The sequence below is a fragment of the Urocitellus parryii genome, chromosome 7 (genome assembly GCF_045843805.1).
Source record: "Urocitellus parryii isolate mUroPar1 chromosome 7, mUroPar1.hap1, whole genome shotgun sequence".
Classification (NCBI taxonomy): Eukaryota; Metazoa; Chordata; class Mammalia; order Rodentia; family Sciuridae; genus Urocitellus; species Urocitellus parryii.
Window position 1 is genome coordinate 152,968,954 of NC_135537.1, and position 71,857 is coordinate 153,040,810.

Here is a 71,857-nt window from a genome sequence, read left to right on the forward strand (position 1 = left end):
AGAGAGGAAGTAACAGGTTATAACTTCAATTTCTATAATTTTACAGTTGCCCCTTTCATAATTGGGGTTAGTATTAGTACTGGAAGTCAGCATTATATAGTATCTGTCCTGTAGGTGATGGTTTATAATCTCAAATTAACCCAGGTTGTTTTTTCAGAAGTAGTACCTCTGCAAAATACTAACAGGCACTGCAAATTGGTATAGCCAATATGGAAAGCAGTATGGATTTTTTTTTTGTAGATGGACACAATACCTTTATATATATATATATATATATATATATATATATATTAATGCGGTGCTGAGGATTGAACCTAGTGCCTCACACATGGTAGGCAAGTGCTCTACCACTGAGCTACAGTCCCAGCCCCAAAAGTGGTATGGAGATTCCTTGGAAAACTGGGAATAGAACCACCATTTGACCCAGCTATCCCTCTCCTCACTATACCCAAAGGACTTAAAAGGACTTAAAAACAGCATACTACAGGGACAGAGCCACATCAATGGTTATAGCAGTACAATTCACAATAGCTAAACTGTGGAAGCAACCTAGATGCCCTTCAGTAGATGAATGGATAAAGAAAATGTGAGATATATATATATATATATATATATATATACACACACACACACACACACACACACACACACACACATATACATACACACAATGGAACATACTCAGCAATAAAAGAGAATAAATCCTGGCATTTGCGGGTATATGGATGGAGTTGGAGAATATAATGCTAAGTGAAGTTAGCCAATCCCAAAAAACCAAATGCTGAATGTTTTTTCTGATATAAGGAGGTTGATTCATAGTGTGGTTAGGAGGGAGAGCACAGGAGGAATGGAGGAACTCTAGATATGGTAAAGGGGAGGGAGGGAAAGGGAGGGGGCATGGTGGTAGGAAAGGCAGTGAAATGAGATGGTCATCATTACTCTAAGAACATGTATTAAGATACGAATGGTGTGACTACTTTGTGTACAACCAGAGATATGAAAAATTGTGCTATATATGTATAATATGAGTCAAAATGCATTCTGCTGCCATATATAACAAATTAGAATAAATTAAAAAAACACAGGTAACAGTTATAAAGTTTACAAAGAAAATACAAAGTGAAATAAAGCAAAAAAATATTCAGTTTAATAGCTGTGAACCATGAAAAATGATTTTTATAATCTTAAACCTTTACTTACTTATATATTATACCCCCTTTTTGAGGTCACAGTCATCTCTACAACAAAAATCAATCTTTTGAACACAACTTTAAATGAGCTGAAGTCTAGCCTATTTTGGAGCCATTGTAACATGGAGTGAGGTGGGAGGCAGAGCCTTATCTCAGGTAAGGTGGAGGCTCTTCACAAATAATACAATACAACATTACATCTGGAACATGAATCAAAGAAAGGCTAAGAGAGCTTTTAACTTTCTTTTTGTGGAAAAAGTGGCAGAATGATTCCATGTTGCACAATGTCACCTTTAAAGAGATAAGACTCTCATTATCTTTCAAAAATTCATTTAAATTCCAATTGCAGTGTGGAGAGTACCACAAATTTGTATCTATAGCTTACTGAAAACAGGTTACTTTATTCATCTATAAAACATCAAATGACATGAATATATGCCAACCAAATTTGTTATTTCTATGCAAATCTGACACTATTGCTACAGATAATTTTAGTTTGGAGAACAAGCTTGGAAAAGTGGTCTTCTAAGCTTTACATTTAACTAAGTTTAACTTTAAAAGTACAATTTAGAGGGCCAAGGACCTGAACAGACACTTCTCAGAGGAGGATATACAATCAATCAACAAGTACATGAAAAAATGCTCACCATCTCTAGCAGTCAGAGAAATGCAAATCAAAACCACCCTAAGATACCATCTCACTCCAGTAAGATTGGCAGCCACTATGAAGTCAAACAACAACAAGTGCTGGCGAGGATGTGGAGAAAAGGGTACTCTTGTACATTGCTGGTGGGACTGCAAATTGGTGCGGCCAATTTGGAAAGCAGTTTGGAGATTCCTGGGAAAGCTGGGAATGGAACCACCATTTGACCCTGCTATTGCCCTTCTCGGACTATTCCCTGAAGACCTTAAAAGAGCATGCTACAGGGATGCTGCCACATCGATGTTCATAGCAGCACAATTCACAATAGCTAGACTGTGGAACCAACCCAGATGCCCTTCAATAGATGAATGGATAAAAAAAATGTGGCATCTATACACAATGGAGTACTATGCAGCAATAAAAAATGACAAAATCATAGAATTTGCAGGGAAATGGATGGCACCAGAGCAGATTATGCTTAGTGAAGCTAGTCAATCCCTAAAAAACAAATACCAAATGTCTTCTTTGATATAATGAGAGCAACTATGAACAGAGCAGGGAGGAAGAGCAGGAAGAAAAGATTAACATTAAACAGAGACATGAGATGGGAGGGAAAGGGAGAGAAAAGGGAAATTGCATGGAAATGAAGGGAGACCCTCATTGCTATACAATATTACATATAAGAGGTTGTGAGGGGAATGGGAAAATTAACAAGGAGAGAAATGAATTACAATAGATGGGGTAGAGAGAGAAGATGGGAGGGGAGGGGAGGGGGGATAGTAGGGTATAGGAAAAGTAGCAGAATACAACAATTACTAATTGGGCATTATGTAAAATTGTGGATGTGTAACCGACGTGATTCTGCAATCTGCATTTGGGGTAAAATTGGGAGTTCATAACCCACTTCAATCTAATGTATGAAATATGATATGTCATGAGCTTTGTAATGTTGTGAACAACCAATAAAAAAAAATGGGATTTTGAAAAAAAAAAAAAAGTACAATTTAGAATCCAGAGTGTACAGTAGCAATAATCACAGGTCTACATGGGTTAGAGTGCTAGCAGAAATCAAAGGATCACCTTAAATCTCTTCTACATTCAGGAAACAGTGCTAATGATCAGAAATTGACTTTGTCAAAGCAAACAAGATAGGTCTTCAAGTGACAGTGTGGCCCTTGTGTGTCAGATACAATTATAAAAGAGAGTACTTATTAATGTTATCTTGCCTTTAATCTTATATAACTTTCTTCTTTTTTTTTTTCAAAGAGAGAGAGAGAGAGAGAGAGAGAGAGAGAGAGAGAGAGAGAATTTTTAATATTTATTTTTTAGTTTTCGGTGGACACAACATCTTTGTTTGTATGTGGTGCTGCAGATCGAACCCGGGCCCCATGCATGCCAGGTGAGTGCGCTACCGCTTGAGCCACATCCCCAGCCCGAATCTTACATAACTTTCATTTTATGAACTTTTATATAACACTTATATAAGACTTAGATATAGTTTTCAGATGCATACATATACCTAGTCACATATATTTAGGGTATCAACTAAATTGTTATAACCTAGTAACAGTTATTTGTTTAACTAGTTACAGAGTAATCATTTATGACTTTAATACACAGCCGGGCGTGGTGACATGCCTGTAATCCCAGCAGCTTGGGAGTCTGAGGCAGGAGGATGTAAGTTCAAAGCCAGCCTCAGCAAAAATCGAGGTGCTAAGCAACTCAGTGAGACCCTGTCTCTAAATAAAATACAAAATAGGGCTGGGGATGTGGCTCAATGGTCAAGGGCCCCTGAGTTCAATCCCCAGTACCCCCAAAAAACAAACAAATAAAACAAAACAAAACAAAAAACAGGAGAGAATCACTGAAGCCAGGGCTGACAGATGGGAAACTTTAAAACAGACACACCTGCAGGTACAAATTTCTTCCACTTACTTGACTTTGGACACACCAACTCCAAAAGCAAGATTGTATCATAATCCAGAAAGCTATTCAAAAGCCAGATGGCTACAGTAAAACATTATCTTAGACAGGCTTATACCTGTAGGTGGTCCTTTTTTAAACTCACTTTACCTCTGATAGACCAACTCCAATTGTAAGACTGTTCAAAAAAGAAAAACAGAGAGACCACCACAGAGAGGACCCCCAAACCATGTCTGACAGATGGGAACCTTTAAATTGAGCAGCCCAGATCTTTCCCAGGGGATTACCTATAGGATCAGTGCAGTATTGGCCATGTTTTAAAAGGGGGTAATAACAGATATAAACAAAACGAAAACATAGACAGTCAGCCAGAGGGAGTTCCCAAACCCAAGGCCAATAAACAGATGAGAACCTAGAATAAATCAGAAGGGAGTAAATATCCTGCTTAACCAGGACTCCTACCCCAGTGGAGCCACAGGTGTCCCCACAAACAGGGACCAGATGTTCCCATGAAGAGGAAACAGGTGTGTAGAATCAAAGGTCTTGGCGTGCACATGGAGGACTTACCAGATGGCCAAGGGTGTGTGACTTTACTGAGTTCAGTTTCCTTTTTCTCAAAGTGGATCACAATGGAGCAACCTGTACCCCTCAGGGAGAGAGAGCAGAAGTTCTCCAAAGCCAAAGGAGCTTTGGCAGCTGCTGGGAGGGTCCCTCAGTCCCTCCCTTTGCTCACAGGAACTGCTCCTCTGGTTCAACCCACAGCAAACTCACCCATCTCCTGACTCTCCACAGTTGGCTCTCAACAAGTGTTCTCCAGCATTTTGCATCCCAGCATGAAACTGGGGTTCTTTGGAGAGCCAGGTCTGCCCAAGAAAGCTGGAGTGGGGGCTGCTCTTGGGTCCCATCTAGGGTGCCAAATTTGTTACCTTGTCCCTGATGCCAATCTAATAATAAGGACATGATTTTGAGAAAAAGGAAAAATAAGTTTGATTACTTTGCTAGCAAAGGAGAAACACAGAGGACTCCCATACTAGAGGCTGTGATTCTGCCCATCAGCAGGAACAGAGGCTTTTAAAGAGGTGATAGAAGGCTACATTCACTTCTCTGTTGGAGTTGTCATTCACTTGCTAATTTGGGGATAGTCATTTCTTTTCTGAGATCTTCTGGTGTCATCCCCCAAATCTGGATTACTTAGGTTCTATGTTGAGTGTGTACTGAGGACAGGTAAATCTGCCTAAACTGGGAAAGAAAAGTAATCCTGTTTCCCCTGAGATTAGAGAAGGGGAGAAATTAGGGAGGGGCAGGCAGAGAGGAAGAGAAAGAAACATGTCCATTTAAAAAATAAGTTGCAGTGGCAAAGCAGCAAGGGCTATAGTCAAAGCATAAAGTGGACCATTGTTACACCAGCACCATAATAATAATAAAAAAAAAAATTTAGTTTTTTGCTTTAAACACTTCTAGGAATATTGCATCTGGTTGTCCAATAAAGGTAATTAATAATCCAGGGTTATTAATAGATATATATGTGCACACACACACACACACACAGGGGAACCCAGGAACACTCTATCACTAAGGTACACCTCCAGTCCTTTTTATGTTTTAGAAGTTACCCAAGGTCTCTCTAAGTTTTCCAGGCTGACCTTGAATTTGTGATCCTCCTGCTTCAAGCTCCTAAGTCTCAGGGAGTACAGTTGTGCGCTTCTATGCGAGGTGAAACAACTACTTTTTATGTCTATCTGTTTAATATGCCTCAAGTCAGTTTTCTTTTTAAAAATTTTTTTTATTGCTGCCTTTAATTATACATAATAGTGAGATCGGTCATGCCCTCCTCTTACATACATATAATTCCATCAATCTCATTCTGCAGGACCTTCCCTTTCCCTCTCCCCTCTCCCTGCCATCTGCTTGCTCTGCTCTGCTAATCTCCCTTCTATTATTATTATTATTATTTCAATTAGTACATTGTAATTATACATACAAACGGGGTTCATTGTAGTGTATCAAGCCAGATTTCCTTAAAACATTCTAACGCGGGGCTGGGAATGTGGCTCAGGCGGTAGCACGCTCGCCTGGCATGTGTGCGGCCCGGGTTCGATCCTCAGCACCACATACAAACAACGATGTTGTGTCCGCCGAAAACTAAAAAAAAAAAATATATATATATATATATATATATATATATATATATATTAAAAAAAATTAAAAACAAAACAAAACATTCTAACACTAGGCACGGTGGTGCATGCCTGTAATTTCAGCAGCTCAGGAGGCTGAGATAGGAGGATTGTGAGTTCAAAGCCAACCTTGGCAAAAGCAAGTCACTAAGCAACTCAGTGAGACCCTGTCTCTAAATAAAATACAAAATAGGACTGGGGATGCAGCTCAGTGGTTGAGTGCCCCTGAGTTTAATTCCTAGTACCAAAAAAACATTCTAACAGTGACATGCAGTGCCCTCTTATCTGTCACCCATCTGGAAGGTAGCCAAAGAGTAAGTAGCTATAGCAGGCACTGCTGCCCACTTTTAGGAACCAGCAGCCTGTATGCTGGGAAAAGGGGAGGATATGGGAAGTGATAATTCCCGGCCTTGATGCAAGCTGGGGACTGAAAGATCCAAGTCAGTGCTGGGTTCTAATCCATAGCTATCACCTCACTTTTGCATCTTTGATCTGTTCCTTCCCACTGGACACTTGCTTCCCAGGCTGTTAGTTACACCCCCACATTCCTTAACAAAGCAGAACTGATCAGCAGAGACCGACTTGCTGAACGTGGTGTCGTCCAAGAACGGCCCTCCTGAGTCACTGGTTATTCAGGGCTTCCCTATTTAGGACAGTTGTTCTTCCATGTAACTTCTCCCCTACTCCCAGCACACCTCTGCCGGTCCCCTGTACAAGGCTACAGTTGTTCCAGGGGCTGCCATTGACTTATTCATGCAGGAAATACATCTTGAGGACTGACTCGACACCAGGCATCGTTCTCCTGCTGGGGATTCAGCAGTGGAAACACAAACCCTGATCCCAGCCTCGGTAGGTTGTGCATAGATCAATGTTAATTGAGAGAATGGGCTAGAAAGAAAATCAAGTCAGGTACTCGGGAGGGGGAGGCAGGAAGATAGCAATTGGAGGCCAGCCTTAGTGACTTAGCGAGATCCGGTCTCAACAACAACAAAAAATTATTAAAAAGCCTGGGGTTGTGGCTCAGTGGTAGAGCACCCTTGGGTGCCATCCTGTGTGGGGGCACGGCTCTGTCATGGTGTCACAGTGACCTTGCACATATCTGCTTAGGCAATGTCTTGAACAGTGGTTTATCTGAGTCTTGGCAGAACACCTTGTGATCTTCATGGACATGGAGGGAGCTGCTATGGGGCCACCTTCTGTCGAGCAGGGAGCTGTCCTGAGACACTGCATGCACTGGGCCTCTTAGTTGTGGTAGTGGACTTCTTGGTGGGTGAGACAAAACGTCACAGGGACCTGGCATCTTTGGCTTATTCTTTTTGCAATCTGTAAATTACCTAAATTATTCTCTTTGCTGTAATAAAGTATCTAAGTTTGAAAAGGCTCCTTGTAACCTCCCTGATTCTCCTGGTCAGGAGGTGGCCTTGCCAGATGTGAGCTTGATACCTGCACGTCTCGTTTCTGCTCTCCAGGCAAGCAGCCCAAGGCTTCATAGCTCACCATCTCCTCAGAGTGTCCTTAGCCATCTTTCCTGTCAACTTTTCTTCCAGGCATGTTTCATTTCTGCTCTGTTGAATTGCATTTCTTGTTTCCAATCCTTCCTTTCAAACCACACTACTCCCAGAGTAATCTTTTCTTTTTCTTTTTCTTGGTACCAGGGATTGAACCAGGGGTGCTTAACTTCGGAGCCACATTCCCATCTTTTTTTTGTATTTTATTTAGAGAAGGATCTTGCTGAGTTGCTTAGGTCCTCCCTAAGTTGCTGAGGCTGGGTTTGAACTCACCATCCTCCTGCCTCAGCCTCTGAGTCCCTGGGATTACAGGTTGGTGCCACGGCAACTGGCCAGAGTAATCTTAAAATGCCATTTTGTACATGGTGCCCCAAAGTTCACAGACTGTAGGTTGACATGCTTTAGCTTCTTGTTCAAGACTCTTAACACTTGGTCATTTGTTACTTCTTCAAATTTCTTTCCCAAGAATCCTCTGTATCAACCTTTTCATCTCGCCATCTTGTCCAGTTTGTGGGTCTTTGAATTTGCCAGATTGGCATCTCCTGGGAGGCCTAGGCTAAGTATCACTTTCTTTTCTCCTGATATGTTCCTACATCCTGAATTCTTCTGAAACTGCAGGTGACTGAATTCTCTGTGGGCTTGCAGATGAGTCAAAAGTAGGAAATGACTGGAGAAGCTTGGCTTGGTGGTGCACCCTATAATCCCAGTGGTTTGGGAGGCTGAGGCAGGAGGACCTTTATTTTATTTATTTATTCATATGAGGTGCTGAGAATCAAACCCAGTGCCTCACACATGCTAGGCAAGTGCTCTGCCACTGAGCCACAGCCCGGCCCTCCTATTTTTTATTTCTAGACAAGATTTCCCTAAGTTCCTTAGGGCCTTGCTAAATTGCTGATGCTCCCTCCAACTTGTGATCCTCCTGCCTTGGCCTCCTGAGTTGCTGGGATTACAGGCGTGTGCCACCACACCACATTCCTATTGAAAACAGCAGTGTAGGAGGCCCCTAAAATTTGCCATATAATTTTACTGTCTGCATAGCTGTGGGGTGGAAGAGGAAGAAAGGTCTGCAATTGTAGCCAACTGCATAAGGCTGCTTGGACCCCATGAAGGATAGGAACCCCTGATGTAGGCAGAAGATTAAACCCCACTAGGGTTTGGTGTTACAAGGCTGGACAGGTATCTCAGCTAAATGTCACACTGGCTTATCATTAACCTTTCTGAATCATAGTGTACTCATTTGGAAAACAAATTATATCTGCTCTGCTTACTCTACTGACTTTCTAAAGGAATAAATAAAATACTTTACATAAAATTGCTTTATAGATGATTGAGTGCTCTACAGATCTCATTATGCCACTTAATTCCAGGCCATGTGGTTCCGTGTATTATGTTCCAGTTGACATCATGTCCTGCTTATCTCAAAATACTAAGTTCGTCTTTATCTTTGGTCCCCTCCCCCTGGTTGTCTGTGTGCTTCATTGGTCTGGAGTCCTTTGCAATTACCTCAATCATGGCCACAAGCAAAGCTTTGGGATCAGACCCTGACAGCTCCAGCTCCCATTGATCAGGTTATAGCAAGGCTCCTGCATCATTGTAGAGCTTGTTGATGAGGAAAAGAAACTCACTGCAGCTGGGTCCCCTCCTCTCCAAACGGAAATGAACATATTATTTAAAGCAGTGCATCTCAAATTATCCCTGGTGAAGGACTTTGGTCTTACTTGCTTGCTTTCTTCTTTTTCTTTTTTGAACCAAGAATTGAATTCAGGGGCACTCGACCACTGAGCCACATCTCTGGCCCTATTTTGTATTTTATTTAGAGACAGGGTCTCCCTGTGTTGCTTAGGGCCTCTCTCTTGCTGAGGCTGGCTTTGAACTCTCGAACCTCCTGCCTCAGCTTCCCAAGCTGCTGGGATTACAGGCGTGCACCACTGCCTGGCTTTAGTCTTGCTTTCTGAAACATCGTGTATTAATATTTTTTAGAAAATTGTGTATTAATATTTTAGAAAAATGATAAGACCTGTAAATTATGACCTGTTTTTTTTGTTAACCATTAGATTCCATAGACAATTGACAAAATATCTACAAAAATGTCTAGATCTTACTTGCAATTTCTGTGCTTTTGGTGGATTTGGAAGCAAACAGTTCACAAAGAGTACAGATTTAAAGGCTACACAGGTATTTCAAGAAGATGAAGTCCAGTGGAAAATCTGATTAGCTGATGATCAATGGATGGTTCTCCCTTGGTCCAATCAGCTTCAAGGAATGAGTGATACCATGGTATACATGCCACCAGTTGACAGAGGATTTGGTTGATTTGGTTGAGAACAACCTGGCAGAGATACTGGTCAGGATATACATGCAGGCATGCAATAGGAGATGATAGCTTGCTGTTTTCAGGGCTGCCCTTTGAATGCAGCATCCTCAGCTGGGAACTGGAGCTCTGTTCTGCAGAGTACGTGTTTTGTAACACACAGAGCAGAATCTTGGCTCAGTGTTTAAGCACCCCTGGGTTCAATCCCTGGTACATGAAAAAATAAAAAATAAATAAATAAAATAAGAAAAAGCAGTGGGTAGGATGGCAGGGGATCAACCTCTAGCTCTGTACAATGAGTTTAGTAATGTCTAACTCAGAATTATATAGGTTGGCACAGGCTAAAAGTAAACACTCCTTACAAATACCCAAGTGTTTGCTGAAGCTATTGAAGAAGTCCAAACATGGAATTGTTAGGAATTAGTAAATAAGAAAGCTTTCCTTGTGAATTTCAGCTGTTATCACAGCTATGTAATTCATGTGTAAAATTATCCCTCAAGAAAATCCGTGTATCGTTTTTTTTTTTTTTTTAAAGCATGTAAGTGAACAGTTAGTTTTACTTCAAGAATTTTTGTAAAAATGGATGACTGTGGCCGGGTGTAGTGATGTACACCTGTCATCCAGAGACTCAGGAGGCTTGAGGCAGGAGGGTTGCTGAGTTCAAGGCCAGCCTGGGCAACTTAGTGAGACAGTCAATAAAAAATAAAAAAGGTTAGGGATATACCTCAGGGGTGGAGTGCCCCTGGGTTCAGTGTCTGTCTTTCTCTCTCTCTCTCTCTCTCTCTCTCTCTCTCTCTCTCTCTTTCTCTCTCTCTCTCTCACACACACACACACACACACACACACACACACATGGAAAAGAGAGGAAAAAAAAGGACATCTAGGATCTGGGTTAGAATGACAGGATAAAGTAGGACCATAAACACTCTTTTCTCTAAGACCTGATGAAATGAAAAAACTGTTATCTGTGACATACGTTCTTTGAGAGCGAGGTCACAATCATAAACCAAAGCTTCACGAAAACTCAAGTGGAAGGAAACCCTCTGCCAGGCCCTAGGATGCGCCCCTCTGCCCACATTAGAACCCTCACAGCACCCTGTGGGAGGCCACAGGCGGTCAGGGAGTTGCCAACCAGTAAGTGGATTTCATATAAAGTCTGTCTGATTTCTACAAAAGTAGGCTCTCTCCCCAGGGGCCTGCTTCCCGGGGTCAGAGCTCTCTAGCTTCCACAGCCCCCTGCACCTACCACCTGCCCAGAGCCTGAGGGCCTCTGAGACTGCAGCTCCAGGGAGGGCACGGGTTCCACCTGACAGAGGGACAAAACCAAGATAATGCCCCAGAGGCAGTCAGCGTGGGGGCTTGATGTCCAACCTGTTCTTCACCATCTCACATTTCACTCCATTTGTTTATGGCCCTGCTCTGCTGGGGGCCTGTCTACTAACAAGCGGATGTGTTTCTCCTAATGTACACGTGGACACTCGGTGCCTCTAGACTACAAAAGCCACACCATATATTCCTTCCACTCAAAAGTACAGGACTTACAACTTGCCACATTGTCAAGTTTGCCCTACTGTAGACCAAGAACTATTTTCTGGAAGTGAATTCAAAGTTTCTTTCTTTTCTTTTTCTTTTTTTTTTTAAATATGGAACGCTTCACGAATTTGTGTGTCATCCTTGCACAGGGGCCATGCTAATCTTCTCTGTATCGTTCCAATTTTAGTATATGTGCTGCTGAAGCAAGCACTCAAAGTTTCTTAATTTGTCTCATTACTGTGTCAAAAACAACACAAGGGCTGGGGTTGTGGCTCAGTGGTGGGGGGCTTGCCTGGCACGTGTAAGGCACTGGGTTCGATCCTTAGCACCACATAAAATAAATAAGGTATTGCATTTATCTATAACTAAAAAAAAAGTATTAAAACAACAATATAAGAAGCCGGGTGCAGTGGCGCACGCCTATAATCCTAGCAACTCAGGAGGCTCATACAGGAGGATAGTGAGTTCAAAGTCAGCCTTAGCAAAAGTGAGGTGCTAAGGAACTCAGTGAGACCCTCCTCTCTAAATAAAATACAAAATAGGGCTGGGAATGTCGCTCAGTGGTTGAGTGCCCCTTAGATCAATTCCCAGTACCCCCCCAAAAAAACCCCAAACAAACCCCTCCCCAAACCCACAAGACCATACTTTTAAATTTATTATTTTTAATTTTGGGGGGCACTGGGGATTGAACCCAGGGGTGCCTTACCACTGAGCCGCATCCCCAGCCCTTTTGAGACAGGGTCTTGCTAAGTTTCTGAGGCTGGCTTTGAACTTGCAATCCTCCTGTCTCAGCCTACTGAGTTGCTGGGATTACAACTGTGCACTCATGCCCCGCTAGTGTTGCACGTTAACTTTTATTAAAAAACAAGCGAACATCTTTAACTTATCAGATGCTTCAATTCACATTTCTGTCTGTAGGCAATGATCACGGTATAGACCCAACACAACAAAAGCAATCAACATAGGCTGATAAAGTGGTAGGTACCAGGGCTGTGCTCAAACAGGGAAGAAAATACCAAAGGCCAGTTGGAGAATCAGGTAGTTTCCACAAGTGTCCTCAATACTGTGATTCTGATATGAAGTAGTCACCCCCTCAGAAGAGTGCCGGGGCCAAGGACTCAGCTGGGCTGCTTTGAACTTATAAAGAATAGATGTATGGAGCACAGTGCCGATTTATCTGCAGCGGTCATTCAAGCAGATCAAATTGCAAGGACTGCCAGCAGAGCCCAGAACTCGAATAAGAACAAATGCTCTTCAGTTTCTCAAGTAGCCTAATCTATTCCTCTGATCAGGATGCTCTCTTACCTGGATAATCTTAGAGGAACAAGGAAAACAGAACTCTCCCCAGCTCATCCTTTTCAACATTCTATGTCAGTCCCCCAGAAGTACAACCCACATGATGAAAATTTTCTAGATTATGGCTCCTCTCCTGTTTAGTGCATTCTGCACTGGCACCTTCCTTTAATAAGGAGTTAGCTCAGGGTATCTTTACTGACTGGGGAAATGTCCTTGGTTGAGTACCAGCAACATGGTTGTAATAGGGTGACTTTTAAAAATTCTTTCCCCAGAATCTTAAAATACAGTTCCCCATCCTCAAGATTGAACTCAGGGCTTCATATGTTAATGTTAGGCAAATACTCTACTACTAAGCTACCTCCTGTCCTTGTTTTTTTTTTGTAAAGGAGATTGAACTCAGGGGCACTCGACCAATGAGCTACATCCCCAGCCCTATTTTGTATTTAATTATTACAATTTTTTTTAGATATCAATCAACCTTTATTTTATTTGATATGTGGTGCTGAGAATCGAATCCAGTGCCTCTAGGCACTGTGCTCTGCCTCTGAGTCACAACCCCAGCCCCTGTATTTAATTATTTAGAGACAAGGTCTCACTGAGTTGTTTTGTGCCTCACTTTTGGTGAGGTTGGTTTTGAACTCATGATCCTCCTGCCTCAGCCTCCTGAGCAGTTGGGATTACAGGTGTGCACCACTGGCCCCAGCAGAGGCTATTTTTATATGGTAGCAAATACATAAATTTGAATAGGATGCAAACAAGTTTTTCAGAGTTCTTAGAAGAATGATTTATTTGCCTGTGAAGAAGTATGTTAGCAAAGTAAAGGAAAAATAATTTTGAGGACATTCAATTAATTTTTTTTGTACAGTATTCTCCTGGCAAAAGCCCTGGGTGCTGAGGTTGCGCCTCAGCGGTAGAGCGCTTGCCTAGCACATGAGAGGCCCTGGGTTCAATCCTCAGCACCACATTAAAAAATATATATATATATATTCAGGGTGAATATAAGAGGCACAGATCATCAACAACTTTCAGGTTTCCATGCCCAGGAGAAATGTCTGGGTACTTGTTAATACCAAGAGATTTCCATGTCCCAAGTCCAGAGACAATGATTTATTAAATCCAGAGTTGGGCTCAGGAAGCTGTAATTTCAACGACCTGTCTGCCTGATTCTGATGCTGAGGAAAGAACACTTTGAAAAACACAATGGGCTGGGGATATGGCTCAGTTGGTAGCGTGCTTGCCTTAAATGCACAAGACGACTCTGGGTTCAATCCTCAGCACTACAAAAAAATTCCAAAACCCAACAAGACAGGTCTTAAAGGGGGATTTCAGAAAGCAGGGGCATACTCCCCCACCCCACCCTGCAGTACTGGCGTTTGAGGCCAGGGGTGCTCTACTGCTGAGCTATAATTCCAGCCCTTTAACAGTTTTTTATTTTGAAATAAGATCTCCCTAAATTGTCAAGGCTGGCCTTAAACTTGCAATCCTCTTGCCTAAGCTTCTAGAGGTGGTGGATTAGAGATGTGTATCACCATGCTCCTCACAGGGACATACTTTTTAAAAGTAAAATAAAAAACCTTTTTCTGTCTTATTGCTAAGCATGTACCTTCATTTGGATTGGGATATAGTAACAAAATTATATTTTCTTTTTAAATTTATAGATTTAAAAAACAAATTAACATTTCACTGTCCTAAGCTGGGTGAAAATAGGAAGGGAAAAAAAAAGTCTCAAACAACATTTCTGAATATAAAGTGCTGGTTCTTGCTTTAATATTATTTTGAAGGAAAATTGCACAAAACTATCAACCATTCTATTGAATGGCCAAATTTGGTATTTGAGTCCACATCAATTTGTATTTTAACAGAACCTTTAAAGTTTTCTAGTTAGTGCAAATTAAAATCCCCATAACATAAATTAGATACAATTTTACTTTATAGTACAAATGCAAATTATTTTTCTTGACATGCTGGTAGTATTAATTTTTACAGTGCAAAACAGACTATGGAATTTCTAAGTCACAGTATATTTTACAATTCTAGGCAAATACATTTCAGAAAGTAAACACTACATGTTCTTGACATATCCTAAAAAAATAAAAATAAATAATTTTAACTATAAAAAATTTACAAACATTAGCATTACAATAAAGGTTCACATCTAATTGTTGCAGAAAACCTAAATAATTTAAACCATGTAATCTTACTACTAGACGACTCCTATTAAATATAACAAAGACTGAAAATTATTATCTACCTCAGGGATCTATAAGAGCTGCCAGGTAATCAGTATTTAAGCCACTAAGTTTATGAGGAATTAGGAATGTATTAGGGCAGTAAAAGATGAGAGAAATGTGAAAGGATATGGAAATATGTTTCTTCCTGAGAATGTAGAAGTTATTTTTTAATATCAAGACAATTTTAAATGGAACAGAAAAATCTTATGGTGAATTATTTCATAAAATGTAGAATCCTGGTAATATAAACAATTAACACCCTACTATATAACTTGCAAACATGAATTATTACAAAATGTTTTTATTTAAACAAGGCACAGGCCTATACATTTATCTGAAGTGCTGGGCAACTAGTGCTAAAAAAGTAAGTGAATTTTGTTAAAATTAAAGATAGCAATATGTTTTGTGATATAGTATTCCGAAATAACTTTCCTAAATAAAAATTAAACCTGAATGAATCAATAAGGCAGCAGAAAAATTTCATGAAGGGTCAGCAGGAAAAAAAAAACCTCATTAGATTATAACTGAAAAATGTGTTTAAATAAATAAAGGCATTATACATAAACTTAAATCCAGTGTAACATTATGGTTAGAGTAATTTCAACAATTAAAATTATAGTTATTTTGATTATTTTAATTCTGATATTCCAAATTATTTACTTTGCTTCGATTACAATTAACACTATGAATTATAGGTATAACCTACAACAAAGTGAATATAACAATGTATTAATAAAGTGTGGTAACCATAAAAACTTTGATCATGAATTAAAGGATAAACTTCATTATACTCAAAACATGATCAGCCCATAAAAGAAAATCTTCAAAACTCTCCCACTATGTCTGCCATGGTTACCTGATATGAAAGGTGCCTGAATAAGTTGAAAGTAGACTTGTGTACAAAATCTTTCAATACTGGAATTTAGCATCACATTTGGACATCTGAAAGAAGTTAATTTAACAATGTAAAAGTATTTTATATAACATACTGATTACTGCATACATTAGAAAGTTCTTTCAAAACGTGGTCTGGGGTGACTCAAATTGAAGTTTATGGTTCATGTGGGTCATAGCAGACCCTTAAGGGGAGCCACTGGGATTTTCTAGTTTTTCAGAGATTAATGTCATGAAAGACCATTAAGCCCACAAATAGGCCATTTGTCAGAAAAACACCAGGCTGGAGGCCCACTGGGTGTGCCCAACTGCAGACCCTTAGGGTAAGGCTGGTTAACAATGGCAGAAGAGCACCCTCTAACGGGCATCCATGGAACTGCCCCTCAATAAGTTTTTGGCATTGAGGGACAATGTCTGCATTTATCCAAAAGCACTTTGCCAGTGCTTTTCATGCCCTACCCACTTTAAACATAGAGGAATGAGAATATTTAGGTAATATTTCTGGGAGGAGAATTAAATTAGGATTTTATTACATGTCTTTTTTATTTGTTGGTACTGGGGATTGAACCAAGGGCCACTTTACCACCGGGCTACATCCCCAGTCCTGTTTTAAAATTTGAGAAAGGGTCTCACTAAGGTGCTGAGGTTGGCCTCAAACTTCTGATCCTTCTGCCTCAGTCTCCTAAATCTCTGGAATTACAGATGTGTGCCACTGCACCTGACTTCATATTTTTATCTAATTATAACTAGGATAATTTATGTGACCAATTTAACTTATTAAATAAACTATATAATACAGTGTAAACACTAAACACAAGTATCATACAACAAGGTAAATAATAAATAAGTTAAAAATATATCTCTCATTTTAAAATAAATAGAACATAAACATTTTAGCAGTGGTTTCTGTCCACTTACCTCCCCACGGGGAAATTCTTCTAAGAGTTTTAAATATGAAAGACTACCCTATTTTAAAATCTTAGAAGACCATTGAATATTGAAAACATGAGTTAGTCTTGAACTTTTTTGAGCAATTAACTGATCAGTAAGTTTCTTTTAACCATTTTTTTTAAAATTGTTGGAACCTGTAGCTTTTAATCCAAAAACGCTCTAAATCGTATTTTAGATTAATCCCCCTATCTGGTTCTCTTTTGATATAAAAAAAGATCCTTGGGTTGGGGGTGTAGCTCAGTGGTAGAGAGCTTGCTTAGAATCCTTGGGCACCTGGGTTCAATTCCCAGTACTGCAAACAAAAACAAAACAAAATGAAAAAATCCTGAACTTTCGCTCAACATGGTCATGGACAGGATTAATATCAAACAATAAACAGTATCTAGAAGTCTAAAAATGACCAAACAACACTTTACGCAAATTTGATCATTGTCTTTCTTTTACATTTCTCCTTTAAGGGTTTGAAAAAGCATGCTGCAGGAGACTGCCTAGCATTCACCATGCCAGTTTGACATGAACCATTTCCGTTCAAAACAGCAAGCTAATTTTTAAAACAATATGGAGTCACCGAATTAAAAATTAAGATGGAAATGATTTTTCTACCCACATACTGTCCATCAAATATTTTATTTAAGAATAAGGAATGAGAGTGCGTATTTCAGAGTAAGCTTCACTCTCAAAATATACAACCATGAAAAACATTTCATGTTCAAGTAATCTTTAGTGATTTTTCCAAAGTTAGTAACATGGTCAAAGTATGCTGAAAAGAGAATACGCATTTATACTAACTGGAAGTTTGATTGTTTTGGGAATGCTATTTACATAAATGTGTACCCATTAAATACTGTATATATTTTTTTTTTTTTCCTGTGCTGGGGATTGAACCCAGCGCCTCATGCATTAGGCTAATATTCTACCACTGAGCTAGATCCCAGTCCTTACATGTATATCCATTATACTATGAGTGAAATTAAGACTGAATAGCTGATAGAGAATTTCTGCTTTTGGATGAACATGTATCTACTGGCTTGTGCAGATGCTACACTAAGTTTTCATTTTCTCATTTGTCTACTAAGTTTCCTTTATGTCCTCTTGCTCTGAAGTACTAGAGATGTCATCGTCCGTCTGTTCTCCAGAGAAATACAGCATTGAAGCATGTGTCTTGTGAGTTATGGTGACAGTGCAGGGCCCCTGGGCCCATGGCTCTCCATCTACCTGCATTGGCATCATCGAACACTTCAAAATCAGCTGATGTTAGGAAAAAAAAAATTAGAAAAAAGTCAGTACCAAGAAGTTCAGAAAGATCTTCCTTACTAATACCACCTATGGTCCCTTAATCCTTCTGCATCTCATTTCTAGAAAACTAAACTCAATATATGAAAATATTCACGGATTGTTTAGGGATTCATTTTCAGGAGATGCCTTATTTCTTTGACTGGATTAAGGGCCATGTTTTCTGTTTCTTTCCCACCCACTCGAGCCTCTGAAGTAGGGTTACCAACAGCATGGGCCATAAACCTGTTTAGATAAAAAAAACACCATGCCTCCTTTCTTCAACAGATGAATGGTCTGAAAATAGAGTATTACAGCATATTTTACCTACCCGAACTGTATGTGCCTGTCCTATTCGAAAAGGGTTTGCGAGTTTCACTTGAATCTGAGCACAGTGGAAAGACCCATACACTCCTACGACTTCCAGTAAACCATCATCATGCCTAACAATTGAAGAAGGAAATATGGATCATATGATGCAATGAAATAAAATCAGCCAAGTAAGGGCACAAATGGGGCCATCTAACACAAATGGGGCCATCAACCTATTAAATGTTTATATTACTGAGTATATAAACAAGAAAAGCTGAAAAAAAATGTGAAAGTCTATAATAATAGGGTGTTTTAAAGAAAATGGTGACTTAAGATTGTGAATACACATACCTGGCTAGTGGGTAAGTCTCATCTCCCATTCCTTCCCATAATCTGCAGCCACCACCCCAGTAGCCAATGTTCAGAACAATGATGCCTTCCAAATTAGGCAGCTGTACTTGCTCACCATCCAGTTCTAGCTTTAAAGAAATGTAAGCAGTTAGTTACCACAGGGCAAGTGACTTCCACACATACCCAGCTGGAATCATGAAGACATGAGAGAAGCAGGTGTAGGAGAAGACTATTTCCCACCTCTCACTGGAGATGGTCTGGGCTTTCCCACCTCCTCAGTGAAACTTTTTTAAATTTGAGAGAGGGTCTCCCTAAATTGTCCAGGCTGGCCTCAAGCTTATAATCCCTCTGCCTCAGCCTCCAGAGTGGCCAGGATTATAGGTGTACACCACATCCAATCAGTGGAATTGTGTTTAATTAAGGCATTAATAATGACCTTTTTGTTAAATTCCATCATTCTCTTCAGGCCTTGTCTAACTCACAGCTTACCTTTGACCTGATACTAATGAAGCCTCTTTTGTACCTGAAAACTCCTTTGCTCGCTGGGGACTCCTACCTCTGTGGCCGGTACTAAGCCCTTCTCTCCATGCTGCAGGCTGTGGGGGGCAGTCTTAGCCATCTCTGTGTTGACAGTTCTACTTTGCTGGCACAGTTTGCTGGCGAGTTGGGCCATATTCAAAGGCCCACAAAACACTTCTACTGACTGTGGTATTTATGATGCATATACAAAACAGACAAAACCCTTCTCAGCAACCTGCTTCCCCTCACCAACCTATTTCATAGGGAAGAGCAGCACACCCCTCACCTTCCCCAAGCCAGAAACATGGGATTTATCTTGGCCACCTATGCCTTTCTCCTCCACATTCATCAATCTGAAAACAGGTGAGGCTACTTTTCTCTTTTTTTTGGGTACCAGGAATTGAACCCAGGACTGCTTAACCACATTTTGTTTTTTGAGACAGGGTCTCACTAATTTATTTAGGGTCTTGTTAAATTCCTGAGGCTGGACTTGAACTTGTGTTCCTTCTGCTTCAGCCTCCCAAGCTGCTGGGATTACAGGTGTGTGTCATTGTGCCTGCTTGATACTACTTCTCTATCATTTGGGACAGTACCTTAGGGCAGAACCATCATCTCCTTCTTCTGCTTGTTCTAACCGGTCTGTTTATTACTAGCTTTACTTCTCTCCTGTGCACTCCTCACAGAGCAGTTGGATTGACACAATGCACCTAATCCCCATGTTATAACCCTTCAGTGGCTTGACTCTATGCTCATGACAAAATTCAAGCTCCTTAATAGGCCAATACAAACCTCTGTGATTTGGTTTCTGTCCATCCTTAGCTTTTGCTACTATGCTTCTGTTTGAACACTACTATATCATGTTCTCCCTTGCCTCTTCGGCCATGTTTGCATGGCCGAAGAGGCAAGGAGAACATACCATAGAAAGATCTTCTCTACCTTCTTCACTTAGCTAATTTTTAATTTTTAGATTTCAGCTTGTTACTTTTTCTAGAATGACTTCATATTATTGTCATTTTCCTTAGACAAGTATCTGAAGATCCTAACTCCTATAAGACCACCTGCTTTTTTATATCACTTCTCATACCATGTTGCAATGTGATTTAAGTATCTTTTTTCCCTCTGGGCTGTAAACTTAGAGAAGGGATTTATCACTGCAACTCCAGTATTTAGGAGTACCTTGCATTTTGCAGGTGGCTTCAGAAACACCTTTGTATAAATTAAAACTCAGACAACAAAATAAAGTGCTATTTTATATGTGCTACCAATATTATCAAAGCCCAGAAAGAAGGAAATATAATAAAGTATCCAGAGACCTTTTTTTGGTACAGGGAAATGAATTCAGGGGCACTCAACCACTGAGCCACATCCCCAGCTCTATTTTGTGTTTTATTTAGACACAGGGTCAGTGTTGCTTAGGGCCTCGCTAAGTTGGTGAGGCTGGCTTTGAACTCACGATCCTGCTGCCTCAGCCTCCTGGGCAGCTGGGATGCCCAAGACCTTCTTTATGGAGAACCTGGCTATTTTGTGTGGTGTGGCTCCCACAGGCTCTTGAGTGTTTGCTAACAGCATGGCTTTCCTTGGCTAATGTAAATTTGGCTCCTTATTCTCTGCTCACTTTATTCTCTCTTTTCCCAATATGTTTATTATCTCTTCCCATCTTACTTATTCCCATACTTACTTTACTAGTTTTGGGTCTCTCCATTAGCATCTTTGTTGTTTTTATAACCATTAGATTATTATTACTTTTTATGGACAGAATGCCTTTATTTATTTTTATGTGGTGCTAAGGATTGAACCCAGTGCCTCACACATGCTAGGCAAGCATTCTGCCACTGAGCTACAGCCTTAGCCCATTAGATTATTATTATTTTTTTAAATATTTATTTTTTAGTTATAGGTGAACACATATCTTCATTTTATTTTTATGTGGTGCTGAGGATCGAACCCAGTTCCTCACACATACTAGGCTAGTGCTCTACCTCTGAGCCACAACCCCAGCCCCCATTAGATTATTTTTAAAAGCAAGCAAGAAATACACACAAGGTTTTGCCATCTCATGTTATCAGGTATACTGTAACAATAATCAATCACTAGAATTCTACTTTTACTGTTTATACATTTTTGCTTTGGTGGTGGGAATTGAACCAAGGGTTCATGCATGCTAGGCGATCCCTCTATTACTGAGCTACATCCCTAGTCCTTACCATCACTCCTTTTTTTCTGTTTTTTTTTTTTTTTTTTTGGTACTGGGTGCTGTATCACTTAGCTATCTCTCTAGATCTTTTTATTTTGAGATAAGGTCTAGTTCTCCATTCTGGCCTCAAATTTGCAATTCTCCTATCTCAGCCTCCTGAGTAGCTGGGATTATAGGAATGTGCCAGCATGTACAGTATTATTTTGTTTAGGTATATAAGAGAGAGATCGCACCAAAACAGTCTGAATTGAACTTTGCATTTAAATGTCTTCTGAGCATTTATGATAAATCAGGCACTCACTGTAGTAGACAACTTAAAGTGCAAATCATTAGGGCATATCAGTTAAAAGATTTGGGTGTTAGGTAAACCTGGGTTCAAACCTGACTACCCATGCCTGTGAAACCAACTGTCTGAAAATGGGCAAATTATTTAAATTCAGTTTTCTCTTCTGTGTAATAGCAATATACTACTACTTGCCTTATAGTTTATGGGAACTGTTTAGAGGGATAATGTATATAAAGCACTCAGCAAAGTGCTTGGCACACAAATAAATACCCCACATATGTTAGCAAAGTAACTTAAAAGAAGAATCAGCATTTCTGTTAAAAAACCTTCATAATCCTGAAAACATCTAAAACTTTGTGGAAGGTATTTGTGGCTTACCTCAATTTTTTTATTCAAATCTTTACATTCTTGCACTAAACAATCTTTGGTTCCATAGAATAAATAAACAGCCTATGAAAAATGAACAAAAATATGACATTAAAACAAATCTCACAAACCCTATTAAATGTTAAGAAAAAGACACTGTACAAAGTTCCCCATTCTGCCTTGAACAGCATTTCCTTGGAGTGGAATGAACACTGATGGACAGAAGGGCACTCCAAGGGATGCTTTGGTGTGTGATTCTCTTTTACCAGCCTTTTCATTTTACATTTCATTCTATTATGCTACTCTTGGCTTAAAGAGTTCTATGTGAGCACATGACTAATAGTCCCAGAGACTTGGGAGGCTGAGGCAGGAGGATTATAAGTTCAAAGTCAGCCTCTGCAACTTAGCAAGGTCCAAAGCAACTCAGTAAGACTCTGTCTCAAAAAAAAAAAAAAAAAAAAAGTAAAAAAGGGCTGGGGATGTGGCTAAGTGGTAGAGTGCCTGGGGTTCAAATCCTGGTACAAAAAAGAAATAAGATCAGTAGCCCCAGATTAGGATGAGTCCATGGTCTCTCTTCCTAGGTATGCTGCTCATTCTTCAGAGACTCAAGTCTGGCCCTTGTACCTGAGCTTCCTTGGAAACTTTCCCACCTCTCTCTTTCCTAAACAATTCTGACGTTATGCTGATATCACATTATACTGTCATTTAAAAAATTTGTTCCCGGTGAGCATTATCTCTCCAATTGGACTATACACTCAGGGCAAGATTCCAATTATACAATATTTATTAAATTATACATTTTCTGAAAATGAAAAAAAGAGTTGAACTGTGGTACAACAGAGGAAATGTTAATCATCCCTCTTTTGAGGTGACAATAAAGGCCATACTTTTTTTGGTGGTAATGGGGATTGAACCCAGAGTACTATACCACTGAGCTATAGCCCAGCCCTTTTAGTGTTTTAATTTTGAGGCAGGGTCTTGCTAAAGTTGCCCAGGTCTTGAACTTGTGATCCTCTTGTCTCAGCCTCCAGAGTAGCTGGGATTATAGGCTATTAGTTTAAAGTTTAGTCTGTTTTTCAGAAGGAATAGGGGTGGTTTATGTTTAAATGATGTTTTTCTGCTGATTACTCCAATTACTTAAGGAAAATGCAGATAAATTAAGCAAATATTTAATGATTCATTTTGAATATAAATATTGAATACAGAAAGGTTGATGAAGTACAGAAAAGTTAATTATCATTTATATAAATAGCAATATTTATTGCTTTAGTTAACTATAATAAAAGGGAACGAAATAAAATTTGAAATATTTGTAAAATAGGCCCAGGAACAGAATTATTTATTTTGTTTTAATTTAAGTTTTTGGTACTGAGGATTGAACCCAGGGGTGCTCAACTACTGAGCCACATCCCTAGCCCTTTTATTTATTTATTTAAAAAATTTTATTAGTTATTGATGGACCTTTATTTATTGATTTGTTTATATGTGGTTCTGAGAATCGAACCCAGTGCCTCATACATGCTAGGCAAGTGCTCTACCACTGAGCCACAACCCCAGCCCACATCCTTAGCCCTTTTAAATATTTTATTTAGAGTCAGGGTCTTACTGAGTTGCTAAGTGCCTCATTAAGTTGCTGAGGCTGGCTTTGAACTCACATCCACCTGCCTCAGGCTCCCAAGCCACTGGGATTACAGGCATGCACCACCACACCTTGCCAACCTTTTTATTTTTTTGAGACAAGGTCTTGCTAAGTTGCTGAGGCACTTGGGGTCCTATGCCTCTGACTCCTGAGTTGCTGAGATTACAGGTGTGTGCTAACACGCCTGGTTGTATTTGTTTTTCACATTATTTTGTTCTATCATTAAAGTCATTTAAAAAAAATTCTGAGCCCAGAACAGTGGTGCACGACTATAATCCAGTGGCTCAGGAGGCTGATGCAGGAGGATCATGAGTTCAAAGCCAGCCTCTCCAAAAGCGAAGTGCTAAACAACTCAGTGAGACCCTGTCTCTAAATAAAATAAAAAATAGAGCTGGGGATGTGGCTTAGTGGTTGAGTGCCCCTGAGTTCAATTCCCAGTACCAAAACAAACAAACAAAATCCAAAACAAAGCTTCCATTAAAGGAACTGACTGTGCCAGAAACCAGAGTGATGACCATAGCTAAGAGTCACAGTAAACAAGTGCTCTTTTCCTTACCTCATCTGTCTTATGGAGTTTTATAAGCCAATGGTTTATATTTTTTCATTAATGACTTAACTAAAATTTTACTCTGCCTAACTGCCTTTCCAATTTCAGTTGCCATTTATATAAGTTATCATATATTTACTTTTCACCTAAACAAAATATGTTGAAAAACATTCCAACATTGAATTTTCAAAAATCTGTTCCAGTTAGGGGCTGGAGTTGTGGCTCAGTGGTAGTGCACTTGCCTAGCATGTGTGAGGCACTGGGGTTCGATTCTCAGCACTGCATATAAATAAATAAATAAAGGTCCATTAATATCTAAAAATAAAATAAAATAAAAATGTGTTCCAGTTAATAAAATACATTTAAGAATCTAATTTGAGGGCTGGGGTTGTGGCTCAGTGGTAAAGCACTTGCCTAGCACATGTGGGGCGTTGGGTTCAATCCTCAGCATCACATAAAAATAATAAAATAAAGGTATTATATCCAACTACAACTAAAAAAATATTAAAAAAAAAAAGAGAATCTAACTTGACAGTCCTACACAACAGAGCAGGCCAATGTTTCTATAAGTTAGTTCAATTAGAATCTAAGAGATCTAAGAGTGCTAAATATAATTGAACTATTGATTTTTACTGTACCTTCAGTGATAAGCAGGAAATGTTATTTTATCCAACACACCTTATTAAGAATTCTGCTAGAAAACAGAGATGGTGCCTTCTCACGATGAGCATGAAAATTGAGAGCCATGAGAGCATCAGGTCCAATAGAAAAATAGTTGTTCATTGTGAATTCCTGTGAGAAAGGATAAGCAATAGACTGTCTCTCTGCAAGCAGGTGTCATACTTCAATATGTAAATCTTAGTCTTTTGTTCCTTTTTGAAAATTGAGTACTTTTTAAATTTTTCACATACAGCTACTTTATACTCTTTGGTGAAGTTACTAGAAACAAACTTCAGTTCTAGGCTGGTAACTGAATATGAATCTGACTTTCCATTTCTATTTACCATGCCACACTCATACCCCAGCATCTAGAAAGGCTCTCCTCTGTGCACTCAGGGTTTCACTTTGACAGTCCCAATGCATTTGCTTCAAACCTTCTTTGTAACTCTCAGTTTCTATCAGTCTCAATCCAGGCTATAGACAGCTTATCTTATTTCCCGACCTAGCCTGGACGCCCCAATCTATATGTCTAGCTCTGTTCTTATTCCTGAGTTAACAAGCTCAAACTTCCAACTCACAGTTATTTGAGTTGATATACCCCAAATGTAACTATTTTCTTCCTACCTAAGCCTGAAACTTCCTGTTTTTCTTATCTTGGTTAATGCCGTTTCCATATATACAATAATAAAAATCAGAACTCTAGTAGTAATATGCGTTTTCTCTCTTTCTTCTTATACCAATAAATTGCCAAGGCTCGATCAATTCCAACTTTAAAATGTCTTTGAATTGTCCTCACTCTAAGATTCTCCTTGTTAATGCTCTCATGCGGCTTCTAACTTATTTTCACACTATCTCCAGAATATCTTTTTGAAATACAGATTTGGGTTGGGGCTATAGCTCAGTGGGAGAGTGCTTGCCTAGCATGAGCAAGGTCCTGGGTATGATCACCAGCAATGCAAATAAAAACAAAAACACAGATACATTATCTCTGTACTATTTGCTGTTTGCTAACCACGCCTCACACTATTTAACTGTTCCTTCTGTGGAAAGTCCTTTGTTCCTTTCTCTGTTGATCTAAACTATATTAATCTTTTAAGGGCCAGCTCCCACATCACTTCCTCTGTAATTTCCTCAGCCTTATCTGCCAAGGCAGAAGGAGGTATGCCTACACCTTGTTCTTCCCCACAGCACCTTTTACAGAAGCTAGTGAGGTGGGCACATGGTCTCTTCTGTTCCACTACCAGCTCCTTCCAGATAAGCACCAGGCCTCTGCATCCAACTAGATAGTGCTGCAACTTATGCACTGTGGACATTCCGTGTCTGTTTGCTAAAACTATTCATAATAGAAGCACTAAAAACATACCTTAGGCTTCCTTAAGTTGTAGTATCCTTTATTTGTTATCTGAACTTTCCATCTGGAAGATAGGAAAAAAACAAAACAAAACAAACTTTTAAACCAAAAACAGTACTCTGGATGCCTGATAGATGAGGTTTTTCTATTAAAATAACATTAGAGAAAATAACCACATCTGAGAAAGAATGCAAATTTTGAGAAAGTACTCAGCATACTTTGCCTTTGGACCTTACAAAATAACAAAGACAGACATCAGCATCTACTTATAAGTAAAACTAATATAATCTTTTACATTCAAATTACATTTAAGTTCACAGCTACACAAGTCTTCATTTACAAACCAAATACTATTCCCAACATTCAAGAAATACACTTTTTGGCAAAGTGTAACTTACCGATCTAGTTTGATTCCATCTGCTTCCATTACATTTCTTAGGACCTGTGTAACTGGTATTTCTCCAGCATAACCTGTACCCCAACCCAGTGTATTGGACAGATCATTGCCTGTTCCTAGAGGCAAGACTGCAACTTGTGGAATGTATTTTTCTTGTCCCTAGAACATGGAAGACATACTTCAGATTTTCTCTTTAAATAATGTATAACATAATAATATTTTGTAAAACTTGAAAACCAAAGCAATAAAGACAAAAATATAACAATTCTAGGTTGTACTAACTGCTTTATCACAATATCCCATCCTTATCCATTTGAATTGGTGATGTTTTCTAATATTTCCTACATAATTAAAACAATACTGTATAATTAATCTTAGAAGTGCTTCTGTAGTAGTAAGTTTGTTTTTTCTTTTTGTTTTGTTTTGGTGCTGGGGATGGAACCCAGGTCCTTATACATATTAGGCAAGTGCTCCACCACTGAGCTACATCCCCGTTACAGCGGTTCTTAAAGACAAATACCTTAATCTTCATTTCATCAACTGCATCCAGGACCCAGCCCACAGTCCCATCTCCTCCACAAACAAGTACTCGAGCTGAATAATAGGGAAGAAGAGTACAAAGTTGCAGGGCTTTGAAAGGAGGAGTTTTAGTTACATCAAAAACCTAGAAATGAAAGAACAACAAAAAAAGTATTTTTATACAATATTGTCCTTCATCTGAGAGATTATTTCCCTGTAGATGAGTAGGCATATAGTTAACTAATACTGGCCACTGTGTATTTATCATTAATAACATGTCAGGTACCATGCCAGGCACTTTATATATTCACCATGGCTTATGCCCCACACTGACAAAGTAGGAATTCTTCTTATTCTATTGGCCAGGAAACTGAGGCATGCAGGAAGGTTAAATCATTTGCCTGTGTAAATAAATGAATGCTCGAGTCCATTTATGATATCATATTGCCTAGTTTCCATTCTAAAATTTTAAAAATGAAGTTATAATTTACATATCATCAAATTCACCTGAAGTAAACAAGTCTACCATTTTTAGTTAGTTTATCAAGTTGTGAAACTGCCACTATAATCCAGTTTAGAACATTTCTATTGCTTTAATAAGACCCTCCAATGGCCCTTTGCAGTCTCTCCTCCTTTCCAACCTTAGCCTCAGGCCAACAACAATCTACTCTGTCACTACTGATTTGTCTTTTCTGGACAGGTCACATATATGAATTGTATAATATGTGTTTGCCTGAGCCTGGCTTCTTGCACTTAGCATAATGTTTTTGAAGCTTATTTACTATAATAGATAACTTATTCCTTTGTATCACTGAACAGTATTCCATTTTATTTGAGGACACACATTTTGTGTATCCACTCACCGACTGATTGACAGTTGAACTGTTTCCATTTAATGTGCGATGAACATTTGCATACAAGTTTTTGGGGAACATGTTTTCATTTCCCTTAGGTAGATAACAGAAGTGGGATTGCTAGGTAATATGGTTTATGTTTTTCCACACATCTGAATGGCTTGATAGTTGTTTTATTTTTTTAAAGATCTTCTTTTTTTTTTATTTATTCATTTATATGTGGTTCTGAGGATCGAACTCAGGGCCTCACACGTGCTAGGAGAGTGCTCTACCACTGAGCCACAACCCCAGCCCCGATGGCTTGATAGTTTTATAATTACTATTCTTTCCTGTTACTACATGATTAGTGACTTAAAGAATTAGTAAAAGCTGAATTCAAGGGAAATTGAAAATGCAAAGATTAATAAAGAAAGGAAGGTGATCTGTTTAATTACCTGGACTGGATTTAACAGGATCCTAAATTCTCCCAATAGTCCTTCTCCCATGTTAGTTCCACTGCGGGAGTTGGCCAGGATTATTACTGGGGTCCACTGTTTTCCAAACTTGGAGGCTAGCTAAAAATATTAAAACGAGTAAAAAAAAAGTCTCAGAGATGACAAACACAACATTTTTCATTCATTGATAACAATGGTGCTGGAATTTGCTGAAAAAACAATGATACCAGTACTATCAATATAATATGAAAGTCAAATAGTTCTAAGAATGAAAGAAGACCTTAAGAGATTAACCTTCCAACTTAATGTACAATTTTCCTCTATGTTACTTTAGGTAAGTCCTCCAGCATATGCTCAGATATGTTAGGAAGGAAATAACAAGGCAGTTCATGCCACTGTTAAAATAGTACCAAGTTCTGGATTAAACTGAGGTGAAAGTCTGCCTTTCAATAACTTTCATTCATTGTTCTAATTTTGCTTCTAAAGCAACTGGATATTATTTATTCTTCCACATAACGGCTGTGTTTAAACATCTGAAGCAATGTACAGGTTGAATATTCCTTTTCTGAAATGCCTGGAATCAGAATATTTTCTGATTCTGGAATATCTGCATATACATAATGGGATAAGGCCCAAGTCTAAACATGAAATTCTTGTTTCCCATATACCTTCTATAGACAGCAGAAAGTAATTTTACACAATGTTTTTAGTGTGCCTACATTCTGACCACAACCCATCAAGTTTAGAATCTTCTATTTGTGGTGTCATGTCAGCACTCAGAAAATTTTGTATTTTGCATTTTTTGATTAGGGATGCTCTACCTGTAATATGAGTTTGTCTCTCAGCAATACATTTCAAGTCCTTTCAACCATTCATGGATATTGATATGGATTTTTCTTTGATCTCTTTTCATGCTTAATTTTCCTTTGCTGGTTATATTCTAGTTGAAAGTTTTTTTTTTTTTTTTTTTAAATGGGGTACTCAAAAGTGGATTCAAAAATCCATACTTGTAATAGCCAAAAGCCAAATAAAATTTTATAATCTAACCATTTCTTCTCTTTCCCTCTCTTCATAGATTTCAACATTAATAAAGTCATTCTGTGGTTTTAACTCAGTGATTCTCATACCTCTTATAATTTCAGATTAAATTCAGATAAGAGGCTGTACATTTTTTAAAAAGTGTATCTTAACCTTAACAATATTAAGGTTTAAAAATTTTCGTATATTCAAGTAGGGAATATATATATATATAAATTTTTATAATTATTCTTTAAGAGCTACATAAAGATTGAGAGATATTTTTACATTGATTTTCACACACACACAGCAAATCCTTCACCAACAACTTCAATGTCTGGTATTATTTATTGGAGCATCCAATGTGCAATATAAACTTTTTTTAGAGACCTCATGTAGAATTCCACATGGAAAATTCTTTTAGAACAAGGTGTGAGGAAAATTCCTATTTTCTTTTCACTGACAATAATGAATTTCGAATTTGGCTGGTCATCAGAATTATGTGAGGACCTTAAAAAAATATGGATTTCCGGGCTCTACCCTAGATCTATTAAATCAAACATGGCAATGAAACTGGACTAAAGAATTCTTTTTGGGGGGGTAATGGGGATTGGACCTAAGAGCACATTACCACCAAGTACATCCCCAGTTGTTCTTACATTTTCTTTTGAGACAGGGTCTTGTTAAATTGCTTAGGGCCTTGCTAAGTTGCTGAAACTGGACTTGAAGTTCTGATCCTCCTGCCTCAGCCTCCTGAGTCACTGGGATTATAGGCAAGTGTCACCATGCCTGGCTTTAGGAATCTATTTTTAAAAAGCTAGGTTCAAATGCAGGCAGTGATTTAGAAATCACTAGTACATTTTTGATCTCCTTCTAGGCATGAAAGAACTCAAGAGCCAAAATTTTTATCACACTTCTGGGAATTGGTAGGGTTTTATAGCTTACCATAAAGGTATTTTACATCCCTTCTTGTTCTTGACCTTTTATTTCCCTTCCCCGCCACATTTTTTAATTGGTGAATTATATTTGTACCTAATGATGGGATTTATTGTCACATATCTGCACACATATAATAATTTGGCTAATCTTTTATTTATTTTATTTCTGGCTCTGATTCTTCTCACAAATGCAGAATTAACAATCTCATACACTGACTCAACTTTATAGAAATAATAATATAGGAAAAATAATCTCTAATTACCACTTCATAATCTGTTTTTTTGTCTTTTCGCATCTGGTTAATGTAAGTTAAATAACTTGGTGGAATGATGATATTTCTGAATTCTCCAAAATCACACTTTTCATTCTTTAAGCTATTTTTCATGCACTCATCATGTATTGTTTTCTGACACCAAATACACCTGAAGGAAGGAAGAAACAAAGACATATATTAATTTTAAACTATAATCTTATTGAGCTACAAACCAATTTTTTTTGTCAAAAATGTAAATAATAATTTCATCATTATTGAATATAAAATCTGGCACATGTAAGATATGTATCTATGCCTGCATTGTGAAAATAGTTACAAGTTTTGAATGTTACAAGGTTTGAATGAAAATATAACAATGGTTCTCAAACATCTTGAGCCCCAAGATCCTTTCAGGGCATCTGTGAGATTAAAACCATTTTAATAATAATACTAGGAAATTATTTCATCCTCATTCTCTCAAAAATGTAGTTTTTTTCCCCAGAAGATGTATGATGTGCTATAACAAGAGACTGAATGTAAACATTTTCATAAAAATATGTTATTATTTTTAAAAATATGTATTTTAGTGATTTCTTTCTTTCTTTCTTTTTAAATATCTTTTATTTTATTTATTCATTTTCACGTGGTGCTGAGGATCGAACCCAGGGCCTCACATGTACTAGGCAAGTGCTCTACACAACCCCAGCCCAGTGATTTTTTAATTCTGATTTATAACAAGGTAAATATCAATAGCTATCAGCCACGTTAACAAAAGCCACCTAGAACAGCAACTGTTATGTGTTAGTTATTTGTGCTTTAACTGAAATACGTTCTTGAGGTCTGCAGGCTTTGCTGCCTAGATGTGCCACTGCTGAGCCCTAAAGACATTCTCAGGTCTAAACTGAAAATTTCAACTTATAAATGTAAGTAAAACAGTCAACTGCTTTTTGGGCAGCTCATAAACCAAGTTATGTTTGCTTTTGAAATACAGATAAAACAAGTATATTTAGATTTGCCTCTGTGTTCAGTACCAATGTATACAACAGGCAGGGAACAGTGCTGGCGAGGTCTGGGGTTTCTATTTTTAATCTGCTAAGTATTTAATCCACTCACAGATAAAGTAGATTGGACTGGACAAAGTAGGCCACCAGAAAAAAATGGTTTTAGTTAAATGAATAAAAAAAAAAAAAGAGGGTATACATTTTTCCCCCATATATTAATTCTCTTGGTCTTCTATTTTAAGGGTGTTTTTTCCTTTCAGATGTTCAGATTTGTCCAATAACTGCTATTTACCAAGAGTCCTGTTTACTGCTAAAAATAATTATATGCATATACGTAAAACTATAATAGATGATTTCACAGCTAAAGTATAATACATCTCTCTACTGGTTATCATCAATTTAAAAATATTATATATATATTCAATATATATATATAATATTACTATTTTCAACACCAATACACTTATTTGTGGGAGACAGGTCAAATTTTACCAAGAACTTTTAAATTGGGTAGGACTAGAGACAATGATCTGTTTAACTTGTGGGAATTCATAACTGCACAGGTAACCAGATCCTGCCTGTGAGGATTACACATAAAGCATTCAGAGGAGAGGATACATTTTGAGGAGTCACATGGCTTCTCATTTAGAAAATTAGTGCTGAGGAAAACGAAGGCAGATCCCTGCTTTGGCCTCTTCCCATGGGCTACAGGTGACTGTGGCCTTGGAAAAGGGGATCATACTCTAAAAACAGGGTAGTGTTATTGAAAGAAATTAGAATGTTGTAAATATGTCAAATTTTCATCTACATGAATGTTTTGTTATACATTAATTTGAAAGGATGCCCACAGAATTACTTCATAATATTAGCTTATATTTGAGAATTGAAATATTTAGAAAGGTATAAAATGAAAATTATCTACCAACATTCTTAATTCCTTTGATATGCTTATTTTCAGTTATTATAATACATACAAATTTGTTTTTTGGGTTAGGAATATGATATCTATATTGATCTATAATAGATACTACTTTTTTTCCTGTTACTATTATTATTATTTTTGTGGTGCTGGCAGGGGATTGAACCAAGGACCTTGTGCATATGAGACAAGCGTACTACCAACTGAGCTATATCCTCAGCCTCTGCTTTTCTTCTGTTATATCATGAATAATTTTATATGCTATTAAATATTTATTAAAAACATGGTTTATAATACATTATGTGGATATAACATAATTTATCTAGCCCCTTACCTGTTTTTTTAAAAAAACATTACTTTGTTCTTGTAAGTATAAGCAATGTGTTGAACAACCTCAAACATAAAAGAGATAATTTCCTTACAAGTGTAGAAGTTTCTGAATCAAAGGGCATACATTTTCCTAAGATTCTATTTAAAGGTTCCTGGTCACTAGGTCAAACTGAACTGTCTTTTGCTTTGTGAATTCATTTATGTCCTATATTCATCTTTCAGGAGGTTTTAAAAACTGCAAACACATGTGTTTACCAATTTCTTTTGTATATTCATTGAAAACATGCTTCAGTATTATCTCTCTGTGGCACTCAGGATTAAACTCAGGGATGCTCTACCACTGAACCACATTCCTAGCCCCTTTTTAAAAATTTGAGACAGGGTCTTGATAAATTTAAATTGCCCAGGCTGGGCTCAAATTTGTAATCCTACTGCCTCAGTCTCCCAAGTTGTTGGGATTAAGGTATGTGCCACTGGGCCAGGCTAGTTTCCTCTTAAATGTACTTTTTAAAGTATTTCAGTTTATGTTTTGATATACAGATCTGTACTTCTCTTTGTAGTTTATTCACATACTATTATGCTTAAAGTCTTTTATCATTTCCAATTTATATATTCATCTGTAGCTATTTTCTCCCCAAAGAGCACTTGTCCTAGCACAATTCATAATTTTTTTGATTCCCACTGATTTATGACACACTTATCATTTACTAAATTCTAATTAATTTCAGAAGAGGTTCTTTTTGTTGTTGTTATTGAAGTGCTGAGGACTGAACCTAGGGCCTGACAGTTGCTGCTAGGCAAGCACTCTGCCACTGAACTACATCCCCAACCTAAAAATAATTCAACAAGGTAACTGTTATTAGCTTTTGCTCTGTAAAGATAAAAGCAAAATGCTTACTAGTTATTCAGTGTTATATTTTTTCCTTAGAAACAACATCTTCAAACTTGAGATCTATTCTTTTACTCACCTTGTATCTTAGTATTTAGCTTAGTCTAGATTTCAAAGCCAATGGAAAAATAAAAAATTGGGGATAGAGTTGTGGCTCAGCGGTGGAGCGCTTGCCTCACACATGCAAGGCCCTGAGTTCAATCCTAGCACCACATAAAAATAAATAAACAAAATAAAGGTATTGTGTCCATCTACAACTAAAAAAGATATTAAAAAAATAAAAAATTGGGGCTGGGGATGTGGCTCAAGCGGTAGCGTGCTCGCCTGGCATGTGTGCGGCCCGGGTTCGATCCTCAGCACCACATACAAACAAAGATGTTGTGTCCGCCGAGAACTAAAAAATAAATATTAAAAAAAATAAAAAAAATAAAAAATTAATACTATCCTGGTATTTTAGTTTAAGTACCATGTCACTGGGTAACTGCTTAAGAGTTTTATTTGTTCCTATATTTACTTTGAAATTTTCAAACTTTGAGAGAAATCAAAAGGGTAGCAAAATGAATACCCTTAAACTCACCCTTCACTCTGATCCCCCTGCTTCTAGAATGTTAGGCAAGTGCTCTGCTACCAAGCTACACTCCTCAAATCCTGATTCCTTTTTTTGGTGGGGGGAGTACTGGGGATTAAATGCAGGAGCACTCAAACACTGAGCCACACCCCCAACCCTATTTTTAATTTTATTTGGAGACGGGGTCTCATTGAGTTGCTTAGGGCCTCGCCATTGCTGAGGCTGGCTTTGAACTCTGGATGTCCTGTGTTAGTCTTCCGAGCTGCTGGGATTATAAGTGTATGCCACAGCACTGGGCCCTGATTTTTATATGACAGTGGAATGCATTACAATTCTTATTATAAATATAGAGCACAATTTTTCATCTCTCTGTTTGTATACAAAGTATATTCACACCAATTCATGTCTTCATACATGTACTTTGGGTAATAATGACCATCACATTCCACCATCATTTCTAACCCCATGCCCCCTCCCTTCCTCTCTAACCCCTCTGCCCTATCTAGAGTTGTCTATTCCTCCCATGCTCCCTCTCTATACCCCACTATGAAGCAGCTTCCTTGATTCTTAATTAATATTTTCTCCCATGACTTGCTTCTTTCAATATAAATGTATACATTGCTAAATCATCTGGAAATACATTTCGGATATTGAGATTTCACCCTTCAAAATTTCAGCAAGTATTTCCTAAAAACAAGGATAACCTTGTTTTTAAAATGTTATGCTTTTTTAGCACCTGCCCAGCATGTATAAGATCCTGGGTTCAATCCTCAAGCACTGTAAAAAGTTAAAAAAAAAAAAAGGTAAAATATTTTTAATTTTACATTAAAAACTGGTATCCCTATGACCTAGCATTCAAGCATTAAACATCTTACTACACACTTCCATATCCATTAATTCATCTTATTTTTGGTACATTTTCAAATAAATGGCAGATATAAAAATACTAAATAACAGCCAGTAGGTTTATCATTTTCTAGAGTTCATTACTTGTTTATAGGTTTTTCTTGTGATGTAAAATTTATATACAATGAAATGTACAAATATATACATGTATTGAAATTTGAGAAATGAACGCCTTCATACTGAAGTCCTTATCAAGATACAGAACATCATCTACACTATTCCTTCATGGGAAAACATGGAATGCTTTGCAGATTTGCCTTATTTTTGTTCAGGAGTATAACTGCTTTACTTTTGTTAAATCAAATTATTTTAGAGACACAGTCTTGTTATATTGCCCAGGATGACCTCTATTTTTTTTTTTTTTGGTGGTACTAGGGATTGAAACTCAGGATTACTCTACCACTGAGCTATATTCCCAGCACTTTTTAAACTTTTTACTTTGAGACAGTCTTGCTAAGTTACCAAGGCTGATTTCAAACTTGTAATCCTCTAGCCTCAGCCTTCTAAGTAGCTCAGCCTCCCAAGTAGCTGAAATTTCTGCTAATGCACTCCTGGGATCATGCCATCCTCCTGCCTCAACCTCCTGAGTGTCTGGGACTATAGTCACATATCACAATGCTTTTATTTTTTAAAAGTTTAGCAACAAAAAAATTCTGCTGGCAAAATTGCTTATTACTTTCTTTAAAAATAGTTACTTGTTCCCAATTGCTTTTTAGTATGCTGGAGGGGGCACCTATATTATACTTGAAGTTGTGATGGTCAATTATGGGATTCATACCAGAATGGGGTTTGGTAAACTATGTCTTCCACCTGATCTTGTGGACAAAGTTTTATTGGAAAACAGCTATACCTATTAATTTATATATGGTCCATTGCTGGTTTTGTACTAGGCAGAGTTAAGTAATTTCGACAGACCAAATGCTTCCCAAAGCCTAAAATGTTTACTTTTGGCTCTTTAAGTATCATAATATAAGAATATTCATCTGCTTTGCTTCAGCAGTACTGGTGATTGAACCCCAGGGTGCTCTACCACTGAGCTATTTTCTGGTCCTTTTTATTTTTTATTTTGAGACAAGAGATTCCCAAATTGCCAGGGCTGTATTTGAACTTGTAATCCTCCTGCTTCAGCCTCCCAAGTTGCTAAGATTACAGGTGTGCTCCAAAGCATTGAGCTTCACCTCTGACTTAGAAGATGGCTTGGTATCTTTTATTGTTTCAGATAATTAATGAAATATGACATATACCAATAGAATACAGAAATATAAAATTTAAGATCAAAGCTGAGACTAAAGTGGCTTTGTTTTACTAATCATAGTATGTAGGGAGAGAAGAGGGAGAATAATGAAGAAAAAGCCTTCTTATAAACAAACCACAAAAAAAAACAGGGCTTGGGTTGTGGCTCAGTAGTAGAGCACTTGCCTAGCATGTGTGAGGCCCTGGGTTCCATTCTCAGCACCACATAAAGACAAATAAATAAAGGTATTGTGTCCATCTACAACAAAAAAATATTAAAACAAACAACAAACAAACTTAAGTTCCTTTTCTCTTACTGAGAGAATATTACAGGGAACAAAGATTTAGTTAGTAAATAGAACAAACACTTAAATATAACCTAATTCCCTACTGTAGTCAGAATCGAGAAGAACAAAAGGAAGGAGAGAGAAGTAGTGATTCAGATATGAGGTACAGAATACATTGTAGTGGTTGGGGTAGAGGCAGAAACACACAAAAAGAAAAAAGTCTATAGGGAAAACAGACTCTAGCACAATATGTGGCACAAAATAGACGACAAATAAATAAGTATAAAGACCTATTTTGCAGAGTTTAACAGGGCTGCAGGTTTAAAATCAGTCACTACCTGTTATTACCCCCTTTCAAATGATTAGTCTGAGCTCACCAGCTTCTCTAAGAATGTGAAGCAGAAAGGAAAGAAGCCCTCCCCATGGCTGGATAAAATCCAGAGAGGGACTGTTTTGTGATCATATGTTCTAAATAGTGATGTTTTGTTTCTTCTTCCAAAATCTCATTTCTACAGAAGGTCACAATAGACTATAATCCTGAATAAAATTATTAGCTAAAATAAATCAGTTTAGAATATTGTAGAATCCATACAACTTGAGGATACTGCTTTTTACTTTTCGGAATAACAAATATTTCTTAAATTTATATAGAGACCATTGCAGGCGGTGAACAGACTAGACTGCTCAGTCCCTAGGAATAAGCTAATCAGAAGGAGATCTATCATTACAAACTTTCACTGCACTCACTGGGAGAACACAAAATTAAGGAATGAGACTCAGGTTTTAAGAGATACAAAAACATGGCAGTGATTCTCCAATTTCAGAGTTATCTGCTATTCAAACAAAGACTGCCAGGTTTCTGGTTTAGTGGGTCTGGGGTGGGGCTAGGGTTGCCAGATACTAAACAGAAGATGCCCCGGTAAATGAGAATTTCAGATAAACTACCATTTTTTTTTTTTTTGGTATAATTCCCAAATGTTAGATTTTTACTTGTCAAATCTGGCAAACTAGAATTTACATTTTTAAATAGATTTTGAAGTGATAATGATCCTGCTGGTTTGGGGATGTTACTTGAGAACCCTGAGATAAAGGATATGTCATCATCAAGAAGGAAAAATTTGGGGAAGCGGAAGTTGAATAAATCAGGCAAGGGTTTGTAGAGGCAAAAAACAGGAGATTTAATTTGCGCACAGAGAATAGAAGGAAACAACAAAAGTCAATTCACTGTGACATTTATTTTAAGTCACTGGTAACTTTGCACTCACTGATTAAGGACAAAAGGCAGGTTAGACAGAACAACATCTAAATACTAAATACAAACAAATAGTTAAAAAATTCTAAAATTGTCTAAAATATATCATTTTGAAAACTTATTAAATCTAAATCTGATAATGTGTAAAATTATTTAGGGTAAGATTTAAAAACCGGTATTGACATACCAGTGCTCATGCCAAAAAACAAAACAAAAACAGAGAGCTTGTTCTACAAAAAAGAAAAAAGTGGCTTATCCTATTTAGTCCCAGCTTTCTACTATAGCTTGTAAGTACGTTCATGAGCTTTTAAAAACCCATTACAATGAAGATGTCCAGACTTATGGGAGGCTTGGTATCAGCATTCCTAATCCTGTTCTGGGGGTAAGAATTCCTTTGTAAGTCAGTCCCATTTTACCTTTAATTTCCTCAACTGTGAAATGAGTTAGAACAGATGACCTGTAAGACATCATTCCCTTCTACCAATCTCTAACAAGAGGAGGTATATCTTCATCTATTTCAGACACTACTTAACCACATAAATGTTTTGTCCATGGTGTATGCAGAAGCCACTGACATATTCTTGGTTTAATCAAGATCGTGTATCTAAGATACTACACAGTCTTGCAAGACCATCTTGAAACTCAAGAGGAGTTTTCATTTCAGTGTTGGTTTTTTTTTTTTTTTTTTAAATGTGTTTCACTATGGCACCCATAGCAAAAGACAGTTAAAGTGCTGCCCTGGAATTACACTTCTTTTTACAATACAAAGCCGAGGATGAATCAGTTTTGTGATTGAAAGGAAAATTTATTTGGCCATATTTCATTTTTTCTTATGTAAACTGGGGAAACATATAATGGCCAAGATGCAGGTAGCACTTAAGAAAGATAAGAGTCAAGTTTTATTGTCCCAAAGGGCATGCTGGCAAAGAAGTAGAGGAGAGAAGCCTCTTCTCAGCAAGACTACTGCAAAGGCCGTTTTCCACAACATCAGAAGTGTCTGTCCTGAGCAGTTCGGGCGGGCAAGAGGCTGTGATTACCGGAGGCCTCTACACGCCTTCAAGGAAACCTGACTCCTGAGGGGCGGGACCCGGGTTCCATCCTCAGCACCACATAAAAATAAAGGCATGGTGTTGTGTCCATCTACGCCTAAAAATAAACATTAAAAAAAGAAAACCTGACTCCCACAGATACAAAAACATGGGAGTGATTCTCCCATGGAGCGTTCCTACATAGGCCATACCTGTAATCGCAGAGCTTGGGCTGACTGCCACACTGCTGCTTGCACACCACACAGTAACTGCACAGGGGCACGTTGCCTCGGATCCAGTGGTGGGGCATGACATCCAGGGCCCTGCCCTCACTCTTGAGCATGATCTCCTTGCACTGGAAGCGTTTGTCGGCCTTCTTGAGGCAGCCCTCGTCCACTCGGAGCCCGCAGCAGTCGCAGAAGGCACCCTGCAGAATGTGCTGGGCGCACACGCAGCAGTAGGTGGGCTGGCTGAACAGGTCCGTGTCCCGCCACCCGTGCTTGCTCTTGCGGAAGATGTCCCTGCGGTGCAGTTGCCGGCGCGACCTCTGCAGGCTACACCAGAAGGTGATGAACACGGGCAGCAGCACCGAGCACAGCGTCCACAGGATCAGGTGCCCGTCGGCGAGCAGGCCCTCGGCGGGCGGGCCCGACCCCGGCTGCCCCTCGCCTTCCATCTTTTCCAAGGCCGGAGTCTAACTAGGAGAGAGCAGGCGGTCAGTGGGGGCTCGCCTTCCCCTCGCAGGGCTCCGTCCGGCTTCTCCCGGGCCAAGGCGGGCTCGCTCCCGGCCGCTCGGCCTGTTTCTGGAGTCGGGAGCCTGGAGCCGAGGACGCCTCAACTCGCCACGCGAAGCGCAGGCCTGGCGCCCCAAGGGGCACGATACACATTCACAGGCTCCCTCACCTCCAAGACCGGCTCTGCTGACCGCGTCGGTAACCGCCGGCCCCGCGCTCCCCTCCGGCACTCAGCCGTTTGGTACCGGCGCGCCGCCTTCTTCAGGGCCCCACCACCCTCGCCCCTTTGACTAGGCCTTCGGAGACCCACGCCGCCTCCCCGACCACCCCGGGCCCTACCTCTAGCCCAGGCCTCCGCTGGCGGTCCCGCGCCCCCACCGCAGGGCCCGACTGTGGGCCCCCAAGTGGTGAGGAGACCGCCGTGCTCCAGGCGTACGAGCGCAGGGGCTACGCACGCGGCGGTGGCCGGGGCGTGGACTGGGCGGAGCTTGTGGTGGCACGCCCCATGGCTGGGCGGGGCCAGAGCGGAGGGGCGGGGTGCAGACTTGAGGTGGGTGGGGAAGAAGGACAGGCTTGAGGGTGGAGACCACGGGAGGGGAGGGGCAGGGGGAATTGGGGCGTGGCTTAGGGGAAATGGGGCGGGGTTATAATGGAGGCGGTAGGATGGGTGGTGTAGTGTTACACGTTGGTAATTAAAGAAAACTTTAGGTAAATTTTTTTAAAAAGATGACCTTTATTTTATTCATTTATTTATATGCGGTGCTGAGGATGGAACCCAGTGCTTCACACATGCTAGGCAAACGCGCTGGACCACTGAGCCCCAACCCCAGCCCCTAGTGTAAATTTTTTATGGTATAACGACCTTCAACTTGCCCACCTCTTCACTGTGGGAGGTGAGAGCTGAATGGACAGTTTTTATTTTTTTGCCCCACCAGGAATTGGATCCAGGGGTGCTCTACCAGTGAACTACATCTCCAGCACTTTATAAAAAAATTTAAAATTTTTGTTCATTTGTTCTTTTTGGATATACATGATGGTAGAATGTATTTTTGTACATGATGTGGTGTTACACTGGTTGTGTATTCATACATGAACATAGGAAAGGAAAGTCTGGTTCATTCCTATACCCATTTCCCTCCCTTCTCTTCATTCCCCTTTGTCTAATCCAATGAACTGGATAGCCCCCTCCTCTTTATTTTGTGTTAGTAGTTCTGCATATCAGAGAGAACATTTGGCCTTTCATTTTGGGGGATTGGCTTACTTCATTTAGCGCGATAATCTCCAGTTTCATCCATTTATCAGCAAATGCCATGCCACAGTCTGGCTGGGCACAGGTCTCCAGCCACTGAAGCAGGAACAAACTTTATTTCTGAACTCCACCAGCAGCTCCACACAAGCTCCTGGGAACTCCTCCCAAACGTCACCTGCTCCTCTAGGAACCAGCAGCCAGAAATATCCTCTGGAAATCCCTCCTCCTGCACTTCCCCAACCAATGGGAACTCTCCAGGAATCCCTGGGAATCCCCAGGAGAACTCCAAAGTAGTGTGAGAACTGCAAAGTAACTGCAGAGGCGGATAGTAATGCCTCTCCTGTCAATCAATACTATTGGCAAAATGCCAGGGGCCATTCCGACTCAGCTGTGGCTCTCAGCAATGCCATAATTCATTCTTCTTTATGGCTGCATAATGTTCCATTATGTATATATATATACCACATTTTCTTTATCCATTCATCCGTTATAGGGCACCTAGTTTGGTTCCATAGCTTAGCTATTGTGAATTGAGCTGCTCTGAACATTGATGTGGCTGTATCACTATAGTATGCTGATTTTAAGTCTTTTGGGTATATGCGGAGGAGTGAGATAACTGGGTCAAATAGTTGTTCCATTCCAAGTTTTCTGAGGGAATTTTATACTGCTTTCCAGAGTGTTGCACCAATTTGCAGTCCCACCAGCAATGTTTGTTGTTACCTGTATTCTTTATATGTGTGTGTGTGTGTGTGTGTGTGTGTGTGTATGTGTATATATAGTTATAGTTGGACACAATATCTTTATTTTATTTATTTATTTTTGTGTTGTGCTGAGGATCGAACCCAGCGCCTAGCATGTGCTGGGTGAGTGCTCTACCACTGAGCCATAACCCCAGCTTGTTTCTTGTATTCTTGATAATTGCCATTCTGACTAGAATGAGATGAAATCTCAGTGTAGTCTTTATTTTTTTTTCATACTAGGGATTGAACCCAGGAGAGCTTAACCACTGAGCAACATCCCCAGCCCGCCTTTTTTTTTTTTTTTAATATACTTTATCTAGAGACAGGGTCTCTGATTTCCTTAGGGACTCTCAAAGTTGCTGAGTCTGGCTTTGAACTCGTGATCCTCTCGTTTCAGCCTCCCAAGCTGCTGGGACTTCAGGTGTACACCACTGCCCTGCTCAGTGTAGTCTTGATTTGCATTTCTCTAATTGCTATAGATGTTGAACATTTTTTTTGATATATTTGTTGATTGATCGTATTTCTTCTGTGAAGTGTCTGTTCAGTTCCATTGCCCACTTATTGATTGTTTTTTTTTTTGGGGGGGGTGTTTTTTTGAGTTCTTTCTATATCCTGGAGATTAATGCTCTGTGGTGCAGGTGGTAAAGATTTTCTCACATTCTGTAGGCTCTCTGTTCGTATTCTTGATTGTTTCCTTGGTTGTGCAGAAGTTTTTAGTTTGACACCATTCTATTTATTGATTCTTGATTTTACTTCTTGTGCTTTAGGAGTCTTGTTGAGGAATTCGGTTCCTACACTGACATAAGGGAGATTTGGGCTTTTTTATTCTAGTCAGCACAGGGTTTCTTGTCCAATGGCTAGGTCTTTGATCCACTTTGAGTTTTGTTCAAGGTGAGAGACAGGAGTGTAATTTTTATTTTGCTGCATATGGATTTCTAGTTTTCCCTATACCATTTGGTGAAGAGGCTATCTTTTCTCCAATGTCCATTTCTGGCACCTTTGTCTAGTATGAGGTAACTGTATTTATGTGGGTTTTTCTCTGTGTCTTCTATTCTGTACCATGATCTTCATGTCTGTTTTTGTTATTATAACTTCGTAGGATAATTTAAGGTCTGGTATTGTGTTACCTCCTGCTTCGCTTTTCTTGCTAAGGATTGCTTTAGCTATTCTGGGCCTCTTGTTTTTCCAAATGAATTTCATGATTACCTTTTCTATTTCTATGAAGAATGCCATTGGAATGTTAATAGGAATTGCATTAAATCTTTTTAAAATTTTGAGACAGGGTCTGGCTAAATTGCACAGGATGACCTGGAACTTGTGATCATCCGGCCTCAGCCTTCCCAGGAGTGTGCCTCCACGCCCAGTGAAAACTGACAGTTTTTGAGAGTGATAAATACTAGCGAATAGGACAGTTCAATCAGATAGTGATAAATGCCAACTGCGCTCACTGCTGAGTGCTCCTATGTGTCAAGCACTGTGCAGGAACTCCCAGCTCTCACAGAGCTCGTGGCCTGTGAAACAGGCCAAACAAGAAGCAATATTTACCTGCCCCATTGACAATGGCTTACTGCATCCCAGCTGTTTCCTCCATATCTCTAGGTGCCATGCTAATTTTATCATGCCCATTTTATTGCTGGGGAACACTGAGGCAATGAGAGGTTGCAACATGCTTCATGTCATGCAAATGAGACTCCTTTTCAGATCAGGTTTAAATGGAGCCATCAGAGAGGGCTTCTCTTATGTTTTTACTCCTGGGGTAACCTTACCCTGGGAATCTTGATAACTTGCAGTTTCTGATTTCCTTTCTCTGGGAAGAGGCCTGAGAGTCTACATTTTTATTTTTTAATATTTTTTTTTTTTGTGGTACTGGAGATTGAACCCAGGGGTGCCTATTAATTTTTTATTTTGAAGCAAGGTCTTGCTAAGTAGCTTAGGGCCTTGCTGAATTGTTGAGGCTGGCTTGAACTTGGCAATCCTCTTGCCTCAGTGTGCTGAGTTGCCCGGATTACAGACATGCACAACCACCCAGGGCTGAGAGCTTGCATTTTTGATGTGGCTTAGAAGACTGAGGGGGTGGTGTGGTGAAACCGGAAAAGCACTAGAATCAGAATAGATTCCAGCCCTCACCTGTGGAGCTGTGTCCTGCTTGGGCTCATCAGCTCATCTCTCTAGGCTTTAGAAGCTTTCTATAACATGGGAGTGTTGGGCAACATCTCTAAAGCATCTTGTCCTTGTCATCTTCTTCCTGGTCCTATTCTTCTCCTTCTTCTCCTCTTTCTTCCTCTTCCTCCTCCTCCTCTCACTCCTCCTCCTCCTCCTCCTCCTTCTTTTCCTCCTCCTCACCCTCCTCCTTCTTGAGGCCTGCATGTGCAAATGTCATTGTCTGTTTAAAATCCTACCAGATGCTAAGCCCTTCAAGTAGGATTTGAAAAGTTAATAAAACACACTTTTAAAAACGAACTTTAAAAAATTTCTATTATAGAATATTTGGAAAATAGACAGAAAAATAGAAGAGAAGAAAAAAATCATCACCGATCTGTTGCCTCAAAGATGACCTAAACCTGTGTTTGAAGATTTTGGTCTATTTTCTGCCATTATTTTTAATGGAAACAATGGTTTGCTTTTTTTGTAGACATCCTTTGAGATCATGTGGTCGATATATTTTCTATCTGGCTATGTTAGTATTACAAAATAACTGTCTTTTGTTTGTTTTTAAAAGTCATGTGTAGTGGCTGTGTAATATTTCATTCTTTGAATGATGACTGCAAATTACAGTTTATGTGACCTTACCTCTGTTGGCTATTTAAGTTTCTTTTAGTATTTTGCTGTCATAACAGCTCCTCTGATGAGGATGATTTCTTTAAGATTCTCACATTTAGCTAAAAGATATGAAAAGTTCAAGGCCTATGAAAAAGTTTTTAATAATAGTTTTGGTTGGGGATATAGCTCAGTTGGTAGAGTGCTTGCCTTGCATGCACAAGGCCCTGGGTTCGATCCCCAGCACCAAAAAAAAAAAAAAAAAAAAAAAAAAAGTCTCTCTTTGCTAAGTGGAAATCATCTGGAAAAAATAAATTTGTTCCTGTGTAGGGACAGATTCATAGAAATTATCACATCTGGGTTGGAGGTGTAATCAGTGGTAAAGGGTGTGCTTAGTATCAGGCCCTTCAAGAAAAAAGAAAAACACACAAGCACATTCTTATTCCAGTAAAGATGGTGATGATAATATAACAGCTTGGCACTGGGGATCCAACCCAGGGCCTTGGGCATGCCGAGCACTATTTCAACCACTGAGCTACACCTTGCAGCCCCCCCAACTGTTACTCTGATAGTCAGCCTGTGTTGACTGGTTTGCAGGTCCTAGATGCTGTGCTGTTAGTCATCCTTATTTTACACACGAAGAAAGCTTGGTGGATATCATGCAGCCCCGAGTTAACTGAAGGGAAACTTTGACCCCAGGTTTGTGTCATGCCAAAGCTGCGATGCTGTTAACCCAGGCAGGGTATCTCAGGTGTGGTTTTGGACCACCTGCATGAGTGGCATTTAAAATTGCGGATTCCCACGTCCTGATCAGATCTCCTGAATCAAAATTGCAATGGAGCTAGGAATCAGTCTTCTTTCCTGAGTTCCCTAAGCGGTTCTTGTATTTGTTCGTTCAAACTTTTTTAGTGCGAAATGTATCATCTACAGGAGGGTTTACAAGATACATCCACACAGCTTAAAAAATGATGATAGAACGGAACGAACACCTGTGTACCCTCTGCCCAGGTTGACTTGTTAAACATCAGGGGTCTCTCATGTGCTGGTCCTCATCAGAGGAAACCTCTATCCTTAATGTCTGTGGTCTTAATTTCCTTAGCTGTGACACACCTGCGAGTATTCCTAAACGATAAGAGTTCTGTCTGGAAAGATCCAGTAGGACACCCAAACCTAGTGCTGTTGGGAGATACCATAAAGCCGTGGATATGAGAAGGTTCTCAGGAGAACTTAAGCTGGGTGTCTTAGGGTCAGAGTGAGTTCAGCTTCCCTGGGAAAATCCCACCTAGGGAAGTCAGTGGGCAAGGTCTTGGGAAGACTGTTTGTCACAGAGGGGACATCTGAACGGGGCTGTCATTTGAAGTCTGGCAAAAATATGACTGAAGAGGGAGGAGTCTGCTTTCTTGTATTGCATCTGATCTCATTAGGGCCTGGGTCAGTGTCTCTGAAGCTAACGTGAACGTTCTCAGAGAGAAATGAGGACTTTTGCAGATCCAGGTAATAGGTCGTGAGGACAGGAAGTGGGAGAGCAGGAACCTAGCCAGCTCCAGGTCTTTAAGATAAACAAAATCCAGATAACACAGTGACTGAGGCCCACCAGGCAGTCTGGCGTCAGACTGCTTTCTTTCACTTTTTTTTTTTTTTCCCTTGGTGCTCATTTTCTAATGAGAACTTAAGGCTCTTCTGGTCTATCCATGTCTCTCTCTCTCTCTCTCTTTTTAAAATTTCATTGGTGTATTATAATTATATATAGTATGGGATTCATTATGTCTTTTTTTTAATATCTGTTGTTTTTTTTAAGAGAGAGAGAGAGAGAGAGAGAGAGAGAGAGAACTTTTTAATATTTATTTTTTAGTTCTTGGCAGACACAACATCTTTGTATGTGGTGCTGAGGATTGAACCTGGGCCGCATGCATGCCAGGCGAGCACGCTACCCTTGAGCCACATCCCCAGCCCTCATTATGTCTTAATCACATATGCACATACCATAATTTGATCAGTCTTCCCCAGGGCCTTCCTTTTCTCTCCTCGTCTCCCTGCTCCTGATCTGATCTGCTTTCTCTACTCCACTGATCCGTCTTTTATTATTATTTCAATTAATGCATTATAGTTATATGTATAAGCAGAATTCCTTATGTATATTCATACTTGGTCATAGCATAATTTGGTAGCTTTTCCATGTCTTTTTTCTTTTTTTTAATGGAGGAAAAGTTTATTTTGCCCCACGGTTTCAGAAGCCAGAAGCTGATGCCATAGTTCTGGGCTCAAGGTGAGGTGGACCATCGTGGTGGAAGGGTGTGGTGGAGGAAAGCAGCTCAGGACATGGCAGCCAGGAAGCAGAGAGAGCTTTCTAGTTTTGATAGCTCATGTCTTTTCAGTGCTGAACAGCATTCCATTGTCTGAATGTACTACAGATTATCCATTCTCCCCTGGAAGGACATCTCGGTGGCTTCCAAGTTTTGGCAATGGTGAATAAAGTTTCTGTGAACATCTGTGTGCAGATTTTCATGTGGACCTTGGTTTTCAACTCCTTTGGGTAAAATTTGGGTAAATGTCTAAAAAAAAAAATTTAGTTTTATCCCTAAATCTATTTATTGATTTTGTATTTTTCCTTGTTGTGATTTCCAAGGACTTCTCTTCTTTTGAGACAGGATCTTGCTCTATTGCGCAGGCTGGCCCTTGACCTCCTGGGCTCAACTCAGCCTCCTGCCCCAGCCTCCTGTGTGCTGGGACTACAAACATGAGCCACTACACTTGGTTCAGAATTTATTTTTCATTGTTTTATTTTACAAATATTCATTCCCCTCCCCACGCTTCCTGTTCATATTTCACGAAAGCAAAACTTTTCTCTGGTCTCTTAGAAAAATATTAATATTATTTATTTATTTTTCCTTTCCTAGACTCTGACGGCCTCTCAGTTCTGCTTTGTTTTGTTTGTTTGTTTGTTTTAGGTCTTATCTTCCCCTTCAGAAGCTTCTCAGATGTCTGGTGAACCTCCAGGTGATTCTTCCACAGCTCTGATTATCATCCCAGCTGAGATCTCGCAGAGAAAAACAACTTGCATTTCAGTATTTTCCCCCCAAACTAGCACATTCTCTTCCTGCTCAAGGCCCTGGTGCTTTTCCTGAATAAATGTAATAGGACAGTAGCCATCGAAGCGGCTTCACCAGTTATTCTCGGCTCCTGTGATCCTTGGTCCCCATTCTACATTCCCGCCTCTTTGCCAGGGCTCCTCTCCTTCCTGTTTAGGTTGGACAGCAACCTGGCTCTGGCCGTCAGGAACCCACTGCTGACCTTGGCTGTCCTCACCTGTGGGCAGACACCAGTGGAGGTCAATGTCCTGGATGCAGAGGAGAAATTACAGCCCATTTGTGGAAGCCCATGGCAGGCCGGAAGGGCCTGGTGTCCTTAGCTGTCCAAGGCCAAACATCTCCCCATTGTGTGGCTGCTCCAAACAGGAAGGGGTGTGTGACGGTGAAGTCCTGGGGAGAAGGGAAGGGAGGGGAAGGGAAGGGGAGCCCGGGTTGGCTGAGCAGGCGGGGCCGATCAGCTCACAGTGCGAAGGGGCCATGTTTTATTTTCTAATAAAGGCATATATTTAAAAAATTTCAACAATATATAAAGTTGTGTACCTTAATACATGTGTGATTAATATCTCTATCTTCGGTCCTTCAAAATATTCTTACATACATTCTATCATGTGTCTTGAGAACGGGGAAGGTATGCAGATACAAATAAGGGTGATTCACACGGAGGAGGAGAAATGATAATGATGACAGAATGATTTCTAGGTGTTGGACCTTTCCTGTAATTCAACGGCCATAAAGGAAACATCATCACAATAATGGTGTCCAAATATTAGGCTCCAAGTAGAGACTCCTACTGTTGTGGGGCAGGTGGCTCAGAAAACACACCAAGTGCCAGTTTTGTCCAAATAGAAGAGTCTTCATTTAGCGGCTGGCTGGTGACTGCTTCCTGCAGGACCCATAACTGTCTCTGCAAGGAACAGCCTCGAGCCTAAACATTTAAAGGCAAAACCTGCAAAAACCACATCTGGGTTGATACAGCTGCAAGCAAGCAGGGGTACAGAAGCAGTTAGTAAGGGAATGCAATGGGTACATTAGTATTTCCCATGGGATGTTCCAGGTTGGCACAGCAGCAATCGAGCAGAAGGGAAGTGAGTCAAAATGACCTGGTTGAGTACAAGTTAGAGAATGGTTACTAATATCTAGATAATCAATCTCAGAGTACATTGCCCAAGAAAAATGGGAACTAAAGAGAGAACAATTTTACATTGTATAAGAGTTGACATTTTGTGTTGCCAAGTATGCTGTGCTAGGTAACTATTAATGGGTACAGAGGCGGGGCTTTCCCATGGGAGAACCTTTTCTTACATGATATGGAGTCTCAGGGTAAAATGGAGTCTGTTTGCTCACTGCCCATAGAGCCTGGCCCCATAACGCTATGTGTACCACCTTTTCAAGTCTCAAGACAACCTTGTAAGGTAAACTTGATTACAATTATTCTTGGTTTGAATAAATGAGTGAGCAGTGGGTTGGAAAGCTTTGAAATTTGCCCAAGATTGAGCTGCTCCAAGGGTAGTCAGTGTCAAAGCCAGATTTGAGCCTTGGCCTATCCATGCCTCTCCAGTCCTCAGTCTCCACCATTCACCACGCTGCTTGCAGGGTGGGTATTTTTTTTTTTTTTTTTTTTTAAAGAGAGAGTGAGAGAGGAGAGAGAGAGAGAGAGAGAATTTTTAATATTTATTTTTTAGTTCTCGGCGGACACAACATCTTTGTATGTGGTGCTGAGGATCGAACGCGGGCCGCACGCATGCCAGGCGATCGTGCTACCGCTGAGCCACATCTCCAGCCCCCAGGGTGGGTATTTATTTGCTTTTGAATGGATATTCTGGAAGGACCCTATTATTTTAAATACCTTAGGCCCAGGTGCACCAAGATTTGGAAATGCTAGCCATCCCATTAAAATCTCCTGCATGTGTTAGCTACTACCGTCAGGATAATTCTACATAATAAAATAATTCCTAGACTCACTGTTTTTCAGTAACCATCATTTATCCTCAAGGTTCTGCAGGTGGATGGTGGCTCTGCTTCAGGCTGTGGTGCTGGGACTGAACAGGGTGGGTGACCTTCACCAATGGGTTACATTGACCTTCACCAATGCTATTATCCTGTTGCCCTAAAGCAAGTCACTTGGTTGAGCCCAAGTCAGGTTGCAGGTGGTGAAGGATAGATCCTAATAGTTCAACCTACCACACCTGCCCAAGCCTAACATCAGCTTGAATTGTGTACTTCTCAGTTAATGTGCTTGTTAGGTATGCATGTAGTTACTTATCACTACTTTAAAAATTATGAAAGAATTTTGTGTATATTGTGAAAATAAAGAGCTTATAGTCTGGTTGGAAAGATGGACAATAAAAAGATGAAAACGCTAATCCCAGTGACTTGGGAGGCTAAGGCAGGACGATCAAGAGTTCAAAACCAGCCTCAGCATCTTAGTGAGGCCTTAAGCACCTCAATGAGACTCTGTCTCTAAATAAAATATTAAAAAAGGACTGGGGATGTAGCTCAGGGGTTAAGCGCCCCTGGGATCAATCCCCGATACCATTAAAAAAAAAAAAAAGGGACACTTTATCATTCTCTTTCTTGAGACATAGATATTTATGTTGTTCCCATATCTCAGAATTTTTTTTAGCTAATGGAATTTGAAATCACTGTCTTTTCCTATTAAACCAGTATTAGAATGACAATGTTGAGAATTCTGTGGCATTTGCTTTATCATTGATCTTTAAATATTGGTGTGACTTAGGAGTCCTTTCAAAAAAGAAATAGGAAACCCACACAAATGAAACTATTAGTTACGGTAAGGTGCTGTGAATATGGGTTGTAGCCTTCTTTCTATGTTCTTAATATTATCATCTTGGTAACATAGCTTTCTTAGGCCTCGGAATCTGATGAAGACCTTCAAGTAATTCATTAGCTAAAATAGTAGGGAAATAGTTTTGGGCACTGCAGCACCATCTCTCTCCGCCTCTGGTGATATGCTGGGCCCCTGGCAACTTCCTGAGTAGTTGGCCTTGGTGGCCTTGAGTTTCTTTCCTCTGACCTTGGTCCTCCCTAATCCCCCTCTCTACTCTGCCACCTTGTGGATTTGTTTTGCAATTGCATCTTCTCTGGAAAATCTGATTCAGGTATCTGACTGCTGCTTTCACTGGGAACAGGGTAGAGGAGTAGAAGAGAATTCCCCTCACCACAGTGACACTCAGTCTTCCTAGAGCACCTTCTGCTTTGGGGGTAATATCCTTGGAGGCCAGCTGAAGGGCATTTGAATGACACCTTTGAATATCATATCTGACCAGCTCTCTCCATCTGAGACCGTGTACCAGCATCCCAGGGTGTGCTACAGGCCTGACTCTCTGGAATCACCTCTTCAGTCCCTTATAAAAACAATACAAGAATTACTTAGATTTACAGTCCAGGGGAGGAAACAGATTTAAAAAACCAAACAAATATTTGTAAATTCTGGTAAGTACTCTTAGACGAACAGTAGTGGTAGTGGTGATGGAGTGAGGAAATTTTATTAAGTAGACTAGTAAGGGCAGTCTTGTCTGAGCAGGAGAAATTCCAAGTCTCAAAATAAATAATAAAAAAGGCTGGGGAGGTGGTTCAGAGGCACAGTGTCCTTGGGTTTAATTCCCAGTAACAAAACAAAACGAAACAAAACAAAACATGGCTACTGGGGAACTTTAATCTGCCTGTGTGGCTTGCCTCTGAGACTCATATTATGGTTTTTATTGTGTAGCTCTGATATAGACAAAGATGACTCAATTAAAAAAAAAGGCTTTGATTAAATTTACCCTCCACACACTGGAAATTTCTAGCTAGGTACCGTTTATTTTCTGGTCCACGGAAGATGTTTATTTAATAAAACAAAACAGCATGGCTGGTATTCTATCCAACCACAAAGACTAAAAGGAATGAAGTGTTTGAATATGTATATAAAAGACCCAGGATATTTAATGTGACAGATACATGCATTTCTGAAATAACGCTCATAGAATTCCTCAAGTTTTGGAAATTGTATGAAAACAGAGGGATGTTCCTATCAAAAGAGTACAGAAAACCAAACACCACATTTTGAGCAAATTATCCTGTGAGGCAAGTTAGGCTAACAATGCATGACTTTTTTTTTTCCTTGTTTACAATCTGCTCAGAATGTCTTTATGCCAACCAAGTAGGCAGAATATTTTGGTTTAATATCAGTTACACAGCATTAGCATAGACTCTGAGGACTACAGAACAGGTTTTGTTTTCTTTTGAGCTGGCAAAGTGACCAGAGAAACATCAGTCTCCTGAATGGAGACTTTTATCCAAAAAGATGACACATCCCTCCTAGAATATTTTATAATATACTTAAAAACTTCTTCATGTAATATTTATAAATGATTTTAAGAGAACTTCAGCATATTGAGATTTTCTTATCTTTATGAAAACAGTCTTGAGTCTGGTGTGAGGCTGTCTAAGGTCTTACTGATGGCATATTGCATAAGGCCCTATAAAAGATGAAGGGCCACCCCTGAGATCATGGGATGTGATAGTCAGCTTTCTATCACTATGGTGAAATACCTGAGGTAACTAACTTATAAAGAGAAAAGGTTAGATTAGTTGAGTATAGCAAATGGAGGAAGGAGGGAAGGGAAAGGAAAGATACTAGGGAATGATATTTGATCAAATTATGTGCATGTTTCAGATACGGCATCATGAATTTCATTATTATGTATGATTATAATGTACCAATAAATATATAATAAAAAAAAGAGAGAAAAAATTTATTTTGGCTTGCTATTTTGGAGGTCCCAGTCTGTGATCAGTCATCCCCATTGTTTTGGGCCTGTGATGAGGGAGCACATCATGGTGGGAGTCCGTGGTGGAGCAAAACTGATTACATCAGGAGCCCAGAGGAGAGAGAGAGAGAGGGAGGAAGGGGCTGGGTTCTACAACCCCTTTGGAGGCATGCCTGGAATGACCCTAGGGCTTTCCACTAGGGGTCACCTCTTAAAGGTTCCTCTGTCTCTAATAGAGCCACCCTGGGGACAAATGGCCTTTAACACGTGGGTCTTAGGGGGCATTTAACTCTCCAACATGGGGCACCGTGGGAAGAACACACATTGTTGGTTTGAGCACAGAAGATTGGGCTGTCCCTCAGCATCCTAATAGGTGAACTTGGACTTGATTTTCCATCTCTGGATCTCACTTTCCTCATTTGTAAATGACCCTAGGGCTTTTGGGTGACAGTGCTTAGTCACAGCTTACCCCTCACTCTTTACCCCAACCCACGAGGAAGTTGCTGTTATCTCCTTTTAACAGGTGAAAACAGAAGTTCAGAGAGGGTCAGTGGCTTACCTAAAGTGACTGTGTCAGAGAGACTTGAAGCCAGGAGTTGAACCCTGGACTTTCTGGTTCCCAAATCAGCTGGAAAACAAACAAACAGAAAAACAATCTTGTAGATTGGTAAATAGGCTTCGGAAAAATGTCCTAAAATAGGCAAATGTAAGAGATGATTGCTACTCAGTGAAACAGGAGCATAGACTGCATCTATAGGTAAATACCCACAAACGACTAAAGAACTTACTGGAAAGTCTGTTGAAATAAACATCACGTGCACCTTCTGAAAGTCAAGCCTTGGAATTCATCCTGCAGAGGGATAATTTCCTTCCTCAGGATGAAAAAAATCACAGGAATTCAGAGGAAAACATTTTAGCGGTGGGTTCTTATTACATCCGAGAGTCAGACACACTCAGCGTCACCTGGCAAGTCCTATTAGTTGAAGCATCAACAAGCACTGAGACTGACGGACTTGGCTGCCTTCAAGTAGGCTGACCCAGCCGGGAGGATGCGTTCAGCCACAGGCAGAGAGAGGCCGGGCAGGATGAAGAACCCAACAGCGCTTGTGCTTGCCGTCGCCTTACTGGCTTCCTTGGCAGGTGGGCACAGACTCGGACCACACCACCTGTTTCTGTGCTACTGCACTAACCTGGAATAACAGTGGGTCTGGTACTTTTGAAATATTGTTTCATTTCAAGTAGTATATTAGTGTATATTGAATAGATATTTCATTTCTCTCTCTCTCTCTCTCTCTCTCTCTCTCTCTCTCTCTCTTTTCCTTCCTCCCTCTCTTCTCCCTTTCTCTCTTTCTACTAGGGATTGAACTCAGGTGCACTCGACCAGTGAGCCACAACCCCAGCCCTTTTTACTTTTTGTGACAGGGTCTCATTCAGTTGCTTAGGGCCTTGCTAAGTTGCTGAGGCTGACTTTGAACTTGCCATCCTCCTGCCTCAGCCTCCCGAGCAGCGCTCTGCTTCTTTCTTTCTTCCTTTCTTCCTTTCCTCCCTCTCTCCTTCCCTCTCTCCCTCCCTCCCTCCCTCCTTCCCTTCTTTCTTTCTTTTCCTCCCTCAATCCCTCCCTCCCTTTCTTCCTTCTTTCTTCTCTCTTTCCCATAAGATCAGGCTTCCAGAATTACTAACGTAAGGGAGAAATTCTTTTTCTTTTCAAATTCTTAAAGTATTTGAGAAATTATTCTAAAAAATGCTGATAAAATGCTGATAAATCTTTAACTGCTTTTGGAATTCACCCGAGATCACCAGTATCTGATAGAGTTTGGTTCTGTTAATAGCTTTTCCTATTGGCATGTGATTACCAAAACAACATGATTTTATTAACACAGTGTTTTCTTTGAGGGGCTTGTGGGATGACTGAGTTTACATGATCTTATTGTCCCTGGGAATCGTTTAATAACAACTTTCGACTCAATGTTGCCTATTGAGGATTTAAAAAAAAGAAAATCCCACTGGAGGGAACTTAAGAGAAATGCAGATCAGAGAACTGGAGAAAATGTCTTAAAAATATGTTCATTAAGTTCATGCCCAGTCTTAAAGGAATGGGCCATTGAAATAGGTAAATGGTTTTAAATCGTGCAGCTTTTTTTCTGAGTTCACTGTCTGAGAAACAATTTTAAATTCTTTTCTGAGCCTTCTGGGATGCTGTGTCCTTTGGGACAGGTTCCTCAGAGAGAAGTTTTGTATTTTAATTGAAGTTGAACTTGCAAACACTTTGCCTGGGACTGTGGAGATGGAGCATGAACTCCTGACAGTCCCTGAGGCCCCTTCCCGGTATTTTCCAGAGGCCTCTCCGATTGTGAGCGAAAAACAGGCCAAACAGCTCCTGAGATCCCGGCGACAGGACAGGCCCAGCAAACCTGGATTCCCCGACGAGCCAATGAGGGTGAGTGTGGGCCTTGGCAATTTTAAAGAAAATGCTATCTGCTGGATGCTCATTTACCTTGAAACTAAACTGGGTGCTGGTCCCAGTACGGGCTGCAGGGTGGGGGTCCTGTTACTGTCTCAGGTATAATCTACAGGCACTCTCAAACTCTTTTTTTGCGGGGTGGGGGGGTACTAGGGATTTAGCTCAGGGGCACTGGACCACTGAGCCACTTCCCCAGCCCTACTTTGTATTTTATTTAGAGACAGAGTCTCACGGAGTTGCTTAGCACTTTGCTTTTTTCTGAGGCTGGCTTTGAAGTCGTGATCCTCCTGTCTCAGCCTCCTGAGCCACTGGGATTACAGGTGTGCACCACCACACCCAGCCACTCTCAAAATTTACCTGTGTTTTCTCTCTCCTGGAGGTGCCAGCTCCACTTACCTATTGTGAACGGGGTATTTAAAATAGAGGTGGCAGGGCTGATGGTGGAGCCCCCGTAGGCTGAGTGGGATGTGGAGTGTTACACCCCTGACTTGGTTGCTAGGGAGCTGTACCCTTTAACTGATACCCACCTCACTTTCTTCCGTATGGGCCCCAGGCAGACTGGACCAGTATCCTTGGCCCACGATGGTCTGTCCAGGCAGGCAGAATCTGAGTCCCAGCTGCCTGCGGGGTTCTTGCTCTGTCCTGTCCCTCTGATTTTGGTCTTTGGCCTCAGCTCTGCTCTGTGACTTCACGGTGTCCTCCTGCCTAGTCTTTCTTGCTTTCATGTTGTCAGTTTAGTGGACGCAGTTAGACCTTGCCGTACTCCTCCCAGCTCAGTTCTGGCCTGGCTGGGTGCCTCTCCGTGGCTGAAGCAGTCCTGACATTTCTACCCCAGAAGGTAAGTAGCAGCGACTCAGCCGGGTCAGGAAGCCGGGGAGTGTCTCTGTGGTCCAGGCTGGTCTCCCATCCTGGGCCTCTTCGACTAGGCACCAGCTCAGCCTCTTTTCACTGTGTTCCATGCGGAGGCCCAGAAAGCCACAATCCCCTTCACTCTCTGCAGACTCCTGTCCAGATCTTGGCAATTTCCCTGAAAAGCCTCTATTGGATGCTGCCTGGTAGGATCCTGGGGAGGGCTGGCTGGGGTCACACTACGCTTGAATCTCCCCATTTTCCATCTGTGTAATTTTGGGGGAGTTTCCTATACATTTCTGCACTTCAGTACCGTCTTCTACGAAATGGGGATGATAACAAATGTTATGACTTATATTACTGTAATAGCTCTATCAATAAAATGTAAAATAACTCTTCCAAGAGGATACAACAAAGTAGTTCACAGTGAAGCCCTTAGAACAGCACTTGGCAAGTGGAAACGATTCCTTTACCAGGTGCTGAGCTAGGTGCTCAGGCCATAGCAAGCGTAGCTGAGGTCTCTGCTGGGTCCTGCGAGACAGGGAAGGGAGCCCATGGCTCTGACTCAGTGGGGGCTTAAAAATGAATCAGGACTTCAGCCGTCAAGGATAGAAGTGCCTCTTTTGGCAGAAGGAAATAAGGGGTGGTTCAGAACACCCAGGTGCAGGACGGGAGGGCACTGGGGAGTGGGCAGGAGCAGGGGTAAGAAAGGTTTCCTACCCAGGACTTCACCTGGTGTTCAGAAGAGAGTAACAGAAGGATTTTTCAAATGGAGCAGAACAGATCTGGGTTTTAGACACGGTCGATGGAGCAATTTGAAGAGGAGAGGCCCAGGATTGGAGTCTGGGTCACTGACACTCAGAGGTGGGCAGAGCAGGATGGAGGAGCCCTGGGGATGCTGAGAGGAAGGTAGTGGGGTGGCTGAGCCAGGAGACCAGGACCAGGAAGGAGGGTGGTGGGGGGTGAGGGAGGTGGCTCCATGGCCACTCAGAGGAGGATGCCTGGAGTGAGGGCCTGAGGGGAGGCCGACTTCACATGTACAACGTTCACAACTGGAAGACAGTTGTCAAGGAAAACTCACCCACCTACATTTCTATTTCTAAGTGTGTGTGTGTTTGTGTGTGTAGGGAGACATGTTGTCAGACAAAAAGGGCAATGTTTGCTGGGTGATAAGATTTGGGACAAATTTGTTATCTTCATCTTTACACTTGATGCAGTTACTCGGTGTACTAGTTTCGTAAAGCTGCTATAACAAAGAACCACGAACACCATCCTGGTGCTGCAGTGCTTGTCTTCAGTGAAGGCTCAGGAAGTAGCCTAACATTATGTCTCAATGCTATGTTCTCTCCCTCTCTTTATCTGCTCTAGTAGGCATCAGATCATCTCACATCATCACTACAAGAAGGGTAGGGCTTTGGCACTTGCCTAGCAGGTCAGAGGCCCTGAGTTTGATCCCTAGCATCACACACACACACCCCCACCCAAAAAGGAAAAAACAAAACAATGTTGGGCGAGGTGGCGCACACCTGTCATCCCAGTGGCTCGGGAGGCTGAGACAGGAGCATTGCAAGTTCAAAGCCAGCCTCAGCAAAAGCAAGGCACTAAGCAACTCAGTGAGACCCTGTCTCTAAATAAAATACAAAATAGGGCTAGGGGATGTGGCCCAGTGGTTAAGTGCCCCTGGGTTCAATCCCCCATACCCAAAACAAAAACAAAACAAGAAAGAAGAAGGATGAATACAGTACAATAACAGATTTTGGGAGCTGGGGATGTGGCTCAGTGGTGGAGCACTTGTCCAGCCTAGCTGAGGCTCTGGGTTCCATCCCCAGCAATGGAAAAAAAAATTTCTTTTTTTGTTTTTTTGAGAGTGAAAGAGAACACATTTACATAACCTTTATTATAGTATATTGTAATTATTCTATTTTATTGTTAGTTATCGCTGTTAATTTTCTACTGGGCCCAAATTAAATTTTATCATAGGAACTACAGAATGAAATTGACCCAATTGTACTATGTACACATACAAATACACCCAGTGAACTCCACCTTTGAGTATACCTATAAAGCACCAATTAAAAACTAATGAATAAATAGAAGATCAACAGAGTAGAGGAAGGGAACATGGAGGGGGAGAAGGGAAAGGAAGGAGGAAGTACTGAAATGTCGCAAATCATATTCCACACATGTATCATTATGTCAAAATGAACCCCACTATGATGTATAACTATAATGCACTAATAAAAATATTTAAAAAATCATCTTATGTCTGTACGTATAGGAAAAAGCAATGTATATAGGGCTCAGCACTTCTTGCAGTTTTTAGGTGTTCACTCCGGGTTTTGGACTGTGTCCCCCATGGATAAGGAGGGAGTATTGTCCTCAGCCACAAAACAGTGCTATTCACTATTTATATGGGTGCATTTACATGTATGTATATTTCTAGAAAAACATCCAGAGGGATGATCAGGTGAATGGTAAGCACATCACCTCACTGAGAAGGACTGCAGGTGGTGGTCTAGTGAACTTCCTATTTGGTGTTGAAATTTTAAATAACAGTATGCTTTGGGTATTATGTGTATAATTAAAAAAATTGAAACCATTCACATTTGTTGTGGAAAAATTGGAAATCAAAAAGAGTCAAAGAATAAAATATAGTTCTACTCTTTCTCCCTAAAGAGCATTGGCATTTGAGAATGTAATTCTTTCTACTCGTTTTGTGTGGGTATATATATTTCTTTGTATGTTTTTTAAAAAAGAATCTATAGTTTTGTTTCCTGACTCTTCTCTTATTACTATATTACACATATATCTTCATATATGTGTGTGTGTGTGTGTGTGTGTGTGTGTATTTTATTTATTTATTTATTTATCTATTTTTATTTTTTTATTTTTTGTGGTGCTAGGGATTGAACCCAGGGCCTTGTGCACTTTACCAACTGAGTTTTATCCCCAGCCCACATTTCTTCATATTTTAATGGAATATTTATAACCATAATTTTTGCTGATTTATTACCTTTTATTACTCCCTCATTGCCAATATTTTCCTATCATAAACAACATTTCAAACTTTTTTTTTTTTTTTTAAATAAAATGCTTTGCTATGAGTACATTTCCAGAAAATTGGTTGTTAGATCCAAGGACCCGGCTGTTTCAAAAAGTTTTTAGTATCTATTATTGTGAATCACTTTGCAAAAGAGTTCCAACACTCTATGTTCCTGACCTCCGATAGAATGTTCTAGTAGGGATTTTAGAGTGAAGCTATGGTGAGAATGAGATGATGGTGCTGAATTGGAGACCAGTGGCTGTAGCTGGGGCAGGAGGAGAGGGTGCAGAGAGGGAGGGTAGGAGTAAAAAGAGTTGTGGGGTTCCGCAGGGCCGACAGGGTGCCGCACTGACAAAGGGTGGCTGGGGAGAGAGGCAGCTTACGGGGGACGACGGTGTGCTTCAGGTTCTTCTCTCGTGGTACCTGCTCTCGTCCAGTGGTTAACCCTAATTCACTTGGAGAGGCTCACTTTAATTGATACCCTTTTTGGGGGGGCTTCCTACTGCCTCTCCTCCCCCTAATGAATCAGAACACCCCTCTGTCACTTGCAGCACAAGATTGCTCTTTTTGGCATTTTTTGGTCTCTCCTAATATTCTGCTCTAAATTGCTTCAAGAGGTAGACCCACTTCTGGGTCCCCAGCACCAAATACACTGTGGAGTTTACTAAATGCTTAGTACTTATCTCCTTTACTTTTTCTGCTTCTTTGAGGGGGGGGAGGAAAGTTTTATGGGATATGATTCTTCCATAGAACCTGGAGGTTATTTCAAAGAAGTCTTTTCTATCGTTTCCCTTAAACTCATTTCACCTCTCTTACTCTTCCCAGATTTTAGGGAAGAAAATATCTGCCCATCATGGGGGGTGAACCCTGGAGATTCTTTAAAGAGATGTCTTTTGTGAACTTGCATACCTGGGGATAAGTCTTCCTAGAAAGCTTGCCATTTTTGGCCTGTGTGCCTTTAAGAAAAAAAAAAATATATATTTTTTTTGGGGTATACCAGGGATTGTACTTGGGACCCTCCCATACTAAGCTACATCCCCAGCCCAATTTTGTATTTTATTTAGAGACAGGGTCTCACTGAGTTGCTTAGGGCCTAGCTAGGTTACTGAGGCTGGCTTTGAACTCGTGATCCTCCTGCCTCAGCCTCCCGAGCTGCTGGGATTACAGGCGTGTGTTGCCATGCCTGCCTAAGGAATGTTCTTGTTGGGCAAATATAAATCATATTAGCTTTGTTATAAGTCATCTTTGTAAAATATGCCTTCACGCTCAGGCCTTTGACAAATGTATGTAGGAACCCATTACCCTTTTGTTCCCATGATCTCAAAGATGGTTCCGAGTGACTGAGATGTAAATCACACTCACCAGCCAGACTGAAGGTGGGTGGAGCCTTCAGGGTCCCAGGGTAGTTCAGTTCTGAGCCACCATCCAGCCTCTGTGATTACCTTGCTTTTATTAATGAGCAAGATAGTTTTTCCAAATGTTGACGGACTTCTAATTCTGCCCAAATGTCACAGAAAAGATTTTGCCTTTTGGGAAAAATTTCTGCCTTGATAGAGTAACTCTCCATTTTGTGATTCTCGGCTTAGATCTGGTTTCAGAGCATATTTAATTTCATTATCACACCATTCCAGTGCCGTCATAAGGGTCTATTTCTAATTTCTATTCTAATTTACTGGGGAAATTATTTACTTAAGTTATTGCCATTGGCATTTGACATGGAACACACATACTGGTTTTTGTTTCGTTTAATTTCCCCTGCCCCTGAGAAAGGAATCTAAAGAAATTAAAATCCATTTTCCATCTCCCCTTTCTTTCTGGGTCCAGGAACATTTGAGATTATCATTAATGTGGGTCATTTCTAACCCGGCCAATGCAATTGTTGAATTTGCGGTTTTTTAGCAGATTTGCCGTTTGACTTTTCCTTTTTGACTAATGACCGCTTTTAGGCCTTTCTGGCACATTCTCTTTCATAACATTTTAAATAAATAGTGAAATGTCATGGAAACCGGTACTGATTTCTTTCTTTTTCTCTGCGTGTATTGTGGTTGTTTTTCTTCTACGATGATTTTAGCTGCTGTTTAGGAGTGTGAGATAGATAGTCCTTTTGAATGTTTTTTATGTACCTTTGGCGTGGGCCAGCACCACAAGCAGATCAACACAGGTGTTGAGGAAACTTCCAAGGAGGATTTATTAAGATTACAAAGAAAAAAACACGGGCTTTTTTTTTTTTTCTTTTAAATCAATTTGCTCATTTGTATGTTTCCCTAATGAGTGGTCTTGAGGTCCTACTTTGTGTCAGTCACTAGGTGTACCTCAATTACTGCCATCAAAAAGCTTTCTGGGCCAGAGGAGGTAGCACATGCCTGTAGTCCCAGCAACTCAGGTGGCTGTGGTGAGATGATCACTAGAGATCAGGAGTTGCAGACCAGTCTGGGTAACATAGCAAGACCCCATCTCTCCTCTCTCTCTCTCTCTCTCTCTCTCTCTCTCTCTTTTTTTTTTTTTTTTTGGTACCAGGGATTGAATTCAGGGAAGCTTGACCACTGAGCCACATCCCCAGTCCTGTTTTGTATTTTATTTAGAGACAAGTTGCTTAGTGCCCTGCTTTTGCTGAGGCTGGATTTGAACTTGCAATCCTCCTGCCTCAGCCTCCTCTGCTGCTGGGATTACAGGTGTGCATATCGCACTCACCTAAGACCCCATTTCTTAAAAAACAAAACAAAACAAAACACTGATGGGATATCTGGCTGAGGAGAACAAGGTTTAATTGAAGAGCAATGCAAATGAGCATCTAATTGCAAAAGAGGCTGTATATTACTGGTGACACTGTTCATATCCTCAGGGATCTCATCAGCAATGCCATTAAGTATTGGGAAACTGTCAAGCTCCTGGTAGCCGATGTAAGTTTTCCAAAATTCTAATTTCCTCCTGAGAGCTCAAATTACATTATTTCTCAGCAAATACTGTCAATCATTTCCCTTGAGTGACAGACTGTTGGCTCATGTTCAAGATGTCACCAAACGCACCTGTGAAACACAGCTAGTTCAATGGATCACTCTCTACTGTTTCCCTGGGGATTCCTCTGAGGAATTAGTGCTTTCAGGATGTTTTATTTGTATTTTTGTAACTGTGAGTGTGGAAATGAAGAATTCAACATGAGCAGTGTGTACCTGGCCCAAGATTTCTGCCAAGATGTGTCATTTCACCCGCTGCTACTTTGGCACATTCAGTTCAGATCTGATACAGCAAGGGAAATCGGGTAACTTAGGAAAATTTAATAAAGAGATTTTTTGCAGGGATGTGGATAGACTGCAGGGGAAAAATGATATAGAATCCGTGGCTAAGAACCCCTAGGCAAGGAGGAGTAAGGGCTGAAGATGGTTCCTACACCTAGAGAAGGCAGCTCCCAGGAGCCATGACCTTGAGGAGGGTAATGCAGCCACCTGCTCTGGCTCCTCTGAAGGAGCCAAGGTACTAAATACCCTGTCCTCAGTCCTCCAACCTCCTGCGGGTGCCTCCATTGATCAAACCCAACTGGAAGCCATAGAACGAGGGCATCTGGGGTTATAATTCGTCTGGGTCACAGGGCCAGGTGAACAGGGAGAGAGAATGGATCAGAAGGGTGAATGCAGGCTACTTATTTGGCACTGAACTTTATTTGTATTCTCATTTAATCTTTTGTTTGTTTGTTTGTTTGTTTTAAGTGGTGGTAAGGGTGGAATCCAGGTATTAATGCATGCTAGGCACAAGCTCTATCACTGAGCTATGGTTTAAGATTTCTCTGCTATAGATACAGACCAAAATAATTTAATCATGTCATAAATACTGTATTACCCCGGCGTCTGCTTTCTCCCAAGGTGAAATGCTGCTTTTCTGAGTAACAGCTGGCTCTTCTGGGTACCTAAATAATATTTATGTGGATCTGTTTCATGTTTACTTTGCAATGGTTTGCATCTCACCCTGAGAGCACCCAGAATGCTTTAGAAGGAAGGGTCACCTGGTTCCCTAGGTGGCAGGCTACTGATTGGGTTCTGTAGAAGACTGAGGGCAAGAGGTGTTCCCTGCTCAACCCTGCTCTGCAGATGCAGCAGCCCTCTAAGACCAGAGCCACCCACCCCCATGGGCCATGGCTCCATCTCTGATGGGATCCTCTAGCCCTTCTGTACCCTGAGCCCTGCAGGCCTAGGTATGGTCCTGGTGCCTCTATTTCTGGTCCTTGGGTGCTGAAATGATCTACACCAGTAACCTTGCTTACATGGCCGTGAGTGGTTTCTTCTTTAAAGTATCTTCAGGTGAACCATCTGAGGGGGAACTTGTGGCTCAAGAGAAGCTCGGAGATTCACAAAGGCTAAATGACAGCTATGGACAGGGAAGGAAGGGGCCTCCCTGATGTGAGGAAAGAGGGAGGGTGGCAGACCCACAGGGAGCTGCCCCCACCTGATGGCTTACTTGTAGGTTCATTCCTAGGTCTCCCTGAGGGTTCTGTTGTAGAACCTCCCACAGATACCAAAATCCAAGGACGCTCAAGTCCCTTATATAAAATAGCTTCTGCTTTTCATAGAACCTCTGTGCATCTTCTGGAATATTCTATATTATCCTTAGGTTACTTATAATACCTAATATAATGCTATCATAAATTTGCATTGTTGGGGAATAATGGCAAGAAAAAGTCTGCGTATGTCTGGTAAAGTGGTAACCAAGGAGAAAGGAAATTTCTAGATTGTAGTCCACCAAGCTTCTCTCAGAATGGTGGCTCCCAGTTACACTCCACAAACAGGCATGGGTCCGGTGGGGACACACCCCCTTAGCAATGGACCCCCTTGATGGTGGGTCTGACTGGTCTTCCCCATGGAGAGACACGGGCCTGGCAGGTGGTTTTTCCTCCCTGTCTGTCCTCCTATCCTCCCCTGACCAAGCTGTGCCCTCAGGAAGCCTCCCCATGCACACAGGCAGTTTGACTGTCACGGTCACTGCGGCTTGTCCCCACAGGAGTACATGCATCACCTGCTGGCCCTGGAGCACCGTGCTGAGGAACAGTTTCTGGAGCACTGGCTGAACCCTCACTGCAAGCCCCACTGCGACAGGAACAGGGTCCACCCTGTGTAAGGGCGTGCGTGGGCCAGCCCCGGAGTGGCCCGGCTTCTGTTGGAGGTGGGTAGCTGTGGACGGCATGTGCATGGGCTGGGAGACCTTCTGGAACGTGGTGAGGGAGCCAGCTGGTAGCTGCTTCTGGGTTGTAGGCAGCAGCACAAGGCAGGAGAGAGACAGGAGCCCTGGGGAACACGGGGCTCAGCCACCAGGAGATGCCAACGAGAGGAGGGATAGGACCCTGAAATCCACGTCTGGGCTGTGGAGACTCCGGTCCCTCCAGGTGGGGTCAGCATCTGTGGGCTTGACCTGTGGCGGTCACCACAGTCATTCCTATTGGCTCCATGACCAGACTCCCTGACCCCCGCCCCCTCTCCCCACAGAGGCCCGCCTGCCCTCTACCTTCCCTCTTCCCTGGCCTGCTCTTCCAGGCCACCTGCTGCAGGCTGTCCAGTGTCCCCAGCATGCCCTGTGTGCCTCTCCTCTGCTCCCCTGGTCCTGGAGGAGGTGGCCTCTCCCTGACTGTCCCTCTGTCCTTCCCCACTTTCCAAATCCTGTTAGATGAGGTGACAAAATCCCATCAGAGGTTAAGCCCAGTGTTTTAGTCAGCTTTTTTTTTTTGCCACTGAAGAGAGAGAGAGAGAGAGAGAGAGAGAGAGAGAGAGAGAGAGAGAGAGGAGACTCCATTGTCCAGATACAAAATATATACCCTATAGCCACACCCCAATGAACCACTTCCTCCGGCCACACCCCAGTTAATCCCATCAGGGGGTTATTTCACTGATAAGGTTGAGGCTATACAATTTAATCATTTCTCCTTCATACCTTCTTGCATTGGCTCACACATGAGCTTTTGCGGGGCACCACGGCTAAATCACAACACCCAGTGAATTTTGTTCTTTGTCTGCAATTTTCGTGGATCTAGTAGGACAGGACATAAGTGGGTAGTTAAGGGTTAAAAGCAATCTCATATCTTTGTTGTTTATTTCATGCTACTGTCAATCGGGACAGATGCTTCCTTTAGAGCATCACTCTATGGCTTCCAGGGCGTTAGCATTTGACCCCCTTACCCCCTCCCCCGCAACCCCCTCCCCAAGGTGTACCCTCTATACTGTGGGGTATAGAGGAGCTATCTGAGCAGATGAGGGGATTCATGCGAGGCAGGGGCTGGCATGCCAGTCTTCTGACAACTCCAAGTCCTGTGATCTTAACGTGGACCGGACTGCTTTGTCCTGTGTGGGGAGGACCCCTGAGGAGAGCTGGGTGTGGGAGAGAGACGGCATGTTTGAGGGCCGGGGCTGCGCTGTCACCCCTCTTCCTGTCCTCCCAGCCCGGGGAGCCATTCTAGGGTGGGCATCCTGGTGTGCCTGGGAGGTCTCCTGACTCCCTGGTGCTGCTTCCCCTGCACCAAGGACCTTTGTCTTCCATGATAGGAGGCTCTCTCTTGGCTTCTTCCAGAAAACAGATCCTAAGAGTGGAGAAGTTAGATGCTCAGACTCGGCTGTGGCCAGAGCGGGGTTCCCCTTTCTGCTTCCCAGCTCTATGACCTTGGGCAAGTTGCTTCACCTTTCTGAGTCTCTGTTTCTGCTTTTGTAAACTGAAATAAGGATGTCCACGGAGCCCAGTGCTCAGCGATCGACTATTTTTTTTATTTTTATTTTTTTTAAAGAGAGAGTGAGAGAGGGAGAGAATTTTAATATTTATTTTTTAGTTATCGGAGGACATAACATCTTTGTATGTGGTGATGAGGATCGAACCCGGGCCAGACGCATGCCAGGCAAGCGCGCTACCTCTTGAGCCACATCCCCAGCCCTGCGATTGACTCTTTAAATGGTAGCACTTAGTACCGTTGTGTGAGGCGAGTGAGCGGGGAGGTTTCTGCACCCAGGGCCAGTGAGGCCTCTCTCAGTCGGACAGGCTCTGCTGTGGGCCAGGAGGCCTGGCTCCTGCACATGCAGATTGCACAGCAGCTACCACTTACATGAAGACAAGGAGGCAGTGGCTGGAGGGAGGGGTCAGCTTGCAATCTGGGGTCAGTTTTCAGATCTTGAGTCCCCAGGTCACTGGCTGAATGAGGAAAAAAAAAAAAGTCTGCTTTTCTGTTTCCTCCTCTGTAAAGTAAGGACAGTAATGCTACTCCTCGTGGTGGTTCTGAGGATAAAAACTCAATGTGCCAGGCATGGTGGTGCACACCTCTCGTCTCAGTGACTGGGGAGGCAGAGGTAGGAGGATCACAAGTTCAAGGCTAGCCTGGGCAACCTAGCGATGTCCTGTTTCAAAATAAAAAAATAAAAAGGGCTGGGGATGTGGCTCCGTGGTGGAGCACCCCTGGATTCAATCCCAAGTACTGCAAAAAAAAAAAAAAAAAAAAAAGTAAAAAAGAAAAATAAAAGCCAGTGCATGTCACATCTGAGTTGCCTGAGACCATGGATGAGGTGCTCTGGAAATGACAGCTGCTTGGTCTTCTCCTCCCCTTCTTCACCAACATCATCCTAACATTATTTTCTTCTTTTCCAGCCAGCAGCATCTTGATGAGTCATGACCTGGATAATACTGCAACTGGTCAAAGCTTCTCTTCCTTTTGATTTTGAACTCAGAAATGGTTGTCTTCACTCCTCATGGGCTTGGGGCCCCTGTGGGGAAGCCAAAAGTTGCTTTGGGGATGAATGGCGAGTATATAGTCTGCTTCATTGTACTAACCTTCAGAAATCATTAGAACGAATAGCTCAAGGTGCAGAGCCCCTGCAGGCCTTCCTACCTGTTCTTAAGTGTGGGCAGAGCTGATGGGTGGGTCCTGTAGAGGGGGAGTCGGGCAGGCTGACTGCGCTGAATACCTCGGGGGTGTCTTATTCACAGGAATGGACCACACCACTGGGGGCCTCTGAGGTTTTGGCCATCTTTTCTCCTTTTTTTTTTTTTTTGTGTGTGTGTGTGTGTGTGCATGCTAATAAACATTGGTGTTAAATCTACTGTGATGTCACTTTTCGTTCCCTCCCTTGTTTATTTTGCATATCCAGTATTGGAAAACTTACTGGTTTTTGAATACACGAATGGATGAAAAATGAACACCTAACAATTTTGCACACAGGCTTTTTTTTTTTTTTATTTGCTCAAGGTCAACTCTGAAAATAGGACCATACCTCAGTACCAGGTATACACCCTTGTCTTCCAGCAAAGGAGACATTTCTTGTGGAAAGTGGGGTGCTGCTCCTGTAATCTATCATCTCACCTGCCCTCAGCCCCAGGGAATGGACAATCAAAGACCAAGGAAAGGTGGCCTCAGAAAAGGGCAAGGAGGGATGCTGCCTACAGAGGAGGGCCTGGCCCAAGGCAGGTTGGATGGGTTTATTGAGGGAGAAAGTTACTGAACCTCTCAATAATAACGTGAAAGAAACATGAAAGTTGTCAGAATAAAGATGGAGTGGCTTGTGTCAATCCTACCAAAAGAAAAAAAAAAAAAAGTAAATGAAGCTGGTGGGTTATGAAGGAAGGGTTCTTATGCACGGTTTCCTGGGAATAATTATCACAAAAGACTACCACATGAGCTTGCACAGAGGCCACCAAAGCTTATACAAAAAGTACTTCTACAAGGACATCTGCCCAGTACCTGTTCAACCGTGGACTGATACCACTCTCGTTATTAATCACTATGACCAAGTTATTAATCACTATGACTGTTTTAAAATATCTAATATAAATGTTTTAAAATATCTATTATCCCCCTTGCCTCTTTGAACGGGCCTGTAGTTTACTTGGGCATGTGTATTCCCATTGCAATGCATTTCCCAAATAAATATCACAGTTCTTTTGAGAGCCCCTCCTTGATATCTAGGTGGATGACAATCCTACCAACAGTTATTTTATACTTACTGTGAAACAAACCCTATTTTGAAAATAGATTGCTTCATTGAACATCACACTTAGTCTATACACCAAATATGGTTGTTATCCCCCATTTATAGATGAGGAAGCTGAGGTTTACGAATTTAGGTAGCGTATTAGTTTTTCTATCTCAGCTAGACCAAATTACTTAGAGGCTTAAAACAATACAAGTTCACTATCTTGCATTCTGCATGGCAGAAGTCCAACATGTGTCTCACTGGGTTAAGATCTGGGTGTCAGTGGGCTGTGCTCCTTTCTGGGGGCTCCGGGGGTGAATGTTTTCTGGACTTTTCAGCTTCTAGAGGCTGCCTGTGTTTCTTAGCTCCGAGCCCCCAGTGGCTAGGGAAGAGTCCCTCACCTAAGTCACTCTGACTCTTCTGTCTTCCTCTTTGACTTTTAAGGACCATCATGATTACATCTGGCCCATTGGTGTAGCCCAGGGTAATCTCTAACTCCTCAATTCTCCCTCTCATTTGCCATCGTCATGGAAGAGCACCTTGCAATTCACTCATATTGACAGGTTCCAGCATTAGGACATGGGTGTCTTTGGGGAGGCCATTATTTTTGCCTCCTTTAAGTAGTTTATTCCAGTTCATGCAGCTGGAGGGTGTAGGAGCTGTGATTGGAACCTAAGAAGCCTCTCCCTACTCTGAGCTCCTTGACACTCTGTACCTCTCTCTGCCCTAAGTCTGGGATCCTTCTGCATTGAATTAGGTGGTTTTCTTGGGCCAAGCTCCTGAAGACTGAGGATGTGTCTTCACTGGGCTCCCTGCACCCCTCACCTAGCAGGGGCATCAGCTGGATGCCAGACATATTCCTTGGGCTCTGACATTTGACACAGGAACTTGCCCAGGGCACAAGAAGCAGGGGCAGACAGAAAGCTCCTGCTCAGGGCACCTCCTCACCTGTGTCTCAGAGTAAGGGCTGAATATGGGCATGTGGGTCAGAATGCATGGGACAGACAGGTTCCAACAGAAAGGAGAGAGGCAGAGTAAAATAAGGTGGACCCAGAGGGAGCCAGGGGCTCACCTGCAGGCCAAGGAAGAAGGGCTTCCTTGAAGTTCTAGGGAGCTTGGGTGTGGCTCAGGCATCAGGGCCTAAGTTCCCCAGAGCAACAGAAGGGAACCTTGATCAGCCACGTGGATGGAGCCCGGTTCTCAGGTGCCTCCCCTGGGCACACAAGATGTATGCTGTCCCAGAGCACCTTGCAGTTCACTCATGGTGTGCTTACGGCAACTCCACCTTCCTCTAACTCACAGAGCTTCTCAGAAGGCAGGAGAGACAGCAATGGTGTTAGAGGACCATCTAGCATACAAATCCTGGCTCCATCACAGCCTCACTGTGTGTCCTGGGGCAAGCTGATTAGCTTCTCTGGGCTTCTGTTCCCTTTTCTGTAAAATGGAAATAACAGATGTTATAATAATTACTTTATTGAGGAAGCACTCCATAAAACTAGCTATTATTGTTCCCAGGGATTGAACCCAGGGGCATTTAAGCACTGACCACATCTCCAGCACCCCCCCACCCCACCCCACCCACCCCTCACCTTTTTTTTTTGAAACAGGTTCTCACTAAGTTGCTTAGGGCCTTGCCAGTTTGCAGAGTCTGGCTTTGAACTTGTGATTCTTCTTTCTCAGCCTCTGGGATTATAGGTGTGCACCACGAGGCCTGGCTCTCCTATTATTTTTTAGAAACTTTTCATTTAGGGGAGAAGTGAAGAGTGTTTGCCTCCCTACTTGAGAAAGAATTTTTGCATTTTCAATATTGAATTTTCCCGTCTATGAACATGGTCTATCCACTTACTTAGGCCATTTTTAATGTCCATTACTAGAATTTTATAGTTTTGTTTATAAAGATGATATAAATCTTTTATTAACATTAGTCCTACATGCCTTACAGGGTTTTTAAAATTACAAGTGGACTTTAAAAAATTATATTTCTAGTTGGTTATCCTGGTCTGTATAGGAACAATATTATTTTTTTGTTGTTGTTTTTTGCATTTCGATTGTATCCGGAGGCTTCCCTCCTGGGAAGGTTCTGTGGTGCTAGAGAGACAGTTTCTCCATGGGTGTCTCCAGTGGGAGGCAGCTCTCAAACCTGATAGCTATGTGAAGGAGAAGGATCCAAGTCCTGGGAGCATTGACTCATTGACATGTGCTTTCAGAAGAGGGCAGAGACCATTGATTCTGAGGGCCTGGGTTTGGAATCAGAAAGGATGAACATAAGTTCTTGGGGAGTGCCGTAACCAGCACTGAGCTCCTTAAAAGGAAGTGTGTTTGTTCTTTCTAGAGATTTGAAGATGACTAAGACCCCAGTTCAAATGAACTTACTGTGGAGTAAGCTGCATTGCAGGTTGGGGTTGGCAACCTTTTTCTGCAAAAGCCCTGGTAGTAAGTATTTTTGTCTTGTAGGCCTAAAGGCTCAGTGTGGTAGCCACTCTGCTGCTGTCTCTGTAAAGCAGCCACAGACAACAAGCAGATGCATGGCTGTGTCTGGGTTTGGACTGTGGGCTGTAGTTTAAAGACCTCTATCTACTACAGAGAATAGGGCCTTGAGACAAGATGGGGAAAAGGTGGTGTCATGGAAAGAAGACTAGTTATGGGGAGACAGATTGTAATTACGATTTAACCTTGTTCTGAGCCGTGTGACTAGGTGAGTTGCTTAGACTTTCTGAGTCTCATATTTATTGTGATAATAATATTGGCCTCTAGATTGTTAGGGTTATTATATAACTGCATAACTTTTTTTTTTTTTGGGGGGGTACCAGGGATTGAACTCAGGGGCACTCAACTACTCAGCCACATCCCCAGCCCTATTTTGTATTTTATTTAGAGACAAGGTCTCACTGAGTTACTTAGTGCCTTGCTTTTGCTGAGGCTGGCTTTGAACTTGCAATCCTCCTGTCTCAGCCTCCTGAGCTGCTGGGAATATAGGCATGAGCCAAAGCGCCCGGCGCCAATGACTTTTGTTAGAGTTAGCTGGGAACAGTGGTTCATGCCTGCGATTCCAGTTACCTTTTTTCCTGAGGAAAATAAACAAGCAAAAACAAAACCACTAAAAAAAGTAAGAGAAAAAAGAAAAAAAAAAAAGAATTTAAACCATTCCAGTGGGTATGAAAGGGTATCTTCCTGTGATTTTAATTTGCATTTTTCTTCTGACTGACAGTTTTGAGCATCATTTCATGTGCTTATTGGCCATTTTTATAACTTTTTTTTTTTTGAGAAATATCTACTTAAGTCCTTTGCTCATTTAAAATTTTGGTTGTCTTTTTGTAGTTGAAGGGCTGATATTTTGGTAGTGACAGGAGCACAGCTTACCAAGGTAGAATCTTGGACCAGTCACCCCCCACCCCCCATCCTGCCTCAGTTTCCTTTTCTGTACAATAGGGATAATGCAAGAATCTACCATGAAAGGGGGTCATGAAGGTTAAGTGACTTAGGATGGATGACACTTCTGAAACTCTGCCCTGCGCACGGTAGCCTGAGTTGTCATTACGCACGGAGTGAGGGTAACAATGGTAACTAAACAAGAACTCACCAGACATGAATAACTGCTGGGAAGCAAATAAAACAGTGACGCAACAGAGGGTGACTGGAAGGCTATTTTGGGGTGGGTGGACAGGGAAGGCTTTTCGGAGGAGGTGACATTTGAGCTGACACCGGAATGACAGGAAGGAGCCAACTGCGCGAAGATCCATGTACAGGAAGGGCATTTCAGGCTGAGGGGGATGGCTCAGGCCAAGGCCCGCAGGCGGGAGCAGTTCATGGAACTGCTGAAGGAAGAGGGCAGGGGGGCTGGATGAGGCCAGGCTTACCCTGTGAGAGGGTCCTGGTGGACCATGACAGCGTGGGAAGGCAGCAGCTTTGGGGCCAGGAAGCCAGGGTGCGCAGGTCTCTGCTCATTCCTTGGGAAACTCAGACAAGTGACTCATTCCATTTGGAAAAGGCTTCTTTCTGTTTTCTCATGTTAAAATTGGGGCCGGTTGGGCCTGGGGCTGGGGCTCAGTGGTAGAGCGCTTGCCTTGTATGCGTGAGGCACAGGGTTTGATCCTCAGCACCACATAAAATCAAATAAATAAGATAAAGGTAATTGTGTCCATCTACAACTAAAAAAACTTTTTTTTAAAAAAGTTTAAAATAATTGAGGCTGGTTATATCTATTTCATGGGGTTACCATGAGACTCAGCTGAGATAAACTGCAGAGGGGCACACAC

General features: G+C 41.2%; 2 protein-coding genes and 1 non-coding gene across 4 annotated transcripts; 1 reads left to right on the forward strand and 2 right to left on the reverse strand.

The window, feature by feature from the left end:
• Nucleotides 1-11,389: 11,389 nt before the first annotated feature.
• Nucleotides 11,390-11,496, reverse strand: LOC113196099 (U6 spliceosomal RNA). Its single transcript, XR_003302507.2, has one exon. It is a non-coding gene; the product is annotated as a U6 spliceosomal RNA (small nuclear RNA).
• A 2,842-nt stretch (nucleotides 11,497-14,338) lies between these two features.
• On the reverse strand, nucleotides 14,339-40,138 carry Dgke (diacylglycerol kinase epsilon). 2 transcript variants are annotated; one of them, XM_026407810.2, is made up of 12 exons: nucleotides 40,054-40,138; nucleotides 39,193-39,678; nucleotides 30,577-30,736; nucleotides 28,359-28,478; nucleotides 27,072-27,215; nucleotides 26,553-26,710; nucleotides 26,167-26,218; nucleotides 24,822-24,935; nucleotides 21,970-22,041; nucleotides 18,593-18,720; nucleotides 18,261-18,372; nucleotides 14,339-17,905 (listed from the first exon to the last, which is right to left on the reverse strand). In XM_026407810.2, exons 2-12 carry the CDS (start codon nucleotides 39,654-39,656, stop codon nucleotides 17,729-17,731), a joined length of 1,701 nt encoding a protein of 566 aa, XP_026263595.2. In that variant the 5' UTR covers nucleotides 39,657-39,678; nucleotides 40,054-40,138; the 3' UTR covers nucleotides 14,339-17,728. The 2 variants fall into 2 exon arrangements, with proteins under 2 accessions (XP_026263595.2, XP_026263596.2); XM_026407811.2 differs by having other exon boundaries at nucleotides 39,193-39,674; nucleotides 40,054-40,132.
• A 13,268-nt stretch (nucleotides 40,139-53,406) lies between these two features.
• C7H17orf67 (chromosome 7 C17orf67 homolog) lies at nucleotides 53,407-66,593 on the forward strand. The gene is made up of 4 exons (XM_026407798.2): nucleotides 53,407-53,461; nucleotides 54,658-54,758; nucleotides 63,664-63,825; nucleotides 66,280-66,593. Exons 1-3 carry the CDS (start codon nucleotides 53,407-53,409, stop codon nucleotides 63,778-63,780), a joined length of 273 nt encoding a protein of 90 aa, XP_026263583.1. The 3' UTR covers nucleotides 63,781-63,825; nucleotides 66,280-66,593.
• The last annotated feature ends 5,264 nt before the right edge of the window (nucleotides 66,594-71,857 follow it).

Bases quoted from the DNA above. Each gene is read 5' to 3' on its own strand.
- Dgke (XM_026407810.2), bottom strand. From the start codon at position 39,656: ATGGAAGGCGAGGGGCAGCCGGGGTCGGGCCCGCCCGCCGAGGGCCTG. The intron at 24,936-26,166 runs GTATGTTTTTAG...CCTTTCTCACAG, and splicing joins ACAACTTAAGGAAGCCTAAG to GAATTCACAATGAACAACTA. The intron at 18,721-21,969 runs GTAAGCCACAAA...ATTTCTTTAAAG, and splicing joins ATTTGAATAAAAAAATTGAG to CTAGAACTGGATGGTGAGCA.
- C7H17orf67 (XM_026407798.2), top strand. From the start codon at position 53,407: ATGAAGAACCCAACAGCGCTTGTGCTTGCCGTCGCCTTACTGGCTTCC. The intron at 53,462-54,657 runs GTGGGCACAGAC...GGTATTTTCCAG, and splicing joins CTTACTGGCTTCCTTGGCAG to AGGCCTCTCCGATTGTGAGC. The intron at 54,759-63,663 runs GTGAGTGTGGGC...TTGTCCCCACAG, and splicing joins TCCCCGACGAGCCAATGAGG to GAGTACATGCATCACCTGCT.